The sequence below is a fragment of the Malania oleifera genome, chromosome 6 (genome assembly GCF_029873635.1).
Source record: "Malania oleifera isolate guangnan ecotype guangnan chromosome 6, ASM2987363v1, whole genome shotgun sequence".
Taxonomy (NCBI): Eukaryota; Viridiplantae; Streptophyta; class Magnoliopsida; order Santalales; family Ximeniaceae; genus Malania; species Malania oleifera.
In genome coordinates, this window is record NC_080422.1 from 14,746,019 (window position 1) to 14,818,107 (window position 72,089).

The 72,089-nt window shown below is 36.4% G+C and overlaps 1 protein-coding gene and 10 non-coding genes across 12 annotated transcripts in view; all 11 read left to right on the plus strand.

Moving 5' to 3' along the window:
* Nucleotides 1-8,905, plus strand: part of LOC131158340 (uncharacterized) — a 9,787-nt gene extending 882 nt beyond the window's left edge. Inside the window, exons 3-9 of one of the 2 annotated variants that reach the window (XM_058113140.1) lie at nucleotides 124-197; nucleotides 263-365; nucleotides 1,036-1,086; nucleotides 6,452-6,605; nucleotides 6,706-6,844; nucleotides 8,409-8,536; nucleotides 8,611-8,905. In XM_058113140.1, coding sequence (XP_057969123.1) covers nucleotides 124-197; nucleotides 263-365; nucleotides 1,036-1,086; nucleotides 6,452-6,605; nucleotides 6,706-6,844; nucleotides 8,409-8,536; nucleotides 8,611-8,626 — 665 coding nt within the window. In that variant the 3' untranslated portion in view covers nucleotides 8,627-8,905. The remainder of the gene's footprint in view (nucleotides 1-123; nucleotides 198-262; nucleotides 366-1,035; nucleotides 1,087-6,451; nucleotides 6,606-6,705; nucleotides 6,845-8,408; nucleotides 8,537-8,610) is intronic. The other variant, XM_058113139.1, reaches the window with a different exon arrangement.
* Nucleotides 8,906-10,926: 2,021 nt separating this feature from the next.
* Nucleotides 10,927-10,997, plus strand: TRNAG-GCC (transfer RNA glycine (anticodon GCC)). Its single transcript has one exon. It is a non-coding gene; the product is annotated as a tRNA-Gly (tRNA).
* Nucleotides 10,998-11,005: 8 nt separating this feature from the next.
* On the plus strand, nucleotides 11,006-11,095 carry LOC131159093 (small nucleolar RNA snoR114). Its single transcript, XR_009137704.1, has one exon. It is a non-coding gene; the product is annotated as a small nucleolar RNA snoR114 (small nucleolar RNA).
* A 19,248-nt stretch (nucleotides 11,096-30,343) lies between these two features.
* On the plus strand, nucleotides 30,344-30,414 carry TRNAG-GCC (transfer RNA glycine (anticodon GCC)). The gene has a single exon. It is a non-coding gene; the product is annotated as a tRNA-Gly (tRNA).
* Nucleotides 30,415-30,422: 8 nt separating this feature from the next.
* LOC131159094 (small nucleolar RNA snoR114) lies at nucleotides 30,423-30,513 on the plus strand. The gene has a single exon (XR_009137705.1). It is a non-coding gene; the product is annotated as a small nucleolar RNA snoR114 (small nucleolar RNA).
* A 3,304-nt stretch (nucleotides 30,514-33,817) lies between these two features.
* TRNAG-GCC (transfer RNA glycine (anticodon GCC)) lies at nucleotides 33,818-33,888 on the plus strand. Its single transcript has one exon. It is a non-coding gene; the product is annotated as a tRNA-Gly (tRNA).
* An 8-nt stretch (nucleotides 33,889-33,896) lies between these two features.
* LOC131159092 (small nucleolar RNA snoR114) lies at nucleotides 33,897-33,987 on the plus strand. The gene has a single exon (XR_009137703.1). It is a non-coding gene; the product is annotated as a small nucleolar RNA snoR114 (small nucleolar RNA).
* Nucleotides 33,988-35,476: 1,489 nt separating this feature from the next.
* TRNAG-GCC (transfer RNA glycine (anticodon GCC)) lies at nucleotides 35,477-35,547 on the plus strand. The gene has a single exon. It is a non-coding gene; the product is annotated as a tRNA-Gly (tRNA).
* Nucleotides 35,548-35,555: 8 nt separating this feature from the next.
* Nucleotides 35,556-35,646, plus strand: LOC131159091 (small nucleolar RNA snoR114). The gene has a single exon (XR_009137702.1). It is a non-coding gene; the product is annotated as a small nucleolar RNA snoR114 (small nucleolar RNA).
* Nucleotides 35,647-52,146: 16,500 nt separating this feature from the next.
* Nucleotides 52,147-52,217, plus strand: TRNAG-GCC (transfer RNA glycine (anticodon GCC)). The gene has a single exon. It is a non-coding gene; the product is annotated as a tRNA-Gly (tRNA).
* An 8-nt stretch (nucleotides 52,218-52,225) lies between these two features.
* On the plus strand, nucleotides 52,226-52,316 carry LOC131159090 (small nucleolar RNA snoR114). Its single transcript, XR_009137701.1, has one exon. It is a non-coding gene; the product is annotated as a small nucleolar RNA snoR114 (small nucleolar RNA).
* Nucleotides 52,317-72,089: the final 19,773 nt, after the last annotated feature.

A 72,089-nucleotide genomic window follows, 5' to 3' on the forward strand; every position in this document is an offset into this window, starting at 1 on the left:
ATTGGTGACAATTGAAAGGCAAAAATAATCCTCATACAAAACACTTTTCTATTTAATAGCATAATGTATGCATCTCTTTTTTAAAGAGAATTGATCCTGAGTAGCATATCTTTTCATGCGCAGGAGTATCTAATCAGATTTTTAGTGTGACCATCCAGCATAATATTACATCATCAATTCCATGTGTTGGTTTGCAGGTATGAATGGTCTGATATGGTGCTTTCTGTTTGATTTATATGCATTATCTAATTTTCTCTGCCAGGTTTGGCGAGCAGAATTGGTGTTAGCTGATTTTGTGTTGCATAAGATGTTTACATCATCTGAGTTTGATGGAATTGTTTCATTAGAACTGGGTGCTGGAACAGGTATGTTAAGCATCAGTTGCCTTTTTTTCCCTGATTCAGCTGTTGTTGTGTTCTGTAGAACGGAGGAGTGGATTGGGGTTGGTGTTCTAGGGTTCAAAACATATAAACACCATTGACCTGTAAACTGATACCTAAACCTTCTTCCAATGAGAATTTTCAGAGTTGATTTGACCATTCAGTGTACTGTGAATTATGTTAGGTCAAGAAAATATGTTTAGAAGCTAGAAATCCAATTGAAATATGTTTTGTATTATTAATTGATATATATATATATATGAATCATGACTCATTTTAATTGTGAATCAGTAGAACTTTTAAGCTTCTTCATTTCAGTAGAACATTTAAACTTCCTCATCATTATTAGAAAAAGTTGATGGCAGATCAGAATTTGACTCTATATATTGCAATTTGCATCATCTGCAATGTTAGAAAGCTAAAGGAAAAAAAATATTGATTATTCAAGCCCTTTCATTGTCTGTGGTAAAAAAAGATGATTTTGTGCCTATTGTTTTCTTTTAGAATTCCTTCCAAAGTACTGATAATTTTATTTAGTCATGTAAAATATATTTCAATATGCTGGTTATACAATTTTATTTCAGCTATCAAGTTCTCCAAAACAGTCAGTATGAAACATTAATAATTTCTGATTTTGTTTCACTGTCTATATCAGGTTTGGTTGGTATGATACTAGCACGTGTTGCTGAAACTGTGTTCCTAACAGGTGTGGCATGAAAACTGCCTTGGTTTCATTCATACTTCTATTCCTGTGTAATTTTTGATTGCTTGCAGTGGCGCCTTAACCATCTGGGGTTGACATTGTTGTGTTTAGATGCCAATATATGCACTACCAATTACACTTGTGTTTAGATGGCAATATATAATATCAATGCATAGTTGCTCCCTAGTCCCTCTCCCGGAAAAAGGCTGCTCACCAAGAGCTTAATATCAGTATTCTGCTGCATTATACCTGAGAAGTGAGAACCCATACCATGGTTTGTTTTCTTCTTCTTCTTCTTCTTCTTCTTCTTCTTCTTCTCCACCTGTCTCTCTCTCTTGTAGAGTTGCCTGTTTTGCATTTGGTTGTCAAGAAGGTGGTGAAATAATTAAATGAAAATTGAATTCTTTCATAAACTTCCATGGACTATTCCACTTAGTGGTTGAATTTCAATGTTGAGTTGATTCCAAAGTATGAAGGACCTCCCTTTCTGAGACTGCAGCTGAGAAACACATTTTAGTTTGTTTATACCACTGGAAATGTTACCATGAGGACACACTACAAATTGTTGCCCGAATGGTCCAATCTAAAGTTTACTGATTGTGACATCTCTTTATACCTGAAAAAACAAATAAAAACACCCATTTTGCATCTCTCTTTCTGATTTAGTTAATTAATCATGAGGACTTCTAGAAGAGTAGGCAGGATATCAGTTCATCTAGCTGGAAAAAATGCATAAAATTATGTAGGTATGGATGGTGTCATTTATGTGATTTTTTTTTGTGGGATATTTTTATTTCATGCTTAATTGCTACAACAGATTGCAATTCCATCGTGTTTTACTTTGTTGCAATAATCTTATTCAAATTAACTAGGAGTTCTTCAGTAAGGAATAATTTACTGCATCATAATCATTTAGGTATACCCTGTGTGCTGATAGAAGGCCATAAGGACTTATGTGATCATTGCTATTGAAGTGCGTTGCATACAGAACATATGCCTTTACTGCATTCACAATTTTGATGAAGCTCATTAGCATCTTTGAGAAATCTGTGTTTAAACTGCAACTGCAGCGTATTATCTAATGCGAAGCGTGTGATCTGTTCTTTTACTTTCCTGATACATTATTCGACTATTCTTCGTAGATGTACTCTTGAATTTCATTTGTCAATTGGTTACATCTAATGAGCTACATTTGTGTTGTTTTACTTGAGCTGTCATTTTCTAACTCTTTCTTCTTATCGAGGAAAGAGGAAAAAGAGGGATTGTTTGTCCATTAAAAATCTTCATTACATAAACTTGCTATATTTCTCATTGAAGTGGGGCTTTGGGGAGGTTTTAGACCTAGGTCCCCTCTCTTGCAGAGTATCTTGTAAAGTATAAGATATTTCTTTTTGTGGGAAATGGTTGTGGAAGGAGGATCAATTGTGGATAATTTTGGGCAATTGTATTTCGTTTGAAGATTTTAAAATTCTAACTTTGTTTTAAATCAGTAAATCCTAGATATTTTAGAAGTTTAGTACTTTAGATAATTTAGGGTTATTTTGTGAATTTATAGTATTTTGGTGGATGGGATGGATGTGGCAGAGGAGCCACACACATGTACTCAATGTGGACAAGGAGGTCAAATAATTGCATAGTTGGGATCTTCTTGGTAAACCCTGACACATTGCCAATGCAGCCACCACAGAGGCCATTCTTCCTGGTTCAGCAAATTGGGAGCGTACTTTATCTATTTCAGAGGGAGGTTATTCAAAGTTCCTGCAGTATTAGGCATCCCAGAAAGCTTCTATTCTCATTGCATCTCTTGCTCTAATAGGTAACCCTACGGCTTGTGTGCCCTCCAGTTCTCCCACTAATCCATGTGATTTACATCAGCCGCTACTGACCACATGACTTGTATAACCCATTTCTTTTTGCCTCCTGAAAGCTTACCTAATGCCTCATGTTACCTTTGTGATGGGTTTTGGAACAGGAACAGGAAATCTTACTCCCTCTTCTGTTTTTATTTTGTTTTGTGCATTCCTAAGTTTCCCTTTAATCTTATGTCAGTCAGCAGATTACAAAATCCATGAATTTTCTTTCTTGTTTGTTGTTCATTCTGGATTTGAAGATGAGCAAGATGATTGGCAAAGGACTTGAGGTTGGTGAACTTTACTATTTGAACCACTATCTCCTTCTATTGCTTACACTCTTACTACTACACTTCAAATCCATTGTTGTCTTAGTCATCCTTCGTGGGCAAGTTAAAAATAGTTGAGTCCTACTTTGAGTTCCGTGTCTAGTCTTTAGTGTGAGTCCTGCCAGTTGGGAAAACATTATTGTGTTAATTTGCTTCCTGAATCAATAAATGGTCATTAAGACCTTTCATGTTAGTCCATTCTGATGTTTGAGATCCTTATCAGATTGTGTCAAAGTTGGGTTTCAAATATTTTGTCACTTTTGTAGATAACTACTCAAGTATCACTTTTGTCTCTTTTGTTTTGAGATAAAAGAGTTAATTTCATTTTATGTGTCTGGATACATCATATGGTAATGCTAAGGAGCACTTCAGTATCCAATTCACTACCTATAACTGAACGTGTTATCATTCCTCAGTTATCTTAACCTTATGCTCCACAACAAAATGGAGTTGTAGAGAAGTCACTCATATCCTACCATATTAGATGAATATCCTTAATGTGTTTTGGAGCAATGTTGTGCTCATTCTTGCTCTCTTGTCAATGGCATGCCATCCTCTATTCTCAGGGGTAAAATACTCTCTTATGTTCTCTTCCCAAATGCTCTTTTATTCTTGTTACCTCCTCCTATTCAGGTGTGGCTCCTTTTTCCATTAGTTTCTTCTATGGTGGATAAAATGGATCCTCGCACTGTATATTTTCTGTGCTACCCATTTACTCAAAAGAGACATCGCTGTTATAGTTCGACATTGCATTGCCTTGTTTTTGGTTTTTTCTGCTAATGTTACCTTTTGAGTCTACATTAAACTATTCTAATTCCTTGAGCCCTGCTTAACTTATTGTGTCACTTCCTCTGCACAGCCTACGAGATTCTGGCCTATTATCTTCGCCTAGTCATCATTGACTTCATTGTGCATCTTCATCAAGTTTGAGCCCTTCTAGTTGTGTGGTTCATACTGATTTCTAGGTGTATCCTAAGCAGTGATTCAAGGGAGGTGGGCCTCCTCCAGCCTCTAATACTATGCCTTAACTTTTCTCTTTTGATGATCAAATTGTCCAAGATGTTGATCTTCCTATTGCTGTTTGGAAAGGTTAACGCATTTGTACACATTCTCTGATCTCTTATTTCATTTTCTATGATTTCTTGTCTCCCTAATATTACTATTTTGTTAAATTGTTGTTAACAGACTTGCAACCGCTTCCTAATGATTTTTCTATGGTTGGTTGGTTGTTGGGTTTATATTGTGAACGTTAATCCTAATGGTTCTTTGGCTTGTTTGAAGGTCCATCTTGTTGCTAAAGAATATACTCAGGTGTATGATTTGGATTTTTTGACATATTCTCCCCAATTGCCAAACATGCCTTGATTTGTTTTTTCATTTACTTAGCCACCACTTGTTAATGTTATTTGCATCAATTAGATGTGAAATGCTTTCCTACATTGTGCTTTAGGGGAGGTCTATATGGAGCAACCACCTCAGTTTGTTGCTCAAGGGGAACTTGGCATTGGTTTGTCATCTAAAAAATTCCTTACATGGTTTGAAGCAATATCACTGAGCATGATTTGTCATAGGTTTAGTGTGGTTCAACTTGAGTTTGGCTTCAATGATGTGCTGTAGGTCATTCAATATTCTATCCATATTGCTGCGAGTACAATTTTGATGATTGTGTACAAAGATGACGTTGTGATTACGACGTTGTGATTACAGGTAATGATGATCAGGTATTCAGAGTTTGAAGAAATTTCTCTTGAAGTTTGAGACTGAATATTTTGGTCTGTTAAAATGTTTCTTGGGTATGAAGTATTTCAATCTTGTATGGGGGCCTCATGTCATGGAGGAAGTATATTCTAGATCTTTTAGATGATACTAGGCTGTTGGGATCCAACTCCGCTGACTCACTATGAATCCTAACAGCAAATTATTACCAGATGTTTAGCTACCTCATAGTCACACAACAATACATATCTTTTGGAGAAAATTTTGTAAGCCACTCCTTAGATTCTCCCCAAGATTGGGATGCCATTTATCTTGTGATATGTCAAATCTGCACAGAGGTCTCTTGTATCAGGATTAGGATCACACTCATATTTAGGGTTATACATAAGCAGATTGGGTTGGGTCACCCTTTGACACGAGATCCACAACCAGGTATTGTGTTATTGTTGCTGCCTTGCTGGTAACCTAGTATCTTGCAAGAGTAAGGTACAAACTTTTGTGGCTTGATCCAGTGTTGAGTATGAACATAGGGGCATGGCCAGGACTACATGTGAATTTGTTTGGCTGAAGAATATTTTGGATTGTTGGAAGAATGTGGTTTTCCACAATCTCAGCTTATGCAGTTGAGTGTGATAATTAGACTGCTATTCACACTGCCTCCAATTCAGTCTTCCATGAGAGAGCGAAGCATAGCAAAGTTGACTATCATTTTATCTAGGAGAAAGTTGCACAAAGCCCATTGAAACTTCTATGTTTGCCATAGCTTTAAAGGGTGCTTGGTTTGACAAGCTAGGAGCATATGATTTATGCTCTTTCTTGAGGGGGAGTATTATTGGTTATTGGTAATTGGTTATTTAGTATTATTACCGTGTTAGTAACTAAGAGTAGTGAGGATATTATGGTCATTTATATTTTCTTGGCATATATTATCAATGTGATTAGGTCTTTCAATTTGTGCAACACTTTTTTATATATACAATCTCACAAATGTGGAAGACCTAGTTGATTAGCCCTGAAACAACCAAATCAGGGTCAAGGGATCAGCAGGTGCAGACACAGTCTGCATCTTTCACACTAGTCACATGTTTTATGAAGATATTTCATTTGACAAAAATACCCCAAATATAATAACTAAATCACCTGCACTCGTACACTGTTGGAATCCCCTTGACATGGTCTCCCCCAATCCCAAACTCAACACCCCCCACCCCCCAGAAAAGGAAAAGAGCAATGGCTTCTTGTAGATGAGAAGACTTAATAAGGCATTCAATCCAGCATTAGTGTGATGTGCTTAGATGGAATAAGACAAGTAATCACCTGTTTGATACAATCTTGGTTCTGGAATATCATATTTAAGAGAAAATAATCTTGTGTATGATATTTAAAATATATCTTGAGGTTCTTAATTTGATGTGTGGCTTAATTTCATATATTTTAATTTATTGATCTATGAACATATTTAAATTTTGACAGATCATGGTGATGAAATTCTTGAAAACTGTGCAAAGAATGTTAAGCTCAACTCTGGAATCTTTGGCAACAAATATTCAGTTTATGTGCGTGAGCTTGATTGGATGAATTCATGGCCCCCTATAGTTAATCTAGACAATTCTTCTCCATGTAAAAGGTGAAATATTTGTTTATACTTAATGTTCTGATGAGATAACTAATTGAAAGCTGTTTATTCTATTGGAATAAATGAACTGCTTTGTTTGACTGGTGTTCAGGTATTCTTGGACCTTGTCAGAAGTTGAGGAAGTCCAGAAAGCTTCTTTACTTGTGGCTGCTGATGTAATTTACAGTGATGACCTGACAGATGCGCTTTTCAGTACTTTGGAGAAACTAATGTCAGAGGGCTTGGATAAGGTACGGATCAAAATAATAAAATAGTTAGGTAGAATATCTTAGAAACTAGGAGGATAGAATATGCGAAGTCCTCTTACCTGAATCATTTTCTACTAATATATTCCAGTCCTAACTGCGAACTGCCTCTGCTTGAATCATTCTCACTGGATTTGGATGTCTCATGTGCATCTTGGAAACTACGGTTGCCATGGTTGGGGTGGAGTTAGGGCTGTAATTTTCTGTATTGGTTTGGTTGTGAGCAAAAAACCAAATAGAACCAAATTAACTTCAGGGTCATTTGGTGTCACTATCAAAAATTAGAGAAACGAAAACCAAAAATCAGAAATAGAAACTTAAAACTAGAAATCAGCAAATAATTTTATAAAAATATTATTAAAATAATAAAAATACAAATAATACACACTTAAAAAAGTACTATGATAAAAATAAAATTTATTATAAATATTTTACTTAATTGCTCTATTTTTAAAATTTACTATACAATAAAAATTTTATTAGACATGAAATTTTGATTTTAATTTAAAAGTCTATTAAATGAATAATTTAGTCTAAAATTTTTTTTTTATGGATATTAAATTTCTAGTAATAGGTTGTCAAAACAATTGAAAACCATAAAATTTGGTTTTTCAGTTTTTTTGGCAAACAGCTGAAAACTGGCGACACAAACTGAAAACTGACAATATAAACAAATGCATTTTTAAAATATGTTTCTTCATTGGGAGAAATAGAAACAGAAAGCCGAAAACAGCAACAATACCAAAAACAGACCCTCAGTTTTATATATAATTTCTGAACTTATCCTGAACCTAGCTGAATAGTGTTGAGAAGACTGAATTTTGGTTCATCAGTTTAGTTCTATTGTTGTTCGGTTGTCTGGTTTATGTTTTATACTTATTTTCAAATTTTTCTTTGTAATTGGTGCAGTCATTCTCAGGTGTTAATACAGAGCCCAAAAGGTTTATCATGTGTCCCAGGGCTTGAAAACAAAGGATGAAGCCTGTGAAAAATAATAAACTTATTGAACAGCCCAATAGCCCATTGAAGCCATCAAAGAGGCCATGGACTCTAGCCAAGGTTCAGTTAAGTTAAAAAGAGCAAATGAACAATATTGAAAAATTCATTAAAATTTGCATTTAAATGGTGCGGAAAAAAAAAAAAAAGGCAGCCGGTGCGCAAAGCTCCCGCGTATGCGGGGTCCTGGGAACTGAAAAGTGAAAAACTGAACTGAAATAACAGTGGTTCAGCCTCAGACCGATTTCTGTTTTATGGTAAATTTTGCTCACCCCTCGGTGGAGCATCTTTCTGACATGTAATACCGTTTCCCTTGGATCATTTACCGTATTAAGCAGATTGTGTTATTGATTTTAGGTGTTTCTTATGTTATGGAGTTAATTAAAATTTGTAGTGTTACAGAGGGAGGTTGGGGGCAGGAGGTGCATTTACACAGGATGTTTTCTTCTGCCTTCTATTTTATGATCACTTAGCGCTCTTAACAATTTTAGTAGTCATTCAAATATGAACCCCTCTTATAGAAATTAGTTTAGACTCATTCCTTTTGCTTCAGGTGTTATATTTAGCTCTGGAAAAGCGCTACAATTTCAGTCTCAATGATCTTGATGTTGTTGCAAATGGGTACTCAAAATTTCAAAGTTATCTGAGGGAGGATGTTGGTAAGCCTGGAAGCTCAAGAATGTAATCTTTTGATCCCTTGTTTTATTTACCCTATGAAGTTTGCCTTGTCAAATTGATTTATGCTGTTCATGTAGAATCTGGGGCTTCTGAAAATGTTTCATTAGCATGCTTTGTGGGCAAGCGCATCGATGTTTCGCAGATTCCTCAATATGTGAAAGATTATGATAGAGGATACGATGTTGAAATTTGGCAAATTAAATATGACAAAAGACTCAAATTTGTCGAATGCTGTGACGGGCCACAGTGATTTTTTTTTTTTTTTTTAATGCAAGTTCTGTTTGTTTTGGAGCCAACAGTGATAATTTACAACCAGACAGCATGCTCATGGAAGATCAAAATTGGTCTTCATTTTTAGTCAATTTTGTTTTTTTATACAGTAGGGTTTTGTGATTTATGTTTTAGTCAATGGCAGGAGCTTTATATAATGATAATAATAACAATTGATGAGAAATCCTGTAATATTATGGAAATGAGAACGTATCAAACCCATAAAACCAAGCTATATTTACTTGAGCGCAAAAAAAATATTCAAGTAGTATATGGAAGAAATTTAATATAAATTTGCATTACATTTTGGTTAAATTTACACATTTCAAATTCAAATTATATACTTTCAAACAGTATCAGAGTAGGACAAGTATTTTTAAGTGTGTGAGAGAGAGAGATAAAGCGAAAATGTAATTAAAATTTTTTAGCATACAAATAATCCAAGGCTAGAACAATTGACTGCAATATTTAGTAGGAGAAATTATATAAGGTATTTTAAGGGGTGTAAGTGAGTCAAATGTGTATATTATTCTGACTGCTCATTCCTTGATTCGGCTTGACTTATTATGTTCGAGCTCAAGTTACTTGAGTGTTTTAACGAGTCGAGTTCGAGTTTAGTAATAAGACTCAAGTCGAGTTTTGAATTTAATTGGGTTTTTAAATTTTCTTATTTTTAAAAATTATACATGTATTTAATATTAATTTATAATTGAATTAAGCTTAATTGAGTGGAGTTTGAGTTTTATGAACTTGTAATTGAGTCGGGTTTGAGCACAACATTTTCGAGTAGAGTTCAAGTTTGAATTCGAGTATTTACTGTATTGACTCAACTTGATACACTCAACTCAATTCGAGTAGTTTTTTCAAACGATTGTAGAGAGTGCACACTTTGGTTCTAGGTGTTCATGGAGTGGTAGTGAGGCGGTGAATATCACTTCTTTTAGTTGAAATGATTATTTTATATAAATTAGGCAAAAAATAATGACATGCTTTTGTGGACCCAAGAGATTGGAAAGTGTTTTCTTTACTGTTGTTTTACTTCTCAAGAAGCCTATCTGCCATGCCTAGCTGTTCCTGGGCTTCTCCCAACAGGCGCTTCATGCGCACAACTCAGCAAATAGTGGCTGCCCCCAAACTTTTTTTCTCTATTCAGTTTTTCAATCCTCTTAGTGCTGCCAATCTCCATTCTGTTTTCTACACACACGATACCTCACCAGCTCCCAACACCTGCAGCATGCCCACCCACCAGCGCCGATCATCTTCTCCAGTGCAGCTACTTGCTGTTGCTTTCTTCTTCTTGCAACTCCGGCTATGTTTTATTATCAGTATTTTGTGGGAGGTTCTGATTGTGCTATTTTGGTTGGTTCTTTCTTTGGGAGTTTTATTCAGAATATTTGGTGAGAACTTTCCATCTTACTACATTTATTTATACACTCTTATGTATTTGTAAGGTTTATGCCTTTTGTATCCATTTTGTACAACATATTTGGTGATAGTGGATTTGGACCGCCGTGCCCCGTGGACGTACCTCAATATTTGAGGGAACCATGTTAAATTTCTTGTGTCTCAATTTTTTTATTGTTTGCATTACTCCATTGATTTACTTGTGGGAATTTGTTCGTATATATATTATATTTTTTCCCAACAGCTTTGAGGTTTAATAAGGGTAAAAGATATAGTGCTTTGACACAATGATAAAATTGTTGCTGTGTGACCCGAAAGTCATGCAAATTGCAAGGTGAGGCTATTTACTACATACCCATCATGATTTGCCATTATAGTTTATCCCTTTTTAAACCCTATATATTCAAGAGTTTTGAACTTCAAAAAAGGAAGTTGATGTTTATTGAAATTTAATGTCAATAAATATCTTTTATTTGTAAATTAAATAGTGAACCCATTTAAGACATGAGGAATTGTGGCTCTCTAGTCTCTAGAGCAAAATCACATTCAAGGATCAAATGATCTTGACAATCCTCCCAACCACCCGAACCCAAGTGCAAGTAATTTCAAAATAATTTGGATGGTATGAAAGTCTCGTCATCTCGTTCACTTCATGAATTGCAATCCACCCGCTCCGTCGAATGTAAAAAATATATTAAGAGGTGTAACAAACATGCGAAGCACCAGTGGTCTAGTGGTAGAATAGTACCCTGCCACGGTACAGACCCGGGTTCGATTCCCGGCTGGTGCATTCCTGTGGAGCGGTGACGACAACCGCGCTTAATGTGAAGATGGGTCTATCACACACCGTCAGATCTTCATCGGATGACAACAGGCGCTTCCGAGCTCCACTAATTTTTGTATGCTACAATTTTTATTTTAATTCTATTTATAAACCAATCAACATCCTAAACTTACTTTAATGATATTAATACGATACTAAACAAAATGTATAAATTAAAGATCATAATTTTTTATTTGATTTAAAAATTCACATATATATATATTTATATATTAGCTTATAAAAGAACTTATATAAAAGAATAACATATACAAAATTTCTTTATTATCATATTCTAAATTAGGAGTTAGTACAATATTTATACTAGTACATGTAATGAACTAACAAATGAATTAACAACTGAATTAACAACTAAATTAACAATTCAAGAATACAACATTTGTTATAAACCAATCAACATCCTAAACTTACTTTAATGATATTAATTTGATACTAAACAAAATGTATAAATTAAAGATCATAATTTTTTATTTGATTTAAAAATTCACATATATATATATATATATATATATTAGCTTATAAAAGAACTTATATAAAAGAATAACATATACAAAATTTCTTTATTATCATATTCTAAATTAGGAGTTAGTACAATATTTATACTAGTACATGTAATGAATTAACAACTGAATTAACAACTAAACTAACAACTCTAAATTAACAATTCAAGAATACAGCATTTGTTAATCCGCCCCCTCAAGATGAATAACATCTCCATCTTGCGGTAAAAGATGATGAAAAAGACTCCATTGATGTGAAATGGAGATGATCCGTAGGAGGAGATGCCGATGCACAAAGCAAGCGAGGAAGACAATAATGTCATGCGATGAGATGCCGATGCACAGAGCAGGCAAGGAAGACAATGATGTCGGATGATGAGATGCTGATGAAGAAGAAAATTGCTGTAAAGTGAAGACCAAAAATATGACCAAGCCGAAGGTCACAGCGAAACAAAACGAAGGAAAATCTTGCAAAAAACTTCCTTCAAAAAATCAAGAAACTCCAACTTATGTAGAATATGAATTCTTCAATCGAACTCAACGAACTGATAACACGAAACAAGAACTCAACGTTGATCAAAAACAGCATCGTCTATCAAATATAAATTTCTGAAGAAGAAGAAGACAAAGCAGATCTAGAAATCTGCATAAACTGAAATTTATCTAACACTCTGAGGTAAGATCTGAAGTTGCTTCAGACAAAGAGATCAATTGTCTCTAAGGAGGAATGACGAGACACGACATAGCAGAAGTGAGGGAATGGCTGACCAGCAGATCAAACCAAATACGAGTGAGCTAGAGATGAGACGGAGACGACGACAGTGAGTAGCAGATCAAACTAGAGAAGAGAGTGGAGCGCTACGAAGTCACTTTGAAGTGCGAGGCTCCAGACCGACAATCTTTGCAACTAAAAAATCAAAGCAAACAGAGGTACTGAGCTCCAATAATGCAACCGCATTTTAACACGGGCGCCGGAACGCAGACCACCTCAACAGTGAGCTGAACAATAAGCAAACACCAGAACTGGAAAGAAATGAAAACCGAAGCAACACAACAGGCAATCGCAAATAAGGAAATAAGATTAGGAAAAAAAAAAAAAACCAAAAACACTAAAATTCCAACAAATGCAAGACAATGCAAAAAAACACACAAACAACATCCTCCCTATCAAAATCAGCGAAATCAGCATCTCTAAATGAACATCAGCAAACCATTCCAACATATCTACTACAGTTCGATCAAATTGTTGGGAGAGATATCAATAAACAATCACAGTGGAATAATTCTTCTCCCTATATGCAAGCAAATATAGTGTATCTCTACTTTTATACGTGTGGGAAATAATAAGAGAAATAATCAATCATACTAAGCCACAAGAACACAAGTAATTTTTTTATGTGGAAAACTTCCCCAGTGTGAGGAAGAAAAACCACGGGACCTAGTCCAGTTAAAATCTCCATTATCAATCAAATACTGGGTATACAAAGTCTTCTCTAATCGTAATTAGAGGATATAAATATCTCTCATCAAGATATCTACAATATTGGCAAATACAAAGAGAATTGGAGAGAATATACCAAATTTGCGGTTACTGTTCACAGGAAAAAACCCCAACTCCCAAACTTCAAATCCAATTTCCGCCGTTCATATTGTAGCTCCTTGAGTCGTGAACCTCTCCTCCAAATTTAAGCTCGATCGGACCATAGACGAAGTAAGATCAGAGTCTTGATGAAATCTGAGCAGCATGAGAAAAATCACGTTTTTCTCTCTTTCTTTTGAGAAGTGGCGACTCCTCTCTTCTCCCCTCTCTTTTTATAAATTCCTTTAGATTTTTCATACTAAAAGGGCTGGGCTTTGGGCTTTTAATAAAGCTCACTTGGGCTTTCCTCCACATGGAAGGAAATAACCCAACAAATCTCCCCCTTTCTAACTATGTGGAGGGAATCGCCATCCCGGCGATCGAACAACAAACTTCAAGCTTCTCCCTTGGTAGTGTCTTTGTCAACATATCAGAACCATTATCATCAGTGTGAACCTTCTCAAGTTCCAATAACTTATCGTTCAACGCATCTCTGATCCAATGGTATCATACATCAATGTGCTTCAATCTTGCATGGAAATTGGAATTCTTAGTAAGGTGAATAGCACTTTGGCTATCACAAAACAACACATACCTCTGCTGGTCGAAACCAAGTTCTCTCAAGAACTTCTTTGCCCATAACCACTCTTTAGTCACTTCCGTTGTTACAATGAACTCTACCTTTGTCGTAGAAAGAGTAATGCACTTCCGAAGTCTCGATTGCCAAGCTATAGCCCCACCTGCAAAAGTTATCAAATAGCTTGAAGTAGACTTACGAGTGTCCACATCCCCAGCCATATCTGCTTCTGTGTAGCCAACTAACAATGGTTGTCCGTTTCCCAAACCAAGTCTTAAACTGGAAGCGCCTCGAAGATACCTCATGATCCACTTCACTGCATTCTAGTGCTCTCTTCCTGGATTTGACAAGAATCGGCTAACTACACCAACTGCATAGGCTATATCTGGTATTGTGCAAACCATTGCATACATCAAACTTCCTACTGCTGAGGCGAAAGGAACTCTTTCCATGTCTTTCTTTTCCTTATCTGTAGAAGGACATTCCTTTGTACTTAGTCTGAAGTGGGTAGCAAGAGGAGAGCTAACCACTTTAGCTTTGTCCATATTGAACGTCTGAAGCACTTTCTCAATGTACTCCTCCTGTGACAAATATAACTTCTTAGCACTCCTGTCACGACTGATTCTTCTGCTAAGAATTTTCTTTGCTGGCCCCAAATCCTTCATAGCAAATGACTTACTCAATTGCTTCTTCAACTGGTCAATCCTTGAAGCATTCCTACCAACAATTAGCATGTCATCCACATAAAGTAGTAAGAAAATAAAATCATCATCAGAGAATTTTTGAACAAATACACAGTGATCTGAAGTTGTCTTCTTGTAGCCTTACTCTCTCATAACAGACTCAAACTTCTTATACCACTGTCTCAGTGCTTGTTTCAAACCATATAAGCTTTTCTTCAGTTTGCACACATAATTCTCTTTCCCTTTCACTCTGAAACTCTCTGGCTGCTTGTAAAAACTCTAAAAAGAGATATAAAAGATTAGTGGATTGATTTCCAAAAAAAAAAAAATTTAAAAAATAATTAATTAATTAATCAAATTTAAAAGAAAAAAAATTAATTATAATTTATTTTTATTTTATTAATAAAATATATTATTATTAATATTAATTAAATTTATTATTATTATTATTATTATTATTATTATTATTATTATTATATATATTAAATCACAAAGCTTCAAAGAAGCTTCAGGTGAGTTCTATTAATGCATTATTCACGCCCCCCCCCCTCTTTTATCTTCTATCTTCTTCTTCTTCTTCTTTATTTATTTACTTTTTCTTTCCTACAGCCTGCAATCTCTCTCTCTCCTCACGTTCTCTCTCCCTCTTTCCTTGATTTCATGAGGGATTTTCGCCCGATCGAAAATCCAAAAATACCACTGAACTCCATTCGTCGCTGCCGTCATTTCTACCGAAGCGGATCGTTGGTAGGAACGGTGTAGGTGTATTCCCTAGGATAAGCCATTTTTCCCTTTTTCTTTAATTTTTTGCAAAATATAAGCCCAATTGACGAATGGACACCACCACGAGAATTTAGGTATGATTCTCTACAAGTCTAGTGGGACAGGATTCTCGTGGGGGTGTCGGACCAAAACCCCAAATTTGGGGTACAGGGGTTTTTAAAGGGCTTATTTTTAATTAATTAGCATTAATTTAGAAATACTAAAATATTAAGCATCTGGGACTGAAATAGGATTTCTAGAATTTAGGGCCTGGGTGAGCGCCGCGGGTGTAATTTTGGGACCCGCAGGTAAAATTTGGAAAATTAAGTGGGGATGTTAAATAACAGTTATATTATTTTGAGATATATAGAGCCTATGGAAGGCTAGATGAGTATTATTTTGGAGAAATATATTAATTAATCTGAGGAAAATGTAAATTGCAGGAGTTAAATTTCGGGCGCCAAGGGCGTGAAATTTTGGATCCTAACGAATTTCTCAGTAGTCAGGTAAGGGAATAAACTAAAGTAGTAATTTTCCATGTAAATTATTATTGATTATGAGTAAATTTATTTTCAGAAAAACTTATGTTATATTGTGTATTACGAATGAAATGTACGATTGGGAAAATACTGCTATGATGATTAAAATATATATGTATGTATGAGGTGTCGGAAAATCACGATTTTAGAATATGAAGTATGAATTTTAATAGCATGTGTGTGGCATGAATATTATTTTATGTGAAATGTATTATGATGTGAAAGATTTTACGAACAAAGCATGATTTCAGGTATTATGAAAATATGAGTTATGTTGTGATGGTTTTGACGATTATGTGATAAATGATGTATTTTCAGAATATATATGCCTGAAACAATTTTAGCGCGAGGTCATATATTTATGTTATCGGCACGAGGCCGTATTTATGTTATCGGCACGAGGTCGTATTTATGTTATTGGCGCGAGGCCATGTATTTATGTTTTTGGCACGAGGCCATAATTACTATATTTTCGGCACGAGGCCGTAATGATGTTATATATATATATATATGATCATGTATTATATGTTATCACCACCAAGATGTTAGTTTAGTTCAGTTCATGGGCTCGGTACCGTAGCTATATGTGTAGATCAGATATCTACATCAGATTAGTGCTAACCATCCCACGAAGGGATGGGAGATGGATAGTTGATGTGGCTTTCAGTAGAGTTTGGGCGTCCACCTGATAGTCAGGACCAGGGTGTGGCGGGCTCATCGTACTTACAGACATATTTGATTCGGCAGTGGTCGGCCAGCCATTGTTGGGTCCCGCCTTCGGGCTGCACAACCCGTCATAGGGGGTAATACATGACACCAGCAAGCTATTCATCCTGGGTTTGTCTTCAGTACTACAGTTATAAAAGATGATTTTATGTATGTTATGATTTATTAACAGATGTGAAAGTATATGTTTACCTTGATGTTTATAGATTTATGAAATGTATTATATACGTATAAATGCATTAAATATTCATGTTGTCACATAGCTATATTTAGTTTATTTTCCCTTACTGAGAAGTGTCTCACCCCCAAACTTAATTAATTTTTCAGGAGCCCTTGAGGGACCGGCGGGTCAAGGCCGCTGTTGAACTAGTGAGATTACCCTGTGAGAAGGGTAAGATTTTGTAATAGGGTCAGAGTTATTTTGTGTTCGACCCTAGAGATATTTTGATGTATACGAGGATGTATAGAAGTACAGTTTTATAATGTTATAGAATGCTCTGGTATTATGTTTTATGATTGGATATTTGAGATTTTATGTTTACTACTGCTAGGTTTTCCGCTGTGTTTGATAGGTGTCCCTGCTACCCATGGGTTCGGGTTGACCATTTTATTTATTATGTGATATTTTATGTTAAGAAATTGAGGGACGTTACATTTGGTATCAGAGCCTAGGATACTAGGTTCTGTTAACTCTAGAGTGCAGTAGTAATAATACCAGAGTATAGGATAAGGGAATTTGAGGTCTAGTTTTGTAGTCTAGATGCAAGACTTCCGTGATGGTTTGTGTGATTTTCCTAAGGTGACGACTTCAGGAAATTCATTGTAAACTATCGTCGGGTTGGGTATCTAAGTTGCAGGATTGAACCTTAAATTAAAATCAAGAGTGACGAGTTAAATTAGGAAAATATACCATATGAGCTGAGTAATATGTATAGAGAATGAGGTTTTGAGTTAAGTTACATGTTTTTCAAGATGGACCTTGGTGGCAATAATGCCCACGCCAGTGGGAGTAAGGGTGCTGGACCCTCAGGCGCTGCGAGTAGTGATTCAGATGCCGTTTTAGGCAGCGAAGCACAGCAAGTGATGGCAGAGATTGCTAGAATTTTGAAGGGACAGGGTGGTCCGTCTGGAGGCCACAGTAGCTCGATAGAGAAATTCATAAAGATGAATCCTCCAGCTTTCTCAGACGGAACGGATCCTGCAGTCGCTGAGAATTGGGTGTAGGAGATGGAGAAGATATTTACAGTGCTGTAGTGTTCAGAGGAGCAGAAAGTGCTGTTTGCCACCTATAAATTGACTGGAGAGGCCGAGAGGTGGTGGTCGGCGGTGAGAGTATTAGAGCAGCAGAGGATTGTACCTGTAGAGATGACGTGGGAACGGTTTAAAGAAACATTCTTCGATAGGTATTTTCCAGCCTCTTCTAGGGAGGTTAAGATTGTAGAGTTCTTGAATCTGAAACAGGGACAGCTATCAGTGCAACAGTACGCGGCGAGGTTCATCGAGCTATCTCGTTTTGCCTTGTACATTATTCTAGGTGAGGCGAAGAAGGTATGACAGTTTGAAAGAGGCTTAAAGAGAGATTTATAAGCAGGTATCGATTCTGAAGTTGCAGGATTTTATTGAACTAGTGGATAGAGCCACTATAGCAGAGACTGGAGAGCGATTGGAGGCTGAGGAGCAGAGGCAGAAGAAGAGATCCATACCTCCTAGTTCCCAGTAGGGGGTTGGACGTGGTACGTGGAAGAGAGGTGGCTACTATAGAGACCAGAGATAGAAGACCGGGAATCGTGGTTTCCAGGGTGTGCAGCCATCTCCAGCTTGCCCATCTTGCGGGAAGAGACACTTGGGAGAGTGTCGTGCTGGGCGAGGTGTCTGCTACAGGTGTGGGGAGCCAGTACATATGATGAGGGAGTGTCTGAGACAGACTAGTACTGCTCCTAGACCTGCACGAGGAGGTTACCAGGCACCACGAGGAGGCCAGCAGAGGAATACGGCCCCAGCCAGAGTTTTCGCTTTGACGCCAGAAGATGCTAAGGTAGCAGGAGATGTGGTGACAAGTACTATTTCAATACTGTTATTTAAAGCTACTGTAGACACCCTATTTTTGCCCTAACCAAATAGAACAAGGGGTCTCCTCTTAGTATTTTCATTATTATTATTATTATTATTATTATTATTATTATTATTAGTATTATTATTATTTTCAGTATTTTCATTGTTATTATTATTATTATTATTTTCAGTACTATCATTATTATTATTTATTTATTTTTATTATTACTATTATTTTTATTATTATTATTATTATTATTTTGTTATCATTATTTTTAGCATTTTTATTATCATTATTACTATTATTATTATTTATTTTTGTTATTATTATTATTATTATTATTATTTATTTTTATTATTATTATTTTGTTATCGTTATTATTTTTAGTATCTTTATTATCATTATTATTATTATTATTATTATTATTATTATTATTATTATTATTATTATTTCTATTATCTTTATTATTATTTTTACTATTATTATAATTATTTTTTATTATCTTACTTTATTATTATTATTATTATTATTATTATTATTATTATTATTATTATTATTATTATTATTATTATTATCTTTATCATTATTATGATTATTACTTTACCATTATTAGTATTACTATTATAATTTTTATTCTTATTTATCTATCTATTATTATTATTATTTTCTCTATTATTAATATTACTTTTAGATATTATTTTACTATTATTATTGTTTCTATTATTACTTTATTATTATTATTATTATTATTATTATTATTATTATTATTTATTCTCAAATATTATTATTATTATTATTATTATGGAATGTTGTTATTAGGGTTTTAAGTGGGAGAGCCTATTTATAGGCTCTTATTCACACAGCCACGGGGGGTGCAAACACAGCCGCGGAGGCTGCGCTGCACAAAAGAAAAAACAGGCAGCGAAGACAAAGAACAGAAAAAAAATTGAGCTTTCTCTTTCGGCGAGGGCACAACCACCATGGGCATGACCACATGTACAGCCCTCTCTTAACTCTTGCCGTCTCCTTCTCTCACTCTCCCTCACCAACAGCCGCAGCCCTATCTCTCGCACCAATCCTCCACGCATAGCCCATCATCTCCGTTCTCACATATCCGCGTCACCACCGCCTCGGACTCCCTCTGCACAACCACAACACCGAACACCAGTTCGGCACCATGGTGAACCTCCACGACTAGTCCCTCCGGCAACACCCCTTGCCGGCGAGCCAGCACCAGCAGCTCCAGTCCACGCTCCAGCCACCATCCATTCTCTCCCATCTTCTATCCTCTCCCCAACTGAACTCCGGCTACCCCTGCAGTCACCCGAGCCCATAACCAGCAGCAGTTGCCGCCGTCGCTCCCTACTCTACAACCCCGAACACTGTCACAGCCCAGCTTCGGCCACTGGTCCCTCCGGCAAGACCCCCAGCAGCAGCGACTCTAGCAGCGAGTTCCGGCGGCGAAACCTCCCACTATCGGCATTCCCTGCAACCTCCAGCGACACCGCTCACGGCCACTGTATCCTCTGGCCGTCCCCGCAGGAGCAACCACCCAGTAGCCCACTCACTCCCGCCACCGTCGCCGTCGCTCGCTCCCGTCGCAATCGGCGTCTCCCGGTGGTACCCCCGTGGTAAGTCCCCCGGTGAGTCTCCCCCTGCCTCCTGTCTCTCACATGCACTACTCACACACACACTCAATACACTCTCATGCACACACAAACCTCACCTCACGGCCTGCACTACACATGCAATACCACTCCACTGCCTACACACACACACCCACAAACACCGGCAAGTACCCCCCCTCTGTAAGTCCCTACCCAGATTCCTGCACCAGCAGGCACAGCACACATAAGATATTTATATTTACTATTATTATAATAAGCTTTTTTTTTTTTTTTTTTTATGTTGTAATGTTATTTATGTGCTTTAATGTTGTAATACTTTTAGTAATAGGTCTGTATTTATTTATGTTTTATTGTTAATATTTGAAATGCAATTATTGTTTTGAATATTTATTTATGGTTTTTGTTGTGTTAGGATTATAATATTTTAAGTGCAATGTATTTAGTTGGTTTGTATATTTATTCATGATTTCTTTGTTGATTTTGTAACATTTAATATGTAATAGTCATTCTATTTGCTTGTATTATATTTAGGGTTTTTATCATTATTGTTAATTTCAATATGTAATATGTTAGTGTTTTAGGGTTTATTTTGTTGTCATTATAATATTCAATGTGTAATATATTCATCTTATTGGCTTATATGCTTATTTTCGGTTCTTTATTATTATTGTATTATTTAATGTGTAATGTGATTATTTCATTTACTTGCATAATTATTTAGGGTATTCTTGATCATTATTTTATTATTGCTCCCATCTTTATCATTTTATATTATTACTTACTAATGTTAAAGTTTATTTGTTCCCATATTTATCCTTGCACATCTACATATTGATTTTAGAATTGATTGTTTCCATAATTTCATTATTTTATTGTCATACTCATAATTGTGTAATTACATACTAATTTTAGAATTGATTTGTTTCCATATTGTAAAGTTTACATTTTAATTGTAGGATTGTTTTGTTTCTTTGATTATTTCCATATTGTATATGTTATTATTAATTGTATGTTACCATTAAGACAAGTATTGTATTATTAAGATATACCTTTTTATTATTAATATTATTATTGCTACAACTATTATCTTTATCATTATATACATAGACATACATATATTTTTAGAATTGTGTCATTATTGTATATCCTACTGCGTATTATTATCATTGTTATCTTTTTTGTGTAGGTATATATATGTTAAAGTAGGTGTTATTATTATTAGTGTATGTATATATATATTATTCGAGTTACGTGTTATTATTACCATAAATCAAGGTACAAATTATTTATTATTATTATAATTATTATTATTATCATACATATATATACATATGCTAAGGTACGTGTTATTATTACTATTACATTATGTACATATATTTAAGTTAGGTGTTATTATCATTATCATGATGTGCGTTCTTCATAATCGCCGTATTTATTTTCTTTAAGTAATTTATATTATATTTTTTATTTCTATATCATTATACTTATTTATTTATTTATTTATTTTATATAAGATATTTTCTCGATATTCCAATCCCTATGATTTTATTGCGGGGGTATGAGCCTTCGGGCATCACGTACCTTAAGTTCTGAGGGAATATATATGTATATATTATATTTATTTATTTATTATTTTATTTATTTATTTATTTTTCACATGTATTTATAAATTCATAAAAAGGAGTAATTTAAAGACTTATTAGATTAACTTAGGGATAATTTCAAATTAATTAGGTACCGTTCGTAAGAACGGGCGCGTAGGGGGTGCTCGTACCTTCCCCTCGCGTAACCGAACTCCCGACCCCAACTCTGGTAATGTAGACCGATTCTACCCCTAACGGGGTAGTAATCATGTGTTCTAACCGCACTAAAGGTTAGTGGCGACTCCGATATTCCATGTTTTTCCTTGAAAATATTAAACTGATTTTAATTTCGCCGCCCGGGGCACACGCGCTCCCGGGACGCCGCGACAACTACTATTTTGTTTGATTCTGGGGCGACGCATTCTTTTATCGCCCGGGATTATGTTAAATTATATGAGTTTGAGCCTCAGCAGTTAGAAATTAGTTTGTCTGTTGCTACGCCGACTGGGACCATAGGGGTATGTAGAAAGGTACTCAGGGACTGTCCAGTGGATATTCAGGGGAGGTCTTTGTTAGCTAATCTGGTGGTTTTAAACATGCATGGGTTTGAGGTAATCTTGGGCATGGATTGGCTAGCTGCCCACTATGCTAGCATTGATTGCCATCAGAGAGTGGTAGTGTTCAGACCTCCAGAGGGACAGGGGTACAGATTCATGGGATCACATGTGCGCACCCCACCTCAGTTATTATCTGTTATTCAAGCGCATAGATGGCTATCAGAAGGTTGTCAGGGATATTTAGCCTATGTGAAGGCTGTATCAGAAGGGGAATTGAGGGTGGAGGATATCCCAGTGATGAGGGATTTTCCTTATGTATTTCCCGAGGATTTGCCGGGACTACCTCCTGATCGTGAGGTAGAGTTCGTTATTGACCTAGTTCCAGGGACAGCGCCGATTTCGAAGGCGCCGTATAGAATGGCACCGGCAGAGCTGAAAGAATTGAAAGAGCAGTTGCAGGAGCTGTTAGATAAAGGGTTCATTCGGCCCAGTGTGTCACCCTGGGGAGCACCGGTGTTGTTTGTGAGGAAGAAGGATGGCTCGATGAGATTGTGCATCGACTATTGAGAAATAAATAAAGTAACTATCAAGAATAAATACCCGCTCCCGCGTATCGATGACTTGTTTGACCAGTTACAGGGGACACAGATCTTTTCGAAGATAGATTTACGTTCCAGGTACCATCAGGTGAAAGTCAGGGCAGAAGATGTTCTGAAGATGGCATTTAGAACAAGATATGGTCACTATGAATTTCTAGTTATGCCGTTTGGATTGACGAATGCTCCTGCGATGTTTATGGATCTTATGAACAGGGTTTTTCACCAGTACTTGGATCGGTTTGTGGTAGTATTTATTGATGATATGCTGGTGTATTCAAAGAGTCCAGAGGAGCATAAGGAGCATCTGAGTATAGTGTTGCAGGTGTTGCGAGAGAAGAAGCTATATGCGAAGCTCAAGAAGTGTGAGTTCTGGCTGGAACAGGTTACCTTCCTTGGACACGTTATATCCAAGGGTGGTATTTCTGTTGATCCAAGTAAGATTGAGGCGATGGTAGACTGGGTATGACCAAAGAACATGCATGAGATCAGGAGTTTCCTGGGATTGGCTGGGTACTACCGTAGGTTTGTTGAAGGCTTCTCTAGATTGTCAGGCCCACTTACCCGATTGACCAGGAAGGGAGTGAAGTTTGAGTGGTCTGATGAATGTGAACAGAGCTTCCAGGAATTGAAGCAGCGACTCATCACTGAGCCTACATTGACGATACCTTTAGGAGAAGATGGGTTCGTAATTTATAGTGATGCGTCCCATAAAGGGCTCGAATGTGTATTGATGCAGCGGGGGAGAGTAATAGCCTATGCCTCACGACAGTTGAAAGAATATGAGAAGAACAACCCTACCCACGATCTAGAGTTGGCGGCGGTTGTTTACGCATTGAAGATTTGGAGGCACTATCTATATGGGGGTAGGTGTGAGATATTTACTGACCATAAGAGCTTAAAGTATTTCTTCACGCAAAAGGAATTGAATATGAGGCAGAGGAGATGGCTGGAGCTAATAAAGGATTACGACTGTACTATTAGTTACCACCCGGGAAAAGCTAATGTGGTTACTGATGCTTTGAGTTGGAAATCAGTGGATTCATCTGTATCTGTAGTGGAGATTCAGCATCCGATTCAAATGGATCTAGAGATGCTCGGCGTGGAGCTAGGAGAGGGCGATCCCTAAGCATTCATTGCTGATTTGGTTTTGCAACCGACTCTACAGGAGAGGATTAAAGCAACTCAGAGGAATGATGCAAAACTAGTAGAGCTTATGGGAAAGGTATAGGATGGTCAGGAACCAGAGTTCAGAATTTCAGATGATGAAGCCCTGAGGTTCCATGCCAGGTTATGTGTTCCTGCCGATCCTGAGATCAAGAAAGTCATTTTGGAGGAAGCACATCGATCCCTATATACTGTACATCCAAGTAGCACTAAAATGTACAAGGATCTCCGAGAGTCCTTTTGGTGGAGCAACATGAAGAGGGAGATAGCTCAGTTTGTGGGTCAGTGTTTGACGTGCCAGCAAGTGAAGGCTAAGCATCAGAGGCCGGTAGGATCGTTGTAGCCACTCCACATTCCTGAGTGGAAGTGGAAGCATATAGCGATGGATTTCGTCTCAGGATTACCGTCAACATTGCATGGACAAGAAGCTATTTGGGTAGTGGTGGATCGATTGATGAAGACTGCCCACTTTTTTCCGATTAGAGTTAGCTACTCCATGGACAGATTGGCTGAATTATACATCCAAGAGATAGTTAGACTCCACGGCGTCCCAGTGTCCATAGTTTCAGATAGAGACCCACGGTTCACATCTCATTTTTTGAAGAGTCTGCAAGGGGCCATGGGTTCTCAGTTGTCGTTCAGCACAACTTTTCATCCTCAGATAGATGGACAAACAGAGAGGACGATACAGATTCTGGAGGATATGCTGCGAGCATGTGTGCTGGACTTTGGAGGTCGTTGGATGCAGTATTTGCCACTGGTTGAGTTTGCGTATAATAACAGCTACCAGGCTAGCATTGGGATGGCACCGTATGAGGCACTGTATGGCAGGAGGTGCCGATCCCCATTGTACTAGGATGAGGTTGGTGAGAGACAGGTATCAGGACCTTACTTGATACAGCAGACTCAGGATAAAGTCAGACTCATCAGAGACAGGATCAGGACAGCGCAGAGCCGGCAGAAGAGTTATGCTGATACTCATTGGCGAGAATTGGAGTTTGACACAGGAGATCACGTATTCCTGAAGGTGGCACCCCTGAAGGGCGTTATGAGGTTCGGGAGGAAGGGTAAGCTAAGTCCTAGGTATATTGGACCATTCGAGATTCTTGAGAGAGTGGGTCCAGTTGCCTATCGCTTGGCATTACCACCGGTCCTATCTAGGATCCATGACGTATTCCACGTTTTATATGCTGAGGAAATACGTCTCAGACGTCTCCCATGTGATTAGATATGAAGCATTGGAGTTGGGCGATACTTTAGTTTATGAGGAAGTGCCAGTGCAGATTCTTGACTGGAAGGAACAGGAGCTACGCACAAAGAAGATTCCACTGGTAAAAGTTCTGTGGCGCAACCATGCCATTGAGGAGGCTTCTTGGGAACTAGAGGATTAGATGCGCCAGAAATATCCACACTTATTCAGTGGAGTTTAGAGCTGAGCCAGTTATGTGAATGGAATAATATTGTAGTTTTTATTTCTATAATGTAACGTAAGATAGATAGAGTTTTTTTTTAGTTTTGAAATGTGAATGGTTTTGGGAGAATTTTGAATAGTTGTAATCTCCCAAAACCCTTGTTGTAACCACGGTATTCCTCCGCCATAAGTGAGGGTAAATAATAAAAATTGGAAGTGTTTCGCTAAAGAAGGGAAACAGCGGAATGACAAATTTCGAGGACGAAATTTTTATAAAGAGGAGAGAATGTAAAAACCCCAAAAAGAGATATAAAAGATTAATGGATTGATTTCCCAAAAAAAAAAATTAAAAAAAATAAAAAAAATAATTAATTAATTAATCGGATTTAAAAGAAAAAAAAATTAATTAAAATTTATATTTATTTTATTAATAAAATATATTATTATTAATATTAATTAAATTTATTATTATTATTATTATTATTATTATTATTATTATATATATATATTAAATCACCTGAAGCTTCAAAGAAGCTTTAGGTGAGTTCTGTTAATGCATTATTCACGCCCCCCCCTTTTATCTTCTATCTTCTTCTTCTTCTTCTTCTTCTTCTTTATTTATTTACTTTTTCTTTCCTGCAACCTGCAATCTCTCTCTCTCCTCACATTCTCTCTCCCTCTCTCCTCGATTTCATGACCAATTTTCGCCCGATCGAAATCCGAAGATACCACTGAACTCCATTCATCGCTGCCGTCATTTCTACCGGAGCGGATCGGTGGTAGGAGTGACGTAGGTGTATTCCTTGGGGTAAGACATTTTTCCCTTTTTCTTTAATTTCTTACAAAATATAAGCTCAATTGACGAACGAACACCACCACGAGAATCTAGGAATGATTCTCTACAAGTCTAATGGGACAGAATTCTCGTGGGGGTGTCGGGCCAAAATCCCAAATTTGGGGTATAGGGGTTATTAAAGGGCTTATTTTTAATTAATTAGCATTAATTTAGAAATGCAAAAATATTAAGCATCTGGGACTGAAGTAGGATTTCTAGAATTTAGTGCCCGGGTGAGCGCCGTGGGTGTAATTTTGGGACCCGTAGGTAAAATTTGAAAAATTAAGTGGGGATGTTAAATAATAGTTTAAATATTAATTTGAGATATATGGAGCCTAGGGAAGGCTAGATGAGTATTATTTTGGAGAAATAGATTAATTAATCTGAGAAAAATGTAAATTGCAGGAGTTAAATTTAGAGTGCCAAGGGCGTGAAATTTTGGGTCCTAACGAATTTCTCAGTAGCCAGGTAAGGGAATAAACTAAAGCGGTAATTTTCCATGCAAATTATTATTGATTATGAGTAAATTTATTTTCAGAAAAACTTATGTTATATTGTGTATTACGAATGAAATGTACGATTGGGAAAATACTGTTATGATGATTAAAATATATATGTATGTATGAGGTGCCGAAAAATCACGATTTTAGAATATGAAGTATGAATTTTAACAGCATATGTATGGCATGAATATTATTTTATGTGAAATGTATTATGATGTGAAAAAATTTACGAACAAAGCATGATTTCAGGTATTATGAAAATATGAGTTACGTTGTGATGGTTTTGACGATTATGTGATAAATGATGTATTTTCAGAATATATATGCCTGAAACAATTTTGGCGCGAGGCCATATATTTATGTTATCGGTACAAGGCCGTATTTATGTTATTGGCGCGAAACCATATATTTCTGTTATCGGCACGAGGCCGTATTTATGTTATCGGCACGAGGTCGTATTTATGTTATTGGCGCGAGGCCATGTATTTATGTTTTCGGCACGAGGCCGTAATTACTATATTTTCGGCACGACGCCGTAATGATGTTATATATATGATTATGTATTATATGTTATCACTATTAGGATGTTAGTTTAGTTCAGTTCAAGGGCTCGGTATATACATTCTGAAAATAAATCATTTATCATATATTCGTCAAATTCATCACAACATAGCTCATCTTTTCATAATACCTGAAAATATGTTTTGCTCGTAAAATCTTTCATGTCATAATATATTTCACGTATAATAATATTCATACCACACATGTGCTGTTTAAAGTCGTACTTTATATTCTAAACTCATGATTTTCTGACATCTCATACATACATATACATTTTATCATCATAACAGTATTTTCCCAATCATACATTTCATTCATAATAAACAATATAGCATATGCTTCTCTGAAAATAGATTTACTCATAATTAATAATAATGAAAAATTACTGTTTTATTTTATTCCCTTACCTGACTACTGAGAAAGCCCCTAGAATATCCTAGTCTAACCCCCGTTGGATTTCCTGATCAATACCCTGAAACTGAAAATTCCTAGTATTAAATCTCAGTATTTTTTATGCGTACATCATTTCCTATAACTATCGCAAGACCAAATTTGGCTTAAAAAATCTTACCTCAACTCAGGGATGATTTCCAACTTTGTTTTCCCAACAATCCGCTCTGGCAAACTCGTAGAGAACTTCGCCACGAGCGTCATGGTGACTTCGGATTGTCTATTCGACATATATTTGGCCCAAAAATGATGAGAGAGAGAGAGAGGGGGTCGAAGGGGAGGAGAGAGAGGAGTGAAGCTTGCTTAATAATGTAGACAAACTTGGATTTTTCATAAATATAGAGCAAAAGATTCGTCGACGAGCCACGTCAATCGTCGACGAGTCCTTCACAAATTTCGTCGACGAAATTCAGTCTTCGTCGATGAAATTCAGTCGGCTCAAAACCCCCTCTCGGTATTTTCTCATCGATGAAGCCCTATGTTCGTCGATGAAATCCTTAAAGCCTTCGTTGACGAAACCCTGTGTTCGTCGACGAAGCTCGGCAGCTTTCCTTCCGTTCGTGGTTCCAGTTTCCCTCCCTCTTTACTATCTAAATTCCATTTTTATTCGGGTCGTTACAAAGAGTGCTCTGAGAGGCGAGGCCACGAGAGGATCTATAGAGGAAGACGACAGGACTCTCAATGGAGGAACCAAGAACTCTTTGCAGGGAACAGCGACACGCAAGAATGATGCTTGCTTGGAAAATGGAAGCTGAAAAGCAAGGATATTTTACCCAAGATGAGTGGTGAAGAGGCTCGAAGGCTCTGCGAGTTGGCTCCCTCAACAAGTTAAAGAAAGCACTTCTTGAAATTGAGAGAGAGAGAGAGAGAGAGAGAGAGAGAGAGAGAGAGAGAGAGAGAGAGAGAGAGAGACAGTGTTCGAAGACAGAGCCACAATCTTGGGCCGAAACTCAAAACGAACGATTATCACAGTCTAGAACCGCCATGGGAACCATTGGAGACGTACTGAAACTCGTCTACAAAAGATAAAGGTCCAACAACTACACGTTGCAATAACACTACCTTAACAAAAAACGCTCAGCGATCCAACAAGATTTAGGGGCGAAAAGGCATAAAAAGAGGAAATGAAAAGTAGATCTGCAAAGAACGATCAGCAAACGGCGGGGAGAAGCGCGCTCGGACGGATCAAGCTCGAGAGACTGAGTGGAATCAACGATTCGTACAATCCAGTTGCCGATTTTAAGGAGCCAGAGAACAAGCGATCTTCTGACGAAGCCTCGGCCGCTGAAGACAGCGCAGGCCTTGTGGCTTTCGTTCCCGGTGACGACGAACGATTCGTCCATTGCCATTTGCAAGCAAAGAGAGTGGGATGGAATGCTCTGATACCATGCTAAATAAGTAAAATATATATTCCCGACTGATGAAAAGTTGCACAAGTGACAATATTTACACTAGTACATGTAATGAACTAACAGTTAAATTAACAACTAAATTAACAACTAAACTAACAGTTCTAAACTAACAATTCAAGAATACAACATTTTTTTAAAATAACATATAGTTTAAATATAATTATTTTATGATTTATTTTTTTAGAATATAATAAATAGTAATTAAATATAATCATAAATTAATTTAATAATATCATACAATAAGTGAATTTTTTTTCTAAAAAATATAAGTCAGTCAAATGAGTTGTAACATGTAAAATACTAGTAGATTTTTTTAACAATGAGTTAAAGTTAGTGGATTGATATGATACTTAAAAAAATTTTAGTGGCTTTTTCGTAACCTTAGTCCTTATTAAATTTAATTATATAAACGAATCTGCACATGCTATTAAAAGTACGACTCATTTTGACTTATATCCCCCACTCTGAACATAATATGGTTCATAAATCAAATAAATTTATTTATACTATCAATGATATATATGGTGATATTACAAGTCAATAACTAAAATTCTCAAGTGGTTAATTATTGAATTTTTTGGTTAAAATGATTGAATTTAAATCTTAAGAATGGTAAAAAAGGATATGAAATGAAAGTCGAATTATTTCCTATTGTGTAATACAAGTTTAGAACGAATTTATAATCAACCGAAAATAAAAGAGTCAATGATAAATTTTTTTCTTACTCCACTAAAAAATGGGAATGACTAGACCTAAATGTTAAATCGCTTAATAAATTTGACCTAACAAAAATTAATTACAGTATTTTATTTTTTTTGAGGTGAAGTGTCTGTTACAAGTGACATTTATCAAATTGGAGAAATGTTGATTGATCGTATATTTTATTATAATTTTATGATTCAATATGTAATTTTTTATTTGATCACTTATAATTTTATTTGCAAAGTTACGAGTAAATTTATTGATAAATATTACATTTATGATTTGTCCACCTAAAATTTTCCAAATAAAAAAAAGAAAAGAGTTGCAGCCTCCAGTTTTCAATTGTCATTTTAGATGTTAATTGTTTATAATTAACAAACCATATTTTGTATTAAAAAAGTTAAAAATAAACACAAAGTGCTTTACTCTTTCAAGGAGAAATATTAAACTACGACGCAACCCAAAACATCAGCACCAGTGGTCTAGTGGTAGAATAGTACCCTGCCACGGTACAGACCCGGGTTCGATTCCCGGCTGGTGCATTCTCGTAGAGCTGTGACGAATACCGCGCCAAAAGTGGTGATGGGTCTCATCACACGCCGTCTGATCTCCATCGGACGATAGCTGGCGCCCCCGAGCTCTACATTTTTTTCTCATTCCTGTACAATATTATTTATTTTGACATCTTATGTGCTGTAAAGAATAATTTTCAATGCAAACACTAAAATGCTCCGAAAATTTGATCCTAATTTTCTGAATTAAAAACAATTAACTGTTTTTTTTTTTGGTGTAGTCAAATATTCTATTACAAATTCTAAAAATTTTTCTTTCCCTTACCATTCGTATTCCAAAAAATTTACTTTTTAAATGTAACGTTTTTTAGTTACTCAATATGCTTAACCTTACAACATGACTAATCGTCCTAAAGAATTAAGGGTACCACCATTAGGCCACATTGGACTTCATGGTGTGGTGCCAAACCCGAGGAATGTTTAGTAGATCCCACCACCAACATCCCGGTAAATTTTTAGGGATCAAAGCTCTCGAAATGTAGTAATGCTATTAATTTCTTAACCATCGAAGTTTAATCTTTTATCGAATATTTGTTATAATTCTATATTATTTAAAATTAATGTGAACAAATTCACACCAATTATTTACATATATATATATATATATATATATATATATATATATATATATATTACAACATGACTAATCGTCCTAGAGAATTAAGGGTACCACCATTAGGCCACATTGGACTTCATGGTGTGGTGCCAAACCCGAGAAATGTTTAGTAGATCCCACCACCAACATCCCAGTAAATTTTTAGGGATCAAAGCTCTCGAAATGTAGTAATGCTATTAATTTCTTAACCATCGAAGTTTAATCTTTTATCGAATATTTGTTATAATTCTATATTATTTAAAATTAATGTGAACAAATTCACACCAATTATTTACATATATATATATATATATATATATATATATATATATATTACAACATGACTAATCGTCCTAGAGAATTAAGGGTACCACCATTAGGCCACATTGGACTTCATGGTGTGGTGCCAAACCCGAGAAATATTTAGTAGATCCCACCACTAACATCCCGGTAAATTTTTAGGGATCAAAGCTCTCGAAATGTAGTAATGCTATTAATTTCTTAACCATCGAAGTTTAATCTTTTATCGAATATTTGTTATAATTCTATATTATTTAAAATTAATGTGAACAAATTCACACCAATTATTTACATATATATATATATATATATATATATATATATATATATATATATATATATATATATGCATGTTAGTATTATTTTTCCTTTATTTTCTGGGAAGTTGGTAAGGCCAAGATGTTTCTTAATTTAATTATCTCCACTGCTCAAATTTTATGAATTTCTCTGTATGATTATCATTAAATTTAATATTAAATTTTAAATATTGTAAAAGTAATTTAAAAAAAAAATATACAATTCATTAATGTGAACCTTTTACATCATTTTTGGGAAAATTATTTGGAAAAAATAAAAATTTAGATTAGAATGTTAAAAACATAATAGCTTTTTATGCACTACTTATCATACCGTAAGAATAGATTGCTCAATTAAATTCAATTTAAATTATAATATCATAAACATTATAATATTCCATCACTGACAATACAATATGTAAATTTAAAGAAAAATAAAGTACAAATCAAAATTAAATTTCATACATTTGGACCTTATAAAAAAAGTTTTTCATTTGCTAACCGAACATTGTTATTTTTGAAAACCGCAACCGAAACCGAAAATCGAAAAACCGAACCGTTCATGATTTCGGTTCGGTTTTGGTCCGATTTTCGGTCTTTTGGTAATTTTTGTACACCCCTATTTACATGTAATGAAAAAATCATTTAGGGTTATTTATGGGTTATCAAAATTTTGATACTATTTCGCCTATTTTTTTAGCATCCCCCCTTTTTCATAGTAATATATATACAAAATACAATAATAAATAAACGAGCAAACAAATCTGGAAATTTAATAGAAGTGGTTCTTAGATCTTATCCTTTGGTAGTTTCCCTTTTTTCCTCTAGTTTGCCTCCAATTAATTTTATATTGCAGACATAAATATAAAATCATATCCCTTTTCAAGAAAAAAAATATCCTTAGATATTAACATTTGACACAACATGACTCAATTTCATATTACACAAAAAAAATTTAGCATTACCTTTGTTGTGAAACATGCGGCAAATATGATGAATGGTACAAGAAAACAAAGCGATAGATATAGCAACAAAAACACACGGATTTAATTTGGTTCAGCAGTATGCGTACACCCACAGGAGCGAGTGACAGCTGAACTTCACTATATAAAAGTAGGGTTACATCATATGTATTTATGCTAACTTTAGTTGTACAAAAGTATTAGCAAAATTTCTTAAATACCCATGTACTATGCCACGGGGGCGCTACCCCTGCGCCCCTAACCTATTAATCGTCTTAACCAATAAAATAATAAATTACGAATCCAAAAGACTTTCTTTGTACACATATTCCACTTGATATAAGCTACATTTTACAACAACATTCTTTTATTCTTTTGAAAATCTCATATTCTTTTGATCCTATAAAAACAAGAGTGAAATATTTGTTGAGTTAAAGTTCTAGAATAGGATAAAATCTCAAGGACAACTCCTATTGCGTTATAAATATTTTCGAAAGGAAAAAAAAAGAAGTTATGGGTTATTCAGGTGTTCTATGAATGATGAATAAAGATTAACTATGAAAATTGATTTCTACAAAATAAAAATAAAAAAGTAGCAATTGGTGTAAGGAATGATTTATAAGCTCAAACTCAGACAAAAAGTTAGAAAAAGACGATAAGTTATTGTATTTTAATTTTAAGAATGGTGAAAAAGAATATGAGATGTAGGACTCAGTATTTCCAATTGTACAATAATAAATTTTTTTCTTACTCCAATAAGAATGGAAATGACCAGACCTAAATGTTAAACCACTTAATAAATTTGACCCATAAAAAATCAATTAAAATATTTTCTTTTCTTCAAACCAAAGTGTCGCTTTCAAGTAACATTTATCAAATTGAGAAATATTAATTGATTATATATTTCATTATAATTTTATGATTCAGTATGTCATTTTCTATTTGATCACTTATAATTTCATTTTTGTAGTTGCAATCAAATTTATTAATATACAAATACGTTTATCCACTTAAAATTCTCTTATGAACTCCTTTACAAATGACAAGAAAAAGGAACTGTAATGCGTAGTTTCAAAAGTATCATTTTAGTCAACTGTTAGATGTAAATTGTTTACAATTAATAAGCGAAAATTTGTTGTTAAAAGCAGTCACAAATGCTTTGGTCTGCTTAAGCGAAAAAAATTAACTTAAAAAGAATGCAGCCGACAGTGGGAGCATCCGCACCAGTGGTCTAGTGGTAGAATAGTACCCTGCCACGGTACAGACCCGGGTTCGATTCCCGGCTGGTGCATTCCGGTGGAGCGGTGACGACTACCGCGCCAATTGTGATGATGGGTCTTATCACACACCGTCTGATCTTCATCGGACGATAGCAGGTGCTTCCGAGCTCCACTTATATTTTTGCATTGAAAATAATATGCACGTGTTCTCGGAATTATAATACCCAATGGAAAGACTTAAAAATCTACGAAAAAAATATTCCAAATTTTCTGAATTAAAATTGTACGGTAGTAAAATATTTTATTTTGAAATTTAAAGGTTTTTATTTTATATTTGGAAAACATATTCATTATTTTCTAAGAAAGAGTGAGGTTTCAAGATTTTAACCACTTTTATTTATGTAATATTTTGTTTTTGAAGTGTATTTACATTTATTCTTCATATTGAAAAATAATATGGGTGTGTTCTTGTAATTAAAATTGTAAATTAATTACAATTGATTATATTTATCACATTTTTTATAGAATAACAAACTAAACACTAAGTTAAATTATCTATGATCGATTATATGAATTCTCTTTGACACCAATTCACACGATAAAGGGCATTATTGTCAAATATTTTAAAAATTATTAAATTCTTCATTTTAGTAATAATAATTAACTAACCTTTCCTCGCTAGTGCATTGTTTGACCCACGTTTCAAATATTGAAACTATCTAAGTTATTTGATCTCCCTTAACATTTGCATTTTGAGAAATTTTACATTTTAAAATGACGTTTTTCAGTTATTCGATATGCTTAACTGTATAGTCGTCCTAGAGAACTTTCATTTTGAACTATTTTCTTTTATTCTTTTGAAAATCTCATATTCTTTTGATTCTATAAAAATAAAAGGAGTGAATCTTATAAATAAAAATAAAAATATACCAAGATAAAATATTAGATATTTTGAATCTTATAAATAAAAATGTCCCATCCACGAAGATGAACATATAATATATATATATTATACATATAATATCTTTTATTCTTTTAAAAATCTCATATTCTGTTGACCATGCGAAAGTAAAAGGAGTGAAATATTTGTTAAGTTAAAGTTCTAGAATAGGAGAAAATCTCAAGGTAACTCCTATTGGGTTATAGATAATTTTGAAAGGAAAAAAATAAGTTATGGGTTATACAGGTGTTATGTGAATGATGAATAAAGATTAACTATAAAAAAAAAAAAGTACCAATTAGTGTGGGAAATGATTTATAAGTTCAAACCCACACAAAAAGTTGGGAAAAAAAAATTTATTGTATTTTAATTTTAAAAATGGTGAAAAAGTATATGACTAGATCTAAATGTTAAATCACTTAATAAATTTGACCCCAAAAAAATCAATTATAATATTTTCTTTGTTTTGAGTCAAAGTGTCACCTACAACTAACATTTATCAAATTGGAGAGATGTTAATTGACTGCATATTTCATTATAATTTTATGATTTAAAATTCAACTCCTTTACAAATTACAAGAAAAAAAATGGGAGCGTATAGTTTCACAATTATCATTTTAGTCATATGTTAGGAAATTTTCTTTTTTAAGAAAAAAAAAAAAAAAGTTAAGCAATCACAAGAGCTTTGACTAAAAGTTACGTAGGCTCAGACATCACCCGCACCAGTGGTCTAGTGGTAGAATAGTACCCTGCCACGGTACAGACCCGGGTTCGATTCCCGGCTGGTGCATTCCGGTGGAGCGGTGACGACTACCGCGCCTATTGTGATGATGGGTCTTATCACACACCGTCTGATCTTCATCGGACGATAGCAGGTGCTTCCGAGCTCCACTTTTTTTTTATATTGAAAATAAAATGCACGTGTTCTCGGAATTAAAAAATAATACCCAATGGAAAGACTTAAAAATCTCTGAAAAAAATATTCCAAATTTTCTGAATTAAAAGAGGCCTTTTTTTTTGTACAGTCGGAAATTATTCTATTTTGAAATCTTGAAGTTTTTATTTTATATTAAAGGACAATCTTCGGAAAACATATTTATTATTTTCTAATAAGGAATGAGGCTTGAAGATATTTACCATTTTTATTTATGTAATATTTTGTTTTTGGATACAGATGAATGTGTATTTACATTTATACGTCATACTAAAAATAATATGCGTGTGTTCTTGTAATTAAAATAGTAATTTAATTACAATAGATGTACGCATATAATATATTTATCTTATTTGTTATAAAATAACAAACTAAACCCTAAGTTACATTATGTATGATCGATTTTATGAATTCTTCAACACCAATTTACACGATCAAGGGCATTATTGTCAAATATTTTAAAAATTACTAAATTTTTCATTGCTATCTCATTTCATGTTATTTTAGGTATATCTTTACATCATCTACTATTGGTAACAGTAATTAACTTACCTCTCCTCGCTAGTGTATTATTTGACCCACGTTTCAAAAATTCAAATTGTCTAAGTTATTTTTTCCTTAGCATTTGCATTTCAAGAAAATTTACTTTTAGATATGACTTTTTTTAGTTGCTCGATATGTTTAACTGTATAGTTGTCCTAGAGAACTTTTATTTTAATTTTAAGACTATTCTATAATCACACAATACATTCAAAACACTCCATTTTCACCAAATCTACTTTAACTTTATATCCAGCATACTTTTTAGTTTCTCTTTCTAGTATATATGTATAAAATACATATATGCTACACTAAATTGTTGTGTTTGGTGGCTCATTTCTTGGAATGGTTAACTTACACAATGAGATGGTCATAATTAATATCAACATTCTGGGAAAATCTATCGATGATTTCATTGAAATTTCAAAAATCTCAGAAACCTACTCTCAGTATTTTCTTCTGTCGACGATTTTAGGAAAATCATTGACCGTTTTGTTCTAGGTTGCGAGACTGAATTCAAAATTTGAATTTGAATGTTAAGTTGGTTGGGTTTTGGGGGGAAACCTCCGAAGGAAATTTTATTTATACACTTGTCTGAGTGTATTGTGATATAGAAGACCATTGTAAATCTATTGCATTGTGTACTTTAAATTTTTATAGTGAAACCTTTGTCGATTGCTCCCCTAAATGTAGGTTTTGTCGAACCATGTAAACGTTTGTGTTCATTCTTGTTGCTTTCAAATATAATGCGTGTGTGAAATATATTTTGATGTTTCATTGCTTGCTGCGTTTATATTTCCGTCGTACAATCACATATTCTTTGCATATAAATATATAAAAATAAATAAACAAACAAATTTGAAAATTTAATAAAAGTGGTTCTTATCCTTTTGTAGTTTCCCTCTTTTCATCTACTTGCCTCCAACCAATTTTATGTTGCACACCCTTGAAATAAATATAAAATCATATCAAATTGGAAGAAAAAAAAATTCCTTAGATATTAAAATTTGTCATGACACATCTCAATTTCATGCTATACCAAAAATTTGTAGTTTTGTGAATAAAAGTAAAAGCATTTTAACAACAAAACTTAGATGTCAGCTACAAAAATTTTCGACGCATCTCACCTTTTTTTTTTTTTTGTATATTTCACATCTACAAAAATATAATTTAATTTTTTGCTTAAATTACAATATTTAATTTCAAATTTATCAAACCACAACTTGCAAGCAATCAGTTAGTCCAATAAAACATTTTGTAAAATGAAAGAAAAAAAATACAAAATAAAATATTAGATATTTTAATGAGAAGTGTCACACCCCATTATACAAATTATTTCTCTCAGGTCTTTCAGGAAATCGTACTTAACTTACCTCAAAGCTAGGATTAGATTTTTGGGAGTAGTTATCAGAATTGGTGAGATACTAGATATCTTATTGTCTTATTTTTGGACTGTAATATGTAGACAGATTGTAACGACCCGAATAAAAGGTGGAATTTAGATATTAAAGAAGGAGGAAAAATGAAAATAGGAATAGAAGGAAAGCTGCCAAGTTTCGTCGACAAACACAGGATTTCGTCGACGAAAGCTTTAAGGATTTCGTCGACGAACACAGGGCTTCGTCGACGAGAAAATACCGAGAGGTGGTTTGGACTGCTCTGAATTTCGTCAACGAACACATGACTTCGTCGACGAATTTACTGAAGGATTCGTCGATGAATCTGGCCCTATAAATAATAGAAAATTGGGATATTTTGTCATTTTCAGCGCCCCTCTCTCTCTCTCTCTCTCTCTCTCTCTCTCTCTATGTCTCTCTCTCCCTTCTCTCTTTTCAATTTCAACCCCGATAGTCACTGGATTGATGATCTGAAGTCATCACGACACTCCTGAAGAAGTTCCCTGCAAGTCTGCAGAAACGGATCGTTGGTGAAACGAAGTAAGAAATCATCCCTAAGTTGAGGTAAGACTTTTTAAGTCAAATTTGATCTTATGGTTGTTGTGGAAAATGATGTACGCATGAAAATACTGAAGTTTAATACTGATAATTTTCAGTTTCAGGATATTGATTAGAAAATCCTACAGGGGGCAGGTAAAGATATTTTAGGGGCTTTTTCAGTAGTCAGGTAAGGGAATAAACTAAAGCAATTATTTTTCACGCAAATTATTATTATGTATTAGCAAATTGATTTCCTGAGAATATGTACGATGTTTAAATATTATGGAATTAATGCATGTTTGAGAAAATACTGTTATTATGTTGAAACGCGTGTATATGTATGAGATGTCAGAAAATTATGATTTTAGAATTAGAATTATGATTTAGTACAGCACATGTGTGACATGAATATTATTTTACGTGAAATATAATGTGATATGAAAGATTTTACGAGTAAAGCATGTTTTTAGGTATTTTGAAAAGATGTGTCATGTTAGGATGATTTTGACAAATATATATGAAATTGATTTATTTTCAGAATGTATATACCTGAAATGATCGGCGCGAGACCGTATTTATGTATGATTTCGGCGCAAGGGCGTATTTATGAAAATGATCGGCACGAGGCTGCTATTATATCATGTATTATATGTTATCAGAATCTAGATGTTAGTTTAGTTCAGTTCAGGGGCTCGGTACTATAGCTTATAGATCAGATGTTTATGATCAGATTAGTGCTAACCACCCCACGAGGGGGTGGGAGATGGATAGTCGATATGACTTTCAGTACAGTGTGGACGTCCACCTAGCAGTCCGGACCAGGGTGTGGCGAGCCCATCGTACTTACAAACATATTTGACTAGGTAGTAGTCAGCCAGCCATTGTCGGGTCCCGCCTTCAAGCTGCACAACCCGTCATGGGGGACAATACATGACATCAGCTAACTATTCATCTTGGGTATATTTTCAGTATTATCAGTATAACATATGTTTACATGCGATACGATTTACCAGCTATTATGAAATCATATGATTATTCAGTATGTTATGTTAAATGTCTACAGATATATGAAATGTACTGTATATGTATAATTACATTAAATATTCATGTCGCCACATAGCTGTATTTAGTTTATTTTACCTAACTGAGAAGTGTCTCACCCCCGAACATTAAATGATTTTCAGGGAATCTAGAGAGACCGGTGGGCCAGGGCTGCCGTTGAGTGATTGGAGCTTCCCTACTAGAAGGGTAAGCATTGAACTAGGATCAGGGGATTTTCGGTATATGATCCTAGTGTTATTTTGACTTTTTGGAAGAGTGTTAATAAATACAATATTTTGGGAATGTAAATAACTCTGGTATTATGCTTTTTGGATAGATAATTGAGATTTTATTTTACTACTGCTTAGGTTTCCGCTGTGAATGATAGGTGTTGTAGTGACCTCAATTTTATTAACATAAAATGTATCATAATAATGAAAAAGTCAACCCGAACCTGTGGATAACGGGGACACCTGTCAATCACAGCAGAAATCTAAGCAGCAGCAATCATAAAATTAAAATCATTCATCCATCAAGCATAATACCAGAGTTTACTACAACATCATTTAACTGTGTTTATACTTATAAACATAAAAATAACTTTAGGATCAAACACAAAATAATTCTGACCTTAGTACAAAATCTTATTCTCCTATCAGGGTAATATCCCTAACTCAACGGCGGTCTTGACCCGCCGGTCCCTCTGGGTTTCCTGAATAATATATTAAGTTCGGGGGTGAGACACTTCTCAGTAAGGGAAAATAAACTAAATACAGTTGTGTAGCAACATGAATATTTAATGTAACTATACATATACAGTACATTTCATATTTTCGTAAACATTCATCATATCATACTAAATAATAGCATACTTTCATATCTTCTAATAAATCATATCGTATATGAAACATCTGTTATACAGATAATACTGAAAACCTACCCAGGATGAATAGCTAATTAATGTCATGTATTACCCCCCATGACGGGTTGTGCAGCCCGAAGGCGGGACCCGACAATGGCTGGCCGACCACTGCCGAATCAAATATATTTGTAAGTAAGATGGGCCTGTCATACCTTAGTCTAGATTGTCAGGTGGACGTCCACACTCTACTAAAAGTCACATCGACTATCCATTTCCCACCCTCTCGTGGGGTGGTTAGCACTAATCTGATCATAAACATCTAATCTATAAGTTACGGTACTGAGCCCCTGAACTGAACTAAACTAACATCCTGGTTGTGATAACATATAATACATGATCATATATATAACATCATTACGGCCTCGTGCCGAAAATATAGTAATTACGGCCTCGTGCCGAATATAACATAATTATGGCCTTGTGCCGAACATAACATAAATTACGGTCTCATGCCGAACATAGCATAAATTACGGCCTCGTGTTGAACATAACATATATACATGGCCTTGTGCCAGAATCATTTCAGGTATATACATTCTGAAAATAAATCATTTATCATATATTCATCGAAATCATCACAACATAACTTGTCTTTTCATGATACCTGAATACATGCTTTACTCGTAAAATCTTTCATATCATAATACAATTCTCGTAAAATAATATTCATGCCACACATGTGCTGTTAAAAGTCATACTTCATATTCTAAAATCGTGATTTTCTGGCATCTCATACATACATATAAATTTTAATCATCATAGTAGTATTTTCCCAATCGTACATTTCAATCGTAATAAACAAATATAACATATGCTTTTTTGAAAATAGATTTACTCATAATTAGTAATAATTTGCATGGAAAAAATAACTATTTTAGTTTATTCCCTTACCTAGCTACCGAGAAAGTCCCTAAAATATCCTAGCCTGACCCCTGTAGGATTCCCTAATCAATGCCCTGAAATTGAAATTTTTCAGTATTAAATTTCAGTATTTTCATGCGTACATCCTTTCCTATAACTATTGTAAGACCAAATTCGACTTAAAAAGCCTTACCTCAACTCATGGATGATTTCTAACTTTGTTTTCCCAATGATCCGCTCCAGCAAACTCGTAGAGAACTTTGCCAGGAGCGTCGTGGTGACTTCGGATTGTCGATCCAATGTATATTTGGCCCAAATATGATGAGAGAGAGAGAGAGAGAGAGTGTGAAGATTGCTTAATAATGAAGATAAAAATCGGATTTTTGATGTATATATATAGGGTCCGATTTGTCGGTGAGACACGTCACCTTGTCGACGAGTCCTTCATTAAATTCATCAACGAGGCTGTCACGACCTGCTCATTTTTCACATTTTTTTTTTAATATTATCAACATCATAAAATCAATACTACATATCCCACAATCCAGCTCAGCAGGTCACCATCCACCTGGACCAATGGGTACCAGGGATATAACAAAACATACAGCAAAAGCCTACGCAACAGAAAGTATAAAATCATATACATCTCATCATAATGTGCATAACACATACCAAAGTCACTACAATCACTATCTCACAGTATATACATCTCAAAAATGAAATCTAGGGACAATCCCCACAAAACCTAACTGTCTCTACCTCCAAAGAGGGCAAACAACTGATCTAGATCAGCAGGGCTTTTCCCGCTCTTCTATCAGGGGCTCCTGAAAAATGTATAAGATTTAGGGGTGAGACACCTCTCAGTAAGGGAAATAAACTAATACCAGTGTGTGGCAACATGAGTATTCTGTGTTCTACATATACCATACATAACATATTCAATACTGTTTATCAAATCTGGGAAAACATATATATATATATATATATATATATATATATATCAACACATAGCAGAATATACTGCATTTTCATAAACATATCTCATTTCATACAATAATAATAAGATAAAACAATCCTCGTAGGTTAGCTGGCTGTTGTCATGTATTACCCTAACATGACTGCGTTGTGTGGTTCTAATGCGGGACCTGACAATGGTTGTCCGACCACTGCCAAGTCAAATAGTAGTCTGTAGGTCCGATGGGTCTACCCAAACTAGTCAGTACACCAGGGGCGATAACAGCACACTTCTTAAAAATAATCACATCGACCATCCAATCTCACACCACTCCGTACAGCGGCGTTAATACAGATATCATGATCACGAGGACCATGGACAAATAGCAACAGTACCATGCAAGTGCTAGCCTAGACCAAGCCAACCAGGTTCTGATATCATATACATATACTAAAATCGTGATACATGGATATCTTATATCAATAATTATCAAATCAATCATATCATTTTTCACATATACATATTTCATGAAAATCATCAGCCCGTACGTCGGAATTACACATTTTATCATAGCTCAGCTCGTACGCCGGCAAATCACATAGCACAGCCCGTACGCTGGCAAATCACATAGCTCGGCCCATACATCGGAAAATCACATAGCACAGCCCGTACGCTGGCAAATCTCATCCACATAGCATGGCTCGTACGCCGGCAAACATATCCACATAGCACGACCCATACGCCGGTAAATCACACACACACACACACACATATATATATATATATATATATATATATATATAAATATCTTGGCTCGTACGCTGGTTTTCCATCATAGAAATCCATATCGTCCCCATTCCCAGAAAACAGTATTTCACAACATTTTTATACTCATGCCGCACTAAACAAATTTTCCACGTAATCAACATATCATCATTTAAACAGTATTTTTCAAATATAAATCATATATATAAATATATTTATTTTTCCTAAAACCAGATGCTACATATATATACATGCATTCTCTCAAAACAAAACTAGCTTAGTTTATCCCCTTACCTGATTCCTGAAAAGCCCCTAAGAAAATCTTCCCCGTACCCACAAGGTTCTTAACTCAACACCCTGAAAATGAAAATTCGCAGAATTAAAGTTTAGTATTTTCATACGTACAACATTTTCTATAACTACTACTAAGTTAAATTCGGCTTAAAAAATTTTACCTCAACTTAGGGATGATTCCCAACGTTCCCAATCAATACTCCTGGAAATGAAAATTTTAAGTATTAAAGTTCAGTATTTTTACGCGTATATCACTTTTTTCAATTGTCAAAAATCCAAATATTATGTATAAAGTCTTACCTTGAATTTGGGATGAAATTCAACTTCGTTTCCCTGACGATCTGCTCCGGCAGACTTGTAAAGAACTTCGCCAGGAGTGTCGTGGTGGCTTCGGTTTGTCGATCCAGCGTAAAACTGGTCCGGAATCGAAGAGAGAGAGAGAGAGAGTCGTAGGAGAGAGAGAGAGAGCACTTCCAAAAAAAAAAATCTAAGCAAGCTTCTTGAAGAAGCTTGCACACCATTATGTATATATATACCTTTAACCTATATATTAAATGTATATCATAATAACTTACTTATATATATACATAGACACACACACACACACACACACACACACACACATATATATATATATATATATATATACATGTTTCAATATTTATATATATATATATTTTTTCCTTATCATACTATTCATTTTACTTGTTAATTTAATTAATTTATTTTATTTTATTATTATTTTTTTAAAAAAATTTATTTTTCCCGGTTACTACATTCCTCCCCCTTAAAAAGAATTTCGTCCTCGAAATTTACTGTTCCCGTAACTCGCCATCCTTTAATCAAGAAAAAGAGTCTACTCATTTTATTACCTACCCTCACTTATGGCGGAGGAATACCGTGGTTACTCTCAAAGTCCTAGAATATTACATGTACAAAAGAAACTTCTCCTAGAACTAAAATACCACACTACTCAAATCATTACATGTACCTGCAAAAGAAACTACCTAACTACTTACATTTTATCCACTCAGACCTCTTGAAATAAATGCGGATATCTCTGTTTTATCTGCTCCTCGGACTCCCAAGAAGTCTCTTCCATCGCATGATTCCTCCACAGAACCTTTACCTGAGGAATTTTCCTGTTACGTAGTTCCTGTACTTTCCTATCCAGAATCTGTACTGGTACCTCCTCATATCCCAGTGAATCACTAAACTCCAACTCATCATAACTGATGACATGAGAAGGGTCTGGGACGTATTTCTGCAACATAGCAACATGAAATACGTCATGAATCCTAGACAATACAGGTGGCAAAGTTAGCCTGTAGGCTATTGGTCCCACTTTATCTAGAATCTCAAATGGACCGATAAATCTAAGACTAAGTTTACCCTTCCTCCCAAATCGCATAACCCCTTTCATCGAAGCTATCTTCAAAAATACGTGATCACCTACATCAAACTCTAAATTCCTGCGGCGATGGTTGGCATAACTCTTCTATCGGCTCTGAGTTGCACTGATTTTGTCCCTGATAAGACAAACTTTATCACACGCTTGCTAAACCAGCTTTGGCCCCACTACTCGCCGCTCACCCACTTCATACCAAAACAAAGGAGAACGACATCTCCTACCATACAGAGCCTCAAATGTTGTCATGCCAATGCTAGACTGATAACTGTTATTATACGTAAATTCTACTAATAGCATGAATTGAGTCCAACTACCCCCAAAGTCTAGTACACAAGCTCTGAGCATATCCTCTAATATTTGTATCGTCTTTTCAGTCTGCCCATCTAATTAAGAATGGAATGCCGTACTAAACGATAACCGAGACCCCAAAGCCTCCTGTAGACTCCTCCAAAATCATGATGTGATTCGTGGGTCTCGATCCAACACAATAGATACAGGCATCCCATGAGAACGTACTATCTCCTGAATGTAAATCTCCGCTAAACGATTGAGGGAGTAACTGATCTTGATAGAAATAAAGTGGGCGGTCTTCGTCAATCGATCAACAATCACCCAGATGGCATTATGGCCATGTAACGCTGTCGGTAGTCCTGACACGAAGTCCATCGATATGTTATCCCACTTCCACTCCGGGATGAATAATGGCTGCAACTACCCTGCCGGTCTCTAGTGCTCAGCCTTTACCTACTGGCACGTCAAACACTGCGCTATATACTCAGCAATTTCTCTCTTCATACCACTCCACCAGTATGACTCTCGCAGATCTCTGTACATCTTTGTACTACCCGGATGAACTGTATACAAAGATCTGTGAGCCTCCTCTAGAATAGTCTTCCTGATCTCAGTATCGACAGGAACACATAATCTGGAACGGAACCGCAAAGCTTCGTCATCTGCGATACTGAACTCCTCCCCCTGCCCACTCTATACTCTGTCTATCACCTCCATTAGCTCTGGATCTTCCTTCTAGGTAGCTTTAATTCTCTCTTGCAGGGTAGGCTGTGCCACTAGGCTGGCAATACATACTAGGAGATCACTCTCCACCAACTCTATGCCGAGTCTCTCTAGATCCATCATGATCGGATGTTGGATCCCCATAGCCGCAAACACTAGCTCCTTGGATTTCCTGCTCAGCGCATCAGTTACCACGTTTTCTTTAATGGTACAATCAAAATCCTTAATCAGCTCCAACCACCTTCTCTGCATCATATTCAGTTCTTTCTACGTAACAAAATACTTCAAACTTTTATGGTCAGAGAAGATCTCACATTGTACAGGTAATGCCTCCAAATCTTCAGTGCGTGTACCACTGTAGCCAACTCAATATCATGGGTAGGGTAGTTCTTCTCATATTCTTTCAACTGCCTAGATGCATACGCCACTACCCTGCCATGCTGCATCAATACACAGTCAAGTCCTTTCAAGGACGCATCACTGTAAATGGTATACCCCTCACCCCCAGACGGGATGATCAATACAGGCGCTGTGACTAACCTCTGCTTCAGCTCCTGAAAACTCTGCTCATAGCTATCATCCCACTCAAATCTGATATTTTTCCTCGTTAGTCGTGTCAAAGGTCCTGACAGCGCTGAGAATCCCTCAACAAAACGACGGTAATAGCCTTCTAGCCCAAACTCCGAATCTCCTGGACATTTCTCGGTCTAGCCCAATTCACTACAGCCTCAATCTTGCTAGGATCCACAAAAATACCGTCTCCAGATATAACATGCCCCAAGAACACGACCTTCTCAAGCCAAAATTCACATTTACTGAACTTGGCGTACAACTTCTTTTCCCGAAGTGTCTGCAAAACCTGCTTCAAGTGTGTCTCATGCTCCTCATAGTTCCTAGAATAGACCAGTACATCATCAATAAAAACAACAACAAACTGGTCTAGGTATTGGTGGAAGACTCTATTCATCAAGTCCATAAATACCGCAGGAACATTCTTCAAACCAGACGACATCACTAGAAACTCGTAATGCCCGTACCTGGCCCTGAAGGTCGTCTTCGAGATGTCTTCTGCTTTCACCTTCACCTTCACCTGATGGTAGCCAGATCTGAGGTCAATCTTCGAATACACCCGTATACCCTGGAGCTGGTCAAACAAATCATCGATACGGGGTAGAGGATACCTATTCTTGATTGTCACTTTATTTATCTCCCTATAGTCTATATACATCCTCATAGTCCCGTCTTTCTTTTTCACAAATAAAATCGGAGCTCCCCACGGAGATACACTGGGTCGTATGAAGCCCTTATCAAGCAGATCCTGCAACTGACTCTTAAACTCTACTAACTCCACTGGCGCCATTTGATAAGGTACTTTAGAAATCGGCGTTGTACCGGAAGGTAGATCAATAGAGAAATCTACCTCACGATCAGGTGGCAAACCTGGTAACTCATCTGGGTAAACATCTATAAACTCTACTATAGGCGTGCTAGCAAGTTTCAATTCATTCTCTGACATCTCTTTCACAACAGTCACAAACCCCTGAAAACCACTCAACAGTAGTCTCCTAGCCTGAATAGCTGAAACGAGCTAAGGTGGGGATTACACATATGACCCTACAAACTTGAATTCTACTTTCCCCAGAGGTCTAAATATCACTTCTCGTGCTCGACAATCTAGGCTGGCAAAATTGGCCGCTAGCCAATCCATGCCAAATATAACATCAAACCCGTGCATGTCTAACACTATCAGATCAGCAAACAAGGTCTTCCCTTACATACCAACTGGACAATCTCAAAGTACCCTACTACATCTTACTATCGACCCAGTCGGTGTAGATACCAATAGTTCAACACCTAATGATTGTATTTCAGCCTCACATAATTTAATACACCCCAAGGATACAAACGAGTGAGTAGCTCCTGAATCAAATAATGCAATAACTTTAAAAGAAAACATAGTGACCATACCTGTCACCACGTCACTTGACGCCTCAGCCTCACCTGGCGTCAGAGTAAATACCCTAACTGGAGCCATATTCCTCTGCTGGCCCCTACGTGGCACCTGATAACCTCCCCGGTATGGTCTAGGAGTTGGAACTGCATCTAGTGGAGTAGGGCAGTCTCATACCATGTGCCCCGATCTACCGCAGCGATAGCACATCGGAGTTGCGTCTGAAGGGGTAGGGCAATCTCGCACTATATGTCCCGATCTACAGCAACGGTAGCACACTACACCACCAGCTCGACACTCTCCCCAGTGCCTCCTACCACAAGTTTGACAAACTGGAGGACCCTACCCTGTCTGCACCTCGCGTCCTCCCGTCTCCTATCTCCACCCTTTACCATGATTACCTCTCCTCCATTGACCCGGCCTGTGACCCTGCTGGTAGCTCGTAGATGCAGATCTCTTCCTCTGTCCCTGCTCATTCACATTAAGACGCTCACCAATCTCTACCAAGGCCGCCCTGTCGACCAACTCAACAAAGTCCTGGATCCGCAGCACCACCACCTGCCTAAATATACTCCGCCTCAAGCCTCTCTCAAACTACTTTGCCTTCTTCACCTCATCAGGAACAATGTATGGGGCGAATTAAGAGAGCTCGATAAAACGTGTTGCATACTGCTGGATGGATAACTGTCCCTACTTCAGACTCAGGAACTCTTATACCTTAACCTCCCTCACAGTAGCTGGAAAATATCTGTCAAAGAATAGATCTTTAAACCGGTCCCATGTCATAACTATCGGAGTCACCCTCTGCTGCTCCAATAGTCTCACCGCAGTCCACCACCTCTCAGCCTCTCCTATTAGTCTATAGGTGGCAAAGAGGACCCTCTGTTCCTCAGTACACTTTACCACAGCCAAGATCTTTTCAATCTCCTGCATCCATTTCTCAGCGGCTACAAAATCAACTCCACCTAAGAACGCTAGAGGATTCATTTTCGTAAATTTCTCTATAGTGCACCTATGGCCTACAAATGGACCACTCTACTCCCTCGAGCTCCTAGCAATCTCAGCCATAACCTGCTGAGCCACGTTACGTAATACCGCATCAGATTCGATCCCAGCTGCACCTGATGGTCGTGCTCCATCACTGCCACTCGTATGGGCACTATTTCCTTCTGGATCCATCCTAGAAAATAGCAGTTGCAATTCAGTAATCCTATCCTTATAATTTACCCACCTATCCTCACCACTTATCTCAACATCTCTAACTCATTGCTAATCCCCAGTCCTACATTCTAGGAACACAACCTGACAATAGCTTACTATGGTTTTCTTGAAATCGTCACCCCAGGAAAAACACATAAACTATCACGGAAGTCCTGCCTCTAGACTGTAGAACAAAACCTCAAATCCTTTCCTAAACTCTAGTATGTGTTATGCACATTATGATGAGATGTATATGATTTTATACTTTCTGCTGCGTAGGCTTCTGCTGTATGTTTTGTTATATCCCTGATACCCATTGGTCCAGGTGGATGGTGACCTGCTGAGCTGGATTGTGGGATATGTAGCATTGATTTTAAGATGTTGATAATATTAAAAAAAAAAATGTGAAAAATGAGCGGGTCATGACAGAGGCCCTGTATTCGTCGACGAAATTCAGAGCAGCCAAAACCCCACTCGGTATTTTCTCGTTGACGAATCTCTGTATTCATCGATGAATTTTCTTCTGCACTCGTCGACGAACCCCTATATTCGTCAACGAACCCAAGCAATCTCTTGGAATCATTTTTATCCCCCAAATGCAATGTCGTCAACGAAGTCTACGGCCTCCTTCTGTTTCTGTTTCTATTTCTCTCCCTCTTAATTATTCAAATTCCATTTTTATTTGGGTTGTCACAGGTGTCCTCGCTACCCACGGGTTTGGGTTGACCATTTTATCTATTATGTTACATTTTATGTTAAAGGAATTTAGGGATGTTACATAGATAATGTTATGTATGTGTGTATTTGGGAGCAGATAGAACTCTGGTAAAGTGTTTGAATGTTTTAGAAATCTTCCGTTGTATGGGTTTTAATTCCATTAATGTCAGGTGCACCTGAGTTTCTCTGGTTAGGGCGGGTTGCAATGTATGTGTGTGTGTGTGTGTATATATATTTGTGGTATAAGAGAGTATTTAGGATTGTAGTAGGTTATAAATATTCGTGTCGTTACAAAAGGTCCCCTATGATTGTGCAATGGGGTGTTTCAACAGGTAACAAAGTGAACCGTCACTTGTTAGTTTTGTTGAAGACTATACAGAGAGTTTTGGTGATATAAGGCTTGCAGCAGTTTTGTGTTTCCTATTGTGAGAAGGTCTTATTGGAAGCCTAGGGTGAAGTCTTCGGGTATTGTATCTACAACTATATTGGGGTTGACGGTAGAAGATGTAGCAGTCATCGGCAAGTTCAAGCAGTGTTGTTTGGATTTAGTACATGTCTCCAAGTGCTAGAAGGGAGACGGTCCCAACCGAGCATTCTAAGTTCAAGATGAAGCAGTTCGATATGTTTTTCGGGTTCCCCTAAGGAGTTATAATCGCCAAGGTGGAGATTGTTATTTATGGTGTGACTCTTACACTTCATGGGGGCTTATAAACAAAGGAAGAAAAACATATGTTGGTGTAGCAGCAATGACTCGTCGACGAGTGTCATGTGCTCATCGACGAGTAGATACCGAGAGTCAGAAAATCTCAGAGCAAAAGACACGTCAACGAGATTATATACTAGTCGACGAGTGGGCTTCTTGGACTCGTCAACGAATCTCCTATTCTCGTTGACGAGAGCGCCAGGGCTGCGAGAAATTATTTGAATTTTGAATTTGAACATTGTAACAGTTGGGGATTCATAGGGAAACCTCCGAGGGCTTGCTATATATGCTCTTTTGGGCATATTTTGACATGTAAGAGAATAAGAAAGGGGTAAAAGAAGATCATTAAGTGTGTATCTTTGATTTTCATAGTGAAACTTCTTGTCGATTGCTCCCGTAGATGTAGACTTTGCCGAACCATGTAATTCCTGGTGTCGTTGCCTTTATTATTACTATTTTTATATTGCTATGATTGTGGAATGATTCTGTATTCACCATTGATATTGTTGCAAGTATATGTGTTATCCTTTTATACAATTTTTTTTTCACTGTGCATTGTTGGGAAAGCCCCTCATTTCACAACTGGGGTGAAGTTAAAATTGGATTAAGGGGAAAAAAAATTAGGAGCAAGGAATTAATCTAAACTCATAATCAAAAAATCATTTAGTGTTATTTAGGGAGTTATCAAAATTTTAATACTATTTCCTTTATTTTTGAACATCCCACATCTTTTTGTTGGTGTAAAAATGGAATTGTAATTTTATTTCTTCAATTCAATGTCATTCTAAAACTTAAATAAGTTGATTAACAGTATTATTATTTTTAAAATTTGCAATCAATTCATGTATATTTAATCTCACCTTTAAGAATATGTAGTTGTAGCACCCAAATTTCAATATCTTCTTTATTAATTAGGCATTTTGCAATTTATTAAACTTTGAAATTTCAAAATTCAAGTTTGTATCTTGAAAGACGGTAGGAACTCTCATTTCAAGATTCGTACAAAGGAGTAGTAACAATAACACAATTATAAAATATAATTTTTATAGTGACAAATTAAGTTCCAAAGTTATATATAGCAAATCCAAAAAATTAATTGAAGTGGTTCTTATCTTTTGATAGTTTCCTCTTTTACTCTAGTTTGTCTCCAACTAATTTTATATCACTTTTGAAATAAATATAAAATCATATCAATTTGCAAGAAAATCTAAACAGAAAAAAAAAAAACAAAAAAAAAACCTTGCTTATTAACATTTGACATGCCACATTTTAATTTCATACTACACACAAAATTTTTAGTATCGTAAATAAATCTAAAGCAATTTGACAACAAAACATATATACGATCTACAAAAATTCTTGAAGCATCTCACAATTTTTTAGATATTTCACATAAAAAAATATTAAAAAATTTATGCATAAACTATAATATTTAATTTAAAATTTATCAAACCCTAACTTCCAAGCAATCAATTAGTCCAACAAAACAATTTGTAAAATGAAAGAAACAAAATAAAAATGTATCAAAATAAAATGTTGGATATCTTTAATCTTATAAATAAAAATGTCTCATCCACTAAGATTAACATATAATATATATATATATATATATATATATATATATTGTATTTTAATCTTAAGAATAGTGAAAAGGGATATGAGATGGAATATAGATTATTTCCGATAACAAACTTTTTTCTTACTTAAGTAAGTACGAAAATTATTAGACCTAAATATTAAATTTGACCTAAAAAAAATCAATTATAATATTTTCTTACAAGTAACATTTATCGAATTGAAGAAATGCTAATTGATTGTAAATTTCATTATATATAATTCTATGATTCAGCATACTATTTTCTTTTTGATTACTTATAATTTCTATTTTGAAATCGCAATCAAATTATTGATAAACAATAGGTTTATCCACTTAAATTTCTGTTATGAACTCTACAAATTACAAGAAAAAGGAGCTACAGTGTATAGTTTCGTAATTATCATTTTAGTAATTTGTTTGTTGCAAATTGTTTATAATTAATAAATGAGATTTTTTATTAAACCAAAAAAAAAGGTTAAAAACAGGTACAAGTGCTTTGGTCTTCTTAACCGAACAAAACTACGTGAGGAAGAAACCTAGAGCATCCGCACCAGTGGTCTAGTGGTAGAATAGTACCCTGCCACGGTACAGACCCGGGTTCGATTCCCGGCTGGTGCATTTCCGTGGAGCAGTGACGACTACTGCGCCTAAAGTGATGATGGGTCTCATCACACGCCGTCTGATCTTCATCGGACGAAAGCAGGTGCTTCCGAGCTCCACCAATTTTATTTATGTAATTTTTTTTTTATTTTCAAATCCAAATGAATGTGTATTTACATTTATTCTTCATATTGAAAATAATATGCATTTATTCTTGCAATCAAAATAGTAAATTAATCATAATTGACATAAATATATAATAAAATATTTCTCATTTATTATAGAATAACAAAAAAAACCCCAACACATTATGTGTGCTTGGTTATATGAAGTTTTTTTCTACCAATCAAGGACATTGTTTTCGGATGTATTAAAAGTTGCTAAATTTTTCATTACTATTTCATTCCATATATTTAAATGTATTCTCACTTCTTCTACTATCACTAATAATAATTAATTCACTTTTCCTTAGTAGTGCATTATCTGACCTACGTTTTACATATTCGAGCTATCTATGTTGAATTTCTCTTACCATTCACATTTCAATAAATTTTACTTTTTGGATATGAAGTTTCTTAGTTGCTCAACTTGCTTAATCATATAGCATGACTAACTTTATAATCGTCTTCGAGAACTTTAATTTAAATTTTAAAGATATTTTATAATTCAAAATACTCCATTTTCACCCGATCTACTTTAACTTCATATACGACATACTCTTTGAAATCATCAAATTTAATTTGTTCTCCAATATTTGTTATAATTCTACATTATTTAAAATTAATGTAATCAAATTCACACCAATTATTTACATAGAAATATATATATATATATATATATATATATATATATATATATATATATACATACATCTTATTTTTTATTTTTTATTTTTCATTCCTTTAAGGGGGGGGGGGGTTAGTAATAACAATTTTTCCTTAATTTAATTATTTTTTCTTTCAAGATAAACTAGCAAGGATGGTGCTATTTCACTTCTCGCATTTTATGATTTTCTCAGTGTGATTGTTATTAAATTTAATTATAATGGTCATCACCAAGAAGTTTAAAAGATTCCTAAAAAAGAAGAATGGTGAACAAAAAAAAAAAAAATGAAGAAACAAACAAACAAGAGAAGGCAGGTTGCTATGAATACAAGAAGCCCGAGCACTTTCGAACCGAATGTCCATATCCCAAGAAGGAAAGGAGGAAATTGAAGAAGAAGGCTTTCAATGTCATTTGGGAAGATAGCGACTTCGAATTGAACTCCAATAAAGAAACTGCAAATCTTTGTCTCACGACTATTGAGGACAAAGATAAGGTAAGCTCCTCCTCCTTGAATTAGAATTTTCAAGATGAATTATTAATTAGCATGAAAACAAAGTAATAAACTAAAAGAATGAGAAATGAGAATAATGTGATCTAAAACAACAGTTTCTACTACGTTATTTGAAAGGTATTCTTCTGATGGATAGGTGGGATCTCGTTTTTATTCGTTGTTAGCTCAACTCTAAAGTTTCGTTGAGTGTATTTTAATTTGATTTTAGTTGTGTTTATGTTTTTGTTTTCTTTGTTAGTTATGTTTAGTTTTCGTTGTCCTAGTTTGGTTTAATTGCTGGCGTTGGTTTTTTTTAGAAGGTTTCTCTATACTCTCTCTTTTGTTTTATCTTGTAACCACGGTATTTTTCGGCAATAAGTGAGGGTATATTAATAAATAAATGGAGGTACCGCCCTCTTTAAAAAAAAAAAATTGAAAGAACAAATGGAAATTGGGCTAAAGGGAAAAATAATAACAAGGTGAAAAATGGCCGCAAGGCCTTAAGTGGAATAAATTGAGCAAGGAAAAGGAGGCCTCAACAAAAATTGAAAAAACAATTTTGAATAGTAAATAATGAAAATAATTTCACCAAATTTTCCATTCTTGAGCTCTAGCTCAACAAAAATTCTAATGAGCAAAACTTCAGGATATCAATACCATTTGGGTAAATTATTAAAAATGTTCCGAGGTTTCTAGCATCGACACTTACTTTCTTTGAGATTTCTAAAATGTACTTAGCATCTCTCTAACTAGAGTTTAAAATTTTATAATAATTATGAACAGTAATATATAAGTGTTTCTTTATATGCTATTGTTAAATATGCTTTACATTATTTTCTTTTCTTTTTTTGAATACAAATGAACAATCTTGAATTGAGAAGAAAAATTTTCCATGGGACACTTGCTCCCACTAAAATTTTATAAAAGAATAAAATTATAAATTTTTTTAAAAATAACATAATCATGAGCAATACTACAAACTTATACATGTTGGCCTTTTGTGGAGCCTAGTTGTGTTAATTTGGATGGTGACACGACCTTTATTTAATGAGAAAATGATTGCTTTTGGGTGATTAGGGTTTGTGATCAAATTTCGCGAGAGAGCGAGAGAGAGAGTATTGTAATGCTACACTCTTTGTAATATTTCTCCCTGATAATAGTGAAATCCCTGCAACTCCGTGGACGTAGGCAAAATTGCCGAACCACGTAAATACTGTTTTGTGTATGTGATTTATTTTTTTTTGACGTGTATTCTTTCTCTATTTTGTTTCTCACAGGTTTCGGAATTTGGTTTTAATTCCCAACAATACACACACATATAAAGCAAAAAAAAAAATAAAGTAAGTGCGATAATCAAGCCCTTTAGAAGAGGTTTGTGCAATTTAAGCATACCATCCGTTAATAAGCCAAGAATGCAAAATAATAGATGAAAAAAACATATGTTATAGAGTTAGATGGCCTCCTACATGATTATGCAGTGTGTCAAGGACCCCCAAAATGGGACTCAAGCAAGGGCCGTGTGGCACTCGTTGAGAGCTCTCCCTCAACAAGTCAGCCAACTCTCACACGTTCAAGCCTGCAATCACGAGCACCAGGTGAGTCTCAATACCCAAGGCAACAGAACACCACAATGAAAAGAACTACTTGTATTATTCATCTACAAGAGAATCACCATACAAGCGATAACACAGATATTCATATATTCATTCCAAATCCCTGAAGAATACAATTATAGTAGTATCTCACTCCCCCATTTCCCCCATTACATTGTCACACCCTAACATCCTCCCCCACTCAATTTATCGACGTCCTCGTCGATGTGTTGTAGATGGCCTTCTCACTCTTCTGATGTCGATGTAGATGTCGTTGACTACGAATTTCTGAAATCTTCAATCTTCTGTATGGCATGCTGAAGGTTGTCTGCTGTTTCCCAACTATTCTCTTCTTCCCCCAGTCCTAACCACTGAACCAGAAATTGTTGTTGTTGACGACCTTCTAGATTGACGACTCTGTCTGCAATGATCTCCTGGACTTCTTTGGTGACAGGATGCCTTCTGGAAATTGTTGATCTCCTTAATTTTTGTCGATGTGGATCTGCTTCATCTGTGTGGAATGACTTTAAATTGCTTACATGAAACACGGGATGAACTGGACGTCTGTGGCTTTTCATCCACTCGGGTTGCTCAAGCCGATAAGATGCATGTCCCACCTTTTCGATTACTCTGATTGGACCTTCGTAACGACGTAACAGCCTTTTATCCTTGCCACGAAGAAAGCGAAATGTCTCCGGTGGCACTTTTACAAGAACCAGATCTCCAGATTCAAATTGTTGTGGTCGTCTCCCTTTCTCAGCCCATTTCTTCATGCGCTTGGATGCTTTTTCTAACTGAGCTCGGGTGACTTCGATGTTTTGCAACTAATTTTTCGTGAATTGGTAGGCTTTTGGGCAATTTCCTTTGTATGGACCATCCAGAGTGTGTGGAAGAGTCGGTTGTTGACCTGTCACAATCTCAAAAGGGCTTTTATTAGTTGCAGAAGATTTCATAGAGTTAAAACAGAATTGTGCCGTGTCTAGTAAAGTAACCCAATTCTTCTGATTGGAGTGAACAAAATGTCGCAAGTATTCTTCCAGCATCCCATTAAAACGTTCAGTTTGACCATCTGTCTGTGGGTGATAGCTCGTGGAAAGATTAAGGTTTGAACCCATCAAGCGAAAGAGTTCACCCCAAAATCCCCCCGTGAATCTAACATCCCTATCACTAATTAAGCTTTCTGGAACACCCCAATATTTCACCACATGCTTGAAGAATAACTGAGCTGTCTTCTCTGCTGAACACGGCTTCGAGACTGGTACGAAAGTTGCTTACTTTGAGAACCGGTCAATCACCACCAAAATTGTGTCAAACTCCTCTACTTTTGGCAACGAGGAAATAAAATCCAAAGAGACACTCTCCCATGGCCTAGCAGGAACTAGCAATGGCTCCAATAAACCCGAGGTCTTCTTTCTTTCTACCTTGTCTTGTTGACAAATCAAGCACGTTTTAGTATAACTCATCACATCATTTTGCATATTTGGCCAATAGTACCCCTGTGTAATCAAAGCATGAGTTCTTCGCCATCCCGGATGACCAGCCCACAACGTATCATGACACTCTTTCAGTAAGGTTTTCCTCAAGTTTCCAGCTTTAGGCACATAGACTCTCCTGCCTTTAGTCATTATCAGTCCATCTTCTACCCAGAATTGTCGTGTCTTCCCTTCCTCTATTAGTTTGCTTAGTGACTGCACCTGCTGGTCTGTACTTAAATGTTCCTTGATAAGATTCTTCAAAGGTAGCGCCACCCTACTAGTTGATATATGACTGATGATTTTCAATGCTGCCAATTCAGTTTTTCTACTTAAAGCATCGGCCACTTCATTCGTCTTTCCCACTTTATATTCAAAAGCAAAATCAAATTCAGCTAGCTTCTCCTGCCAACGGGCTTGTTTTGACGTTAGTCCAGGTTGTGACAAAAAATGAGTAACTGCTACATTATTGGTTTTTACCACAAATTTGGACCCCAAAAGATAGTGCCTCCACACCCGAAGACAATGTACCACTGCGAGAAGGTCCTTTTCTTGTGCTGTATAGTTCCGTTCGGCACCCGACAATTTTCTACTTTCAAAAGCAACTGGATGCCCTTCCTGCAAGAGAACTCCCCCTAATGCAAAGTCTGAGGCATCTACTTGCACTTCAAACGGTTTTGTCACATCAGGAAAGATTAGCACAGGATCTCATACAATCTTTTCTTTTAATTCAACAAATGCTGATTGGCACTCTTCTGACCACCCCCATGGTACCCCCTTCCTCAATAAATTCGTTAACAATACAACTCTTCTAGAGTACCCCTCTATAAACTTTCGGTAGTAGTTGGCTAGACCCAAGAAAGATCGCAGTTCTCTAACGGATGTAGGTGCTCGCCACTCCTTGATAGTTTTTACTTTAGCTGAATCCATCCGAATCTGGCCCTCCTCAATGATATGCCCCAAGAATTTAATACGCTTTTGAGCGAAAGCACACTTCTCCCCTTTTACATATAACTGATTTTCTTTGAGTTTTTGAAAAACCTTTCGAAGATGATCTTTATGTTCTTCTAAGGATGCGCTGAAAACCAGTATGTCATCAAGGTAAACAACCACAAACTGATCAAGGTAGTCTCGAAAAACCTGATTCATTAGAGAACAAAAGGTAGCGGGTGCATTTGTTAGCCCAAAAGGCATGACAAGGAATTCAAATGCTCCATACCATGTGACACAAGTGGTATTCGGTTCATCTCCCTCAACAATGCGCACTTGATAATATCCCGACCTCAGGTCCAGTTTCGTGAAATATCTAGCTGTACTTAACTGGTCAAAAATATCAGCAATCAGTGGAATAGGATACTTGTTGCGCACGGTCACCTTATTAAGAGCCCGATAATCTATACACAAGCGCAAACTACCATCTTGTTTCTTCTGAAATAACACTGGGGCCCCAAAAGGTGCTTTTGAAGGCCGGATGAACCCTGCTGCAATAAGATCATTCAGTTGCCTTCTAAGTTCAGCTAACTCAGGCGGCGCCATTCGATAAGGGGCACGTGCTGGCGGCTTTACTCCTGGCAAAAGTTCAATTTCGTGGTCAATCTGTCGTCGAGGTGGTAAAACCCTGGGTAGCTGTTCCGGGATCACCTCCTTGAACTCTTCTAAAACTTCCTTAATCTCAAGTGGATATTTCCCTACTTTTGCATCTTCTGAGACTATTGGTAGAACCACGAAAGAAGATTCTCCCCTTTTTACTCCCTTTTTGAATTGGAGGGCTGAGAGCAACTTCCTCTCATCAAAATTGTTGTAGGCTGCGGGGACCGCACAAGGTGCACTTCCCATTATCACAAGACAATCAGCAGCTGGGATCGGCATTGAGCGTGTCACTTTAAGAAAATCCATCCCCAATACCACATCAAAGTCGTCAAGGGGTGCCACAGTGAAATCAACTATTCCAGACCATGATCCCATTTGGCATGCCACTTTAGGTACCACCCCCACCGTGGTTAATGCTGGAGAATTCACTGCTTTTATCTTGCCCACATCTTTATCTACTTGCAATTCTAACCGTTGAGCTTCAGAATCAGCAATGAAATTATGGGTGGCCCCTGTATCAATCATGGCCCTGATTTTCTTTCCATTCAAAAGTAGATCCACATACATTAGTCCCTTCTCCTGAGACTTGTTGTGAATTACTTGACGCTCTAATGCCCCCAAAAATCTCAAGGCTCCCACCATATTTGGTTGTTCTTCTGGAATTGCTGTCGAGGTTTCGGTTTCCCCTCGAAGGGCCTTCATAGCATTCAAAGCCTTACGATCGGGGCACTTCGCCACTCGATGTGGTCCACTGCAAAGAAAACAAGAGATCGGTCGACGCTCTCCACCCCCTGTTCGTCCGCCCCTCCACTCCCTATTCATGGGCGCTCTTTTATCTTTCCAAGAACTATTTGTCTCCTTATCCCTTCCCCCATTTGTGGGCTTATACACTTTGTTGGGACGGGAATCATTATTGGCGGATGTAGGGAAATTTCGCTTCCCAGAAGTATCTGAAAAATCATCCAACCGTTCAGCAGCAGCGAGGGCAGAAGAGAGATCACCAGCACCTTGCCGACGTATTTCATTTCTTGGCCATGTCTTCAAACCCCGAAGAAAATGAATCAGTTTATCCGATTCAGTCATGTCTACAATGTCCAACATCAAGGCTTGGTATTCCCTTACATAACTCCTTAACGAGCTCGTCTGTTGCAATTCAATTACTTTACACTTTGCTATATACTCCACATTTTCTGGATAGAATTGGGCCTTCAACGCCTGTTTCAACCCCTCCCATGTGTTAATGACACATCTATTGTGCTGAATATCATTCCATTTAGTTCTCCACCACAATTTTGCATCCCCAACCAGGTATACCATTGCCATATTGACCCGGTCCACTTCTAAATCCACTCGGGAGCACGTGAAGTAGTGTTCCATATCAAAGAAGAAATTGTCTAGCTCCTTTGCATCTCGTGTACCCCCAAAACTTTTAGGTTCCGGTACCTTCCATCGAGAAGTCTCATTTGGATGTGCAACTGGCCATCGGGCTAACTGTGCCACTGCATTCACTTTCGCAGTGATCTCTTGTAAATCCCTCTGGACTTGGACCACCGCACTTTGGACATTGCCCATCTCCTTCAAATCTCCCTTCAAAGCAGTAATGGACACTTTAACATCTTCTGTAAGGAAATCAAGATTATCCGTTAGCTCCCGTAAGGAGGCCTCAAGCTCTATTGGCTCTCCCCGTTGGGACGAAAGAGATGGCAATATGCCCTCAATATGTTGTAGCCTACTCTCAAAGGCTTCCAACTGCTCGATACTCTTCTGGAAGGCCTCAAACTCTCTTGGCCGTTTCTCCAGGGATTTCACACTTGGAATGAATTTTTCAAGTTCCTCAAGTCTCTCTACGACTTTTGATACCCCATAGAGATTTTCTCTAGGGTTTTCTTCGGCGGCCTCAAGCTCTGTTGACCCGCCTTTCTCTTTTATCAATGTTGCCACCAACCCTTGGAAGTCACCGCACGTTGTCTCCAGGGTTGCGAGTTTTGTCTCAAGCGCCTCAATGCGCTTCACTCTTCCTGACTTATTTCTCCTAATCCCACGCATGGTGCTCGCACACACTGTGCTCTGATACCAACTGTCACGGACCCCCAAAATGGGACTCAAGCAAGGGCCGTGTGGCACTCGTTGAGAGCTCTCCCTCGACAAGTCAGACAACTCTCACACGTTCAAGCCTGCAATCACGAGCACCAGGTGAGTCTCAATACTCAAGGAAAACAAGAAACAATAGGATTTCACATGAGCAATATATTCTTATACACCGAATAAGACTATAACAATCAGAGACATCATAATCCAAGGCAACATAACACCACAATGAAAAGAACTACTTGTATTATTCATCTACAAGAGAATCACCATACAAGCGATAACACAGATATTCATATATTCATTCCAAATCCGTGAAGAATACAATTATAGTAGTATCTCACTCCCCCATTTCCCCCATTACATTGTCACACCCTAACACAGTGCCTAAAAACTAGCCCTGTGATGTTTGAGTTCCACTCTTTTCAAGTGTAAATGGAGTCATAAACATCTCCACGTTGTATGCACTTAAGACATCTACAAGAGAAAATTTACTCTCTAATTTCCTTCTTTACAAGAGAAAAACCCCTTTGAAAATTTTTAAAACCCTATTTGAAACTCTAAAAATATTAAGAGAAAGACATAATGAAATTTACTCTTTGTTTTGTATAATTTTGGTAATCCACAACACAGCTGATGCTTGGAAAGAGTTCTGGTTTTTTTTTTCCCCCCATAAATCTTGAATTCAAGGTACAAAACTCAACCCACACCTGGGTTATAAATTCAATATACTTGACAATTCAAAATTAAGAAGTATTCTCCAAAGAATGTTCTCTCCTAAACTTACGACACAATTCATCAATCCAAAATTTCAATTCTCGACGCAAACGACAACATTTCACAAAAGACTAAGATGCCGAATAAATATGCACAAATTTTCTGTACGAAAAATTATTGGGGAACTGAGGAATAGCAGAGCCTCGTGCTCTCCAGAGTAGAACATCAATCTTGACCTACATAGAGAAATCCTTGGGGCAGGTGGAGAGGGCACAGCATAGGCTTGTGCCAATTAGTGTAGATTGGAGAATATCCTCTTAGGCTCAAATCACTGAGGTCGTCCGAGCAGATAAAATGCAGGCATACACAAGTTACCAGAACCAGAGCTTCATTCCCATCAATCAAGAATATGGCTTTCTCCAGCGTTCTGGGATCAAACCAAGCAACTCAACAGCAACCACACCTGATCGATCATGAATCACAAATCGGGAATATATCTTCTGGCCATTTGGGATATGTGCGCTTGTACAAGCTCATGCGTACCGCGTGCACGTCCACATGCACAAGCACAAAAAACTGAAAAAAAAAATAATTGGGAATTTTTTCTAGGCAACTAAAGCAAAGTAGAAAACTTTGCATTAGGGGGTGGAGAGAGAACAAAGGCGACCATCCATATTCTAAAACCAAACTTCATAGTAAGGGTGGAGAGTAGCCAAAGGCAACCATCCATATTCTGAAACATTGTCCATTGATATATCAGGAAAGAAGACAAGCATGCTAGACAATTCTTTAAAGTTAAAAGAACTCTAATTCAGTCAATGATTACCAAATATTATGTTAATAAAGCTTCAAGGAACTTGTTTCAACAATTCATTCATCAATGACTGAGGATCAACACAAACCCAACCCAAGTCAAAACAAGAAGAATACTGTCATGTTTGTAAAAACCTAAAGCCACGGTCGAACCGATTAGTATTTTCTATCTAATTATTTATTTGCGTAGTATAAACGACTCAATCTCAAAATAATAAAATATGGACTCATTTCAATATTTTATTAATTTAGAAAGCCATATTAATTTTAAAACATAGTTTTAGATTTAAATAGGACGTAGATCAGGTCAGTGCTCTCAATCAAATCATAAAATGGTTACGTACAATACAATATCTTGGACCATGCATATCAAATCCAAGTAAAAATTACAAATTAACTCCTCATCTAAAAACTAAGTTGATGTTTGGTTCAAAGTTTATTATTGCATGAATTTACGAGTTAAGTTGGTTGTTGGGTCATTCCGCCATTGGTAGTGCAAAGGAGGGTGAGCATGTGTGTAAGAAAATTTTCATAAATATATTGCAACCAAGGATCTTCAATTATCATGAACTTCACATCAATTACTTTATGCGGAAAATAAATAAATCATAAACTGTAAATTTTACATATTGGAATCGGCCATATCGAACCTATCGAGAAGAATACTCGGAGAATCTGAAAAAATCGTTTCTCCCACTTCTCCTCTTTCTCTTTCCTTCCTTCACCAAATCTATGAGATCTCCTGATGATTAGACAAGTAGTGGCAGAGAGAGGACAAATCCTTTCTTCCTATGCCCTTATAGTTACACCCATAATAGTAGCTAATAAATATATTATATACATATATATCTATAATATTTATGTATAGAAATCTCTTCAAACTTCCACAATTAATTTCTCATATTAAATAAGCTAACCTTTTAGTTAACACATACAACCGTTAATTCATATCCTTATCATATGAGACATATTCCCTATATGTGGGACCCACATCATTAATGTGGGATATATTCTTTGGAATATAAATCCTACATTCTCCCACTTGAACCATATGAATGATATTAATATGGATTAACAAATATCCATAATGTGCACAAAACATTAGCTTATTTATACTTTTCAATGAGATTAACATAATATTATAATCAAGCACAAACGCAACTCATAGATTAACGCAGTCATGTGGCGGTAAGAGTAAGTATAGAGCGATGCACCTTCCCGCGTTTTCCATGTACTCTATTTCGCTAAATGGCAATACAAATGTACAACTAATAACCCACTTAACTATGATCTATAAATTAGGATAGTACTACCATAACTGTCCTTTAAATGTTCTTGTCAAAGAACCACGTTTCTGTTTACATTGACAACCATCTCTAAATCAAGTAATTTTTGGGTAAACATAAATAATGTTTCGAAAACACACCTTTATTATATGCATTATACATATTATAGAACAAAACCTAACGATCCACTATTATAACATCAAGGATTTTTACAAACAAAGACCCATGTAAGAAACACCTGGTCTTTAAATGCCTTTAGTGCCAATCCTTTTGTTTAAAGGATCTTCTATTCCCGATGAGCTTAGTCCCTTATATGTTCTATAAGTGACTGTCTGTTCGAATTCTTTCCCCTCATTCCCTCCTTCACGGCCAATACTTGATCTCCATATGCTTAGCGCCATTAGAGTATTTGTCGTTTTTGGAGAAAAAGCACTGCTTTTCGGAATTATCATCACAAAAATTCTCAACCGCCCCCTGTTCTATCACTGTCACAATCTCCAAGTCCTGAGATAAGTTTCCGCAACCGACTAAGCCTGAAATTCGGTGGCCTCATTCAAGCGCACAAATTCGCTTTTCCATAGTATACTGCATTAGCGATAACATAGTCCTCGTTTGGCGCGCTTCCATGATATTGCTTCCTCTAGCTACACAGGAACAAATAACCATAACGTTGACTTACGAGACTATCAACGCATCTAGCAAAATCTGAGTCAGAAGTAGCCAGCCACCGCGGTGCAATCCACATATCTGTTTCTCCGCGTAATATGTGTGCTACATGTCCTGGTTCCTTTTAAGTACCAATCAAGACTGCTCTTGCAGCGTGTCACATATGCTCCTTCCTGGATTACTTTGGTACCCTTGAAATGGAATATTTTTTTCACCCGAGTTGATTTATCTCTCTATGGTTATTATACTCTACCCTCGTCCCTGGAAAACAGCTCGCGGTCCCTGCTTCCCTGAGCATGCTCTTTCCCACTTCACCACTCGGTCATATCCTTGGTCTCGTTATAGTATCTCGGCACATACATCCAATCCCCAACCCCAACTGCAAGGTAGAATATTTGGCATACTTGTACTTTTCGAATGATTGTTTGGGGACAATAGTTTAGACTTGACTGGTACCCCTTTACAAGAGGAGGCAGACGTTGGTTGGACTCAATCAGCCATCTGAATTTGTCGAGAACGGTATGACTAATATCCCTTGCTGCGACACGCCTACAAGCCTAAGTAAATAACGGTCCCAGAAGAGTTGTAAGGCCAAGCAAGCACAGTAAGTTGCCGCGGGGCCGTTCACACCCATCGTTTTGCATTTCAAAGTCTCATAAAAGAAATTTCTCTTGTGTATCATTCAATAAGCCAAGAGCCTACTGGCAAGGAAAATGAGCTATCAACCAGTATAGAATCGAAAGGATAACTGCGGGCGCCCCTTAACTCCTTTAGTAGATACACCGATCAACAGGGTTTTCTAGGGCTTTAAAAAACCAAAGAGCGTGGATGTTAGCAGGAAACTAAAATATCAGTGCCCTGGAAGCGCTTGTTTAAGTCGCTATATTGATTTCTGTAATTTGCAAACCATGTTTCTCTGTGTCCTTTGTAATCTGGAACCGCAGAAGGAGCCAGAGAGACCGCGGTGCAGTACATAAAAGTCGCAGGTACACAAAAAGCAGGGGTCATGGTGCACGGGCCATTTTGGGGGGACGCGAAATCAAAAATGAGTCAACCCCAAAACCAGAAGGATCGAAAAGAGGTCCGTTTAGAACAGGAGAAAACGTCTCTTATAATCACCTCTTAACTCCTGCCCTTCTGAGTGAAACCCTGGGACAGAACACACAAGCTTGCTTGAGAGAGTTCAATTTGATTCATGCCATTATAGTACGGGTTCATTGGTCTTAAAGACCCATTGACCACCAATCTAGTAGTGAACATCTCGCTATAGGTTCAGTACGATCTACAGAGAATCTAAAGCTGGATAATCCCGTAGCGACCTCGACACATCACCCCCTGAGAACCGGGGGCCGTCCGCGACGGTCTATACTGGTGATCAACAAATTATATGATATCCGTTGTGTATAGTGACAGAGCAGAAGGCACGTGGAGCGCAAGATCCACCGGCAAGGAATGGCGGAGATAGACAAAAATAACAAAAGAGGTGCACGGAACCCCAGAATTAATTTGTCTGAATAAATTGCACATGTGCACTTGATCCGAAAGTAAAAGTAACAACATTATAATGAGAGTAATATCATGGGGGAGCAGATGGGGTGTAGCGAAGGCTCAGACGCCACTCATAGCACGAGACAAATGAAATTATCAACGTACAAGGGGCGACCGGGGATCACGAGGTCGACAACTCATTGTCGGACACACAATCCAAGATTTCAACATCTAAGCGCTACGTCGCGGATACGACGGAATTTCACTGGAACAAAGGCGTGAATACCAAGGAGGAATATGCCAGAGGTGTGGCGAGGTTCCTAGACACAAGCCAGAATAGCCCCAAATGCGGCGCATAGGTGGAGGGTGTGCCAACACAACGGAAAGGCCAATCAAGAAGGAACAGGCTCCTCAACAAACGCAGGGGGACGGCGTATTAATGTACAACAATAGTACACCAATAACATAAACGTTACTAAAAAGTATCATATGAAAAAGATCTAGGATAATGTGTATTGGGTCGCCTGCTTTACAAGGTTAGATGCTATTCGCGAGACCAAGGGAGTGGCCCACCGCATAGTCAGGAAGAGACACCGTCGGCTGCCAGAAAGACGCCTCGCACATTAACCATAGTAATATCAACCACCTACCTTGAGGCACACAAAAAACAACATATGCGTGAGAATGGTCAGTGAGGGGGTGGTCGAGAAGCAACAAAATGCGTGCATCAGGGATATGGTCCCCCACTCGCAGGCCATACAGTGACGGTGTTCAATCAAACAAGATAGGGGAAGGGAACACCAGCAGGGGGTCGACCATCAGGACAGAGTGGAGACCAGAGCGAGGGGAGGTAGAAGGGCGGCCAGAACATTAACAGAGAACAGAATTGTCCGGAACCCAGGTGCTTTCTGATCCTAAACAACACAGGCAAAGGTTGGAACGCACGGAGATTCCTACAGGATAAAGGGGGGACAGCGACCGCATACCCCACCCGCCCAGAAACTCAGGTAGCACCCTTTGCTTTCTAGGCTGATGTAGGCAACCCAGATGGTCGCGGCTTTGATGGCATGTGCCAAACCCAGGGCACTCACCTACTACTCAGTAAGCCGTCAAGGCTGAACTAATTGATCTCGTGAGCACTCACAATTCCCGCCTTTTTAAACAATAGCTTATTCGAATCGAGTGGAAAGGCCCTAAGGATAGGAAATCCCCTACTTCTTCTACGAACCCGCTCCACTCAACAAGTTGTTTCAATAGGGTTCCCCTTGCCCTAAGTAACAACATTATGTGGGGCTACTCTTACTTCCTACTGCCAATCTGTAGCCTAGTTGCACCTGCCTCTACTCCCTCAGTAAGCCCCGAGCAGGCGAAAGGTACATCTCGCCCAATTCTATTCAGTAAAACATGTCAACGTTACATACAAACTCTTCAATATTACATAGCTCATCCTATTTTTTCTGTCATTAATACATATCATGCACATTCTTTCCTGTACATAAACTTAACTTTGCAATCGTTTCACTTTAATGTACTCTTTCCTCATTTACACTCAATTTACCGTTTGTCATTTTCACTTGTCAGTTCCTTTTCATCGTTATTTTCTTATCAGTGTCATTAACATTTACTTTTCACATATACTTTCCGCGTACACAAGCTTGGTCTTTAGCCATCATTAGTGAGTCTACGTTAGAAACAGGCTAGATCTGCTAACAGCGCTCCTTTTACTGTACATCAAGTTAAGTACCCGACACCGAAGTGTGCTATATCTCTGCTACCATGGCTGTCCTGTTTCAGCTGTCTGACATTACAGGGGGGCATTTAACATACAGAGTTCAACTATGTGGTCCATATCATACTAGTTATATTGTTCTATTTGTCTGACTACGTAAGCCTATGCATCTTTACTTTAAAACATTAATAATTTGCTACGATTCTCATGTCCACAACATTTACAATAATTCATAACTGCCTATACAAATAGCACGCCCAACACAACATTTAAATGTTTATAACTGAAATACTTTCATTTCTTACCTTAAATATATCCTCCTTACATCCTGAAAACTATTCCTACTTTTCCTTAGTTTCATAATTTCGCATATACATATCTAACCACAGTCCTAACGCCGGAAAAAAATATAATTTAAATAGTTGACCAGTTTACCCATACTGAACCTATACACGTACACTATACACCACTGATTTCATTTTTTCATATTAAATTCAGAAAAATTCCTTCATAATATATATTTTTGTCCCTTGCCTGAGTTTTCTTAAACTACGCCAATAGGGACTTGACTTCTCGCGCAAATACTTGCGGCGCTCACATTAGGAAAATTGCAGAACGAGACCGCCCTGACCCTGAATCAATTCAAAAATTCCTAACTCCCAAGCACATGATTCCTGAAGACAATATCGATTAAATATTCTATAGAGGGCTGGTGAAGTGCCTAAATAAAATACATAAATATAACTATACCCTGTGAAATTTAGCCAAATTACCAAAGTTCCTCCCTAAATCTTACTCTCACTTGGGTAGGGCGTTTAGAAAATCCCAATTGAAAAAATTACCTAACGTCAAAATGACGACAACAGAGTCAAATTAGGGACTCGGACTAGGTTGGTGTGGTACTTGAGTCGATACGATTTAAACACAAATGTTAAAGTCAAAATTTGAGAATGAAAAAAGTTACGCTGGTAATTGTCAAACCTTTCCCCAAGGTGGCATTGGCTGCCCTAAGGCCGTTCCAACGACAAATCTGCTCCTGTATGAAATTGCGTTGGTGGAGGAGTTTTTAGGAACCTACAACTGCACTCTCTGTTTCCCGATCGGTTGAATATTCTTGAGAAAATGAGGGAGAGAGAGAAGCGAGACGGAGGAGTGTGATGGTCTGTCAGGTAAATAATTTCTGGGTCGGGGGGCGCGGGTGCGATTCTTCTCAGATTCCTTCTGCAACTTCTTTTTTCTTCTTCTTTCTTTCTTTTTCTCTATCCTTTTCTCTTCTGTCTGCCTGCGGGGCATCGCTCTTGAACAGAGATGTATGTTAATATATTATGTTATTACTTTTAAACTTATACCTGATCGTATATATATCTTATCATAGCTAATCCTCACTATATAGATATATATATTATAATACTTACTTGTATATATTAGTTTTTTGTTGTTAAATCTAATTAAAAAGTTTAATGTTAATATTTAATTAATTTATCTTAATTTAATTTAATTTCTTTAATAATTTACTTTTGTTTCTTTTTCTCCCACACCATTCCTTTTATTGTGTTTATTTGTTATTTTATTATCTATTTTTTTTTATGCAACCAGTTTAAAATTTTTCTTCAGGTCTTTACTCAACGTGTCCCAGACTTGCTTCTGGTCCATAAAATTTCAAACTCATCATTTAGGGCATTGATCCACTTTCCCAGAATCGTCACTTTTTCATGGCTTTTAAAACGGAACCGTATCCGTACTGGGCTTCCCTAAATCATAATCAGCCTCTTGTAGATATAGGAATAATCATCAGAAATAGCTGTTTCCTTACTCTTTGAGAATCTCCTTATTGCTTTCTTGTGATTGTTCGGGCAATTGGCTGATGGTGACATTTTCATTCCAGGATACATCATTAGACTTTTGTTCAGTGTTATCATGCCTTTCAACGACTAAAGGAACAACAATGTCTTTTAAAGGTCTAGATATCGGTAAGGAAGCCTGATTTCTTTAATGAACCACATGTCGGCATATATCACTCACTCCCACTAATTTCGTTTCATCACCATTGCTAGACAATTCTTAAAAGTTAAAAGAACTCTAATTCAGTAAATGATTACCAATATGTTAATAACGCTTCAAGGAACTTGTTTCAACAATTCATTCATCAATGACTGAGGATCAACAGGAAGAGTACTGTCATGTTTGTAAAAACCTAAAGCCAACCGATTAGTATTTACTATCTAACTATTTATTTGCGTAGTATAAATGACTCAATCTCAAAATAATAAAATATGGACTCATTTCAATATTTTATTAATTTAGAAAGCCATATTAATTTTAAAACATAGTTTTAGATTTAAATAGGACGTAGATCAGGTCAGTGCTCTCAATCAAATCATAAAATGGTTACGTACAATACAATATCTTGGACCATGCATATCAAATCCAAGTAAAAATTACAAATTAACTCCTCATCTAAAAACTAAGTTGATGTTTGGTTCAAAGTTTATTATTGCATGAATTTACGAGTTAAGTTGGTTGTTGGGTCATTCCGCCATTGGTAGTGCAAAGGAGGGTGAGCATGTGTGTAAGAAAATTTTCATAAATATATTGCAACCAAGGATCTTCAATTATCATGAACTTCACATCAATTACTTTATGCGGAAAATAAATAAATCATAAACTGTAAATTTTACATATTGGAATCGGCCATATCGAACCTATCGAGAAGAATACTCGGAGAATCCGAAAAAATCGTTTCTCACACTTCTCCTCTTTCTCTTTCCTTCCTTCACCAGATCTATGAGATCTCCTGATAATTAGACAAGTAGTGGCAGAGAGAGGACAAATCCTTTCTTCCTATGCCCTTATAACTACACTCATAATAGTAGCTAATATATATATTATATATATAATATTTATGTATAGAAATCTCTTCAAACTTCCACCATTAATTTCTCATATTAAATAAGCTAACCTTTTAGTTAACACATACAACCATTAATTCATATCCTTATCATATGAGACACATTCCCTATATGACCCACATCATTCATGTGGGACATATCCTTTGGGATATAAATCCTACATTCTCCCACTTGACCCATATGAATGATATTAATATGGATTAACAAATATCCATAATGTGCACAAAACATTAACTTATTTATACTTTTCAATGAGATTAACATAATATCATAATCAAGCAACCCATTAGTACGAGTCATGGCAGTAAATATCATTAGAGCGACACCTTCCCTTCCATGTAGTACAAAACTAATAAATCACTTAACTATAATCTATAATAGGAAGTTACCATACTGTCCCTTTAATGTCTTTGTCAAAGACCATTTCTGTTTAACAGTGAACCATCTCTATAATCACGTGATTTATGGTAAACATAAATAATGTTTAGAAACACTTTTATTGATATCATTATACGTATTATAGAACAAAACATAAAGATCCACTATTATACATCAAGGATTACAACAAAGACCCATGTAATCAACATGTTCTTTAAATGCCTTTAGTGCCAATCCTTTTGTTAAAGGATCTGCTATCATGAGCTTAGTCCTTATATGTTCTATAAGTACTGTCTGTTTCCGAACTTCCTCCTTAACGGCCAAATACTTGATCTCCATATGCTTAGCGCCATTAGAGTATTTGTCGTTTTTGAAGAAAAAGACTGCTGCGGAATTATCACAATAAATTCTCAACGGCTTGGCTATACTGTCGACAATCTCAAGTCCTGAGATAAAGTTCCGCAACCACAAAGCCTGAATCGTGGCCTCAAAGCACGCCACAAATTCAGCTTCCATAGTAGATGCTGCTATGATAGTCTGTTTGGCGCTTTTCCATGATATTGCTCCTCCAGCTACAGGAACAAATAACCATACGTTGACTTATGACTATCAACGCATCTAGCAAAATTTGAGTTAGAGTAGTTAACCACCTCCAACTGATCTGTTCTCCTATATGTGTGCATATAGTGTCTAGTTCCTTTTAAGTACCTCAAGACTTTCTTTGCAGCTTTCCAATGCTCCATTTCTAGATTACTTTGGTACCTCTTGAGCATCCCAACTACAAAACTAATATCTGGTCTCGTACAAGTCTGCACATACATCAAACTCCCAACAACAGATGCAAAAGGAATATTTTCCATACTTTTCTTTTTGAATTCATTCTGTGGACAATCTTTTAGACTAAACTTGTCCCCTTTACAAATAGGAGCAGGAGTTGGTTTACAATCAGCCATATGAAATTTTTCTAGAACGTTATTAATATATCCTTTCTGAGACAATCCTAACAATCTAAGTGATCTGTCCCAGAATATTTTAATTCCAATCACATAAGTTGCCTCACCCATATTTTCATTTCAAAGTTCATAGAAAGAAATCTCTTGGTATCATTCAATAAGCCAAGATCATTACTGGCAAGTAAAATATCATCAACATATAGAATCAGAAAGATAAACTTGCTCCCATTAACCTTTAGATATATACACCGATCAACAGTGTTTTCTTTAAAACCAAAGATCGTGATGTTATCATGAAACTTAAAATATCATTGCCTGGAAGCTTGTTTAAGTCCATATATTGATTTCTTTAATTTGCAAACCATGTTCTCTTTTCCTTTAATCATTAAACCTTCAGGAAGATCCATATATACCTCTTCATCTAAATTCTCATTTAAAAAATCAGTTTTCACGTCCATTTGGTGTAACTCTAAATCAAAATGAGTCACCAAAACCATAATGATTCTAAAAGAGTCCTTTTTAGACACAGGAGAAAACGTCTCTTTATAATCAACTCCTTCCCTCTGAGTGAAACCCTTTGCTACAAGTCTAGCTTTATATCGTTCAATGTTGCCATTACAGTCGTGTTTGGTCTTAAAGACCCATTTACACCCAACTGTCTTAAACCCTTCAGGCAAATCAACTGAAAGGCCCCAAACCCTTAAACCCGGGTCCGGCGCGTTATATCTAATAATATCTTGATAAATCATAATCCATAATATACGCAACGGAAAACATAACCATAATCTCTATATAACATAATACCAGAGTTTACTAATTCTAACCACCAACCATAATAAATTAATCATCCACCTGTATTCAAATATATACATGTCTCCAAAACATTATCCACTA